General features: G+C 43.7%; 6 protein-coding genes across 6 annotated transcripts in view; all 6 read right to left on the bottom strand.

The window, feature by feature from the left end:
* The window catches only part of LOC125998779 (melanoma-associated antigen B5-like), a 50,469-nt gene extending 49,515 nt beyond the window's left edge, over positions 1 to 954 (bottom strand). The window contains exon 1 of the mRNA XM_049766845.1: positions 608 to 954. Coding sequence (XP_049622802.1) covers positions 608 to 954 — 347 coding nt within the window. The remainder of the gene's footprint in view (positions 1 to 607) is intronic.
* A 3,949-nt stretch (positions 955 to 4,903) lies between these two features.
* On the bottom strand, positions 4,904 to 6,160 carry LOC125998778 (melanoma-associated antigen B3-like). Its single transcript, XM_049766844.1, has one exon. It carries the CDS (start codon positions 6,158 to 6,160, stop codon positions 4,904 to 4,906), a length of 1,257 nt encoding a protein of 418 aa, XP_049622801.1.
* Positions 6,161 to 18,493: 12,333 nt separating this feature from the next.
* On the bottom strand, positions 18,494 to 19,750 carry LOC125998777 (melanoma-associated antigen B3-like). Its single transcript, XM_049766843.1, has one exon. The coding sequence runs from the start codon at positions 19,748 to 19,750 to the stop codon at positions 18,494 to 18,496; it is 1,257 nt and encodes a 418-aa protein (XP_049622800.1).
* Positions 19,751 to 31,581: 11,831 nt separating this feature from the next.
* Positions 31,582 to 32,760, bottom strand: LOC125998775 (melanoma-associated antigen B5-like). The gene has a single exon (XM_049766842.1). The coding sequence runs from the start codon at positions 32,758 to 32,760 to the stop codon at positions 31,582 to 31,584; it is 1,179 nt and encodes a 392-aa protein (XP_049622799.1).
* Positions 32,761 to 44,942: 12,182 nt separating this feature from the next.
* On the bottom strand, positions 44,943 to 46,379 carry LOC125998774 (melanoma-associated antigen B2-like). Its single transcript, XM_049766841.1, has one exon. The coding sequence runs from the start codon at positions 46,377 to 46,379 to the stop codon at positions 44,943 to 44,945; it is 1,437 nt and encodes a 478-aa protein (XP_049622798.1).
* Positions 46,380 to 58,326: 11,947 nt separating this feature from the next.
* LOC125998773 (melanoma-associated antigen B2-like) lies at positions 58,327 to 59,763 on the bottom strand. The gene has a single exon (XM_049766840.1). The coding sequence runs from the start codon at positions 59,761 to 59,763 to the stop codon at positions 58,327 to 58,329; it is 1,437 nt and encodes a 478-aa protein (XP_049622797.1).
* Positions 59,764 to 65,040: the final 5,277 nt, after the last annotated feature.

Below are 65,040 nucleotides of genomic sequence, written 5' to 3'. Positions count from 1 at the left end.
ACCAAGAGGAGTGATACCCGAGCAGAGAGCCAGGAGTAAGCCTTGAGCTTATCCGGTGTGGCTCAACAACACTTCACAAAATAAAACAGCCCATCATCCCTCAGTGATATTTCTTGGCATGTTCCATCTTCACATTGGCCTTGATATTGGATGCTAGTCATAGGAGCAGTGTTAAAACCAAGTATTCCTGAGACCTAGTGAGGAATATCTTTGTCATTTCGTGGTGACTAAAATATTCCCCCCAAAAAGAGAATACAAATAGAAAATAATAAGATAAAATACGGTGCAAATGATGATGTCCTGCAGGCTTTCTTTCAAGGTCTGCAAAATCACGGCAGGATCACTAGCAATTAGTTAACTAATTATCCCTATTTTGCTTAGTAGGAAGAAGGCTTCTAATTCTGAAAGCCCCCTGTAAGGTTGTACTTGTCCAGTGGTAAGAGAAGTTGAGGTTCTGGGAGGCTGGTGATTATGGGATGGAGGCATGTGGCCAGCTCAGTGTCCTATTAGCCTCTCCTTGAATGGGGTCAGTGATAATATGGACAGGCAGGACACTTTATCCTCCTCCCCCTCATATTGTTTCTCTCCTTCCATCCAGTCCAGTCACATCCAGTGCATCAGGACACCACGCACTTCAAAGATGGGCCCTGATCTTGGTACCCTCTCATGGCTAGTGAGTGCTTCCTGCCAGGATCTCTGGACACGGTGCAAAGGTAGAAGCCAATTTGGCCCCATTGGCACACAGCACCCACTTACAGGACAGCTCAGCTCCTGCCAATGAGCAGGTTGAGGGTGTAGAATGTTTATCAACAGAGAAACCAACATATCTTTTTGAAAGAACCCGAGTGACACTTTGCTGCCTGGAGGAGGTGCGTGCTCAGTCTCCTCACACCTTCTCCCCATGCAGCAGAAGTTGACACCTTCATTCAGCCAGTTCATCTTGACAGCTGTCATGGGGAAGGTATGTAGGGAGTTCCTCTCACTGGGCAGTAATTCCTAAGTAATCTATCCAGAAGCTTCACTCCCCTGACAGTGAGACTGGCCACATAGAGCAAATAACACAGCTTAGAAAAACAATTTGTTCACCTGGTAGCATACTTCGGTAGGCCTTTAGGTAGGCCCTGGTGGACCCTGGAAGCAACATAACATCCAGCCCTGCAATGAAGTGTCTAGTCACCCTGCCACATACCTCAGGAAGCAGCCCTGGAGCACTATCTGGGAGGCATTCCCCCCAAAAATGGTACAAAAATCAGACATAAAGCACAAGAAGCAAAAAGGAGCCATGATTGGAAAAGAACTTCTATTTTCAATATTAACCCACTATAATATTCAAAATTTCTACCACTGAGCATAGCTTAATACATCTTTTTAGACAAAGGGAGTATCAGAAAAGATCTTCTCATTGATTTGTAAAAATTTTTAAAAATAAGTGAAATGTATAGGAAAAAATTCAAATTAATGGCCTTGATAGACAAAGAGCCTAAGAACCTCAGTCTTAATTGTCAATTATCTGTTTTACTATATCTTATCATCATCCTTATTAGGATACTGCTGCAAAATGAAAAAATATATTGTACCATTCCCAGTCTCAGAAGAAAGAATTTTCAAAAGGGGAAGCCCAATTATTGTTAAGGGAATAACTTAACACATTTTCACATTGATTACTTTTTCATTTCTCCTAAAGTCTTAACTAAAGAAGGCAAATCCAAGTAACGTAGCATTTAATTGGGCTGAACCAAAAATAAAAATAGGTAAGAAGTGGAGGCCGTGACAAACTTTTCATTTTGTTGCGTAAAATGTTTTTTACTGACAATATTTAATTCTTTATCATTCCCAATAACACGTTTTCCCATGACAGATTGTCCTGTTCTAGATCGAAATGAGGATTTCTCAATATGATATAGTAGGTGGAAACACTTTTTTGGTGATAGACAATGTTCAGAAAAGCCAAGGTCCACACCCTGCCACAACTGGACTTCCTGATTCAAGACCTGCTCAGTTAATGCAGATCTTTCCAGGCCCAGTAGTGCCAAGACTATCCCTGATTGTAACAGAGAGCCATGCAGTGATGGGTATCTGCTTAGGTCCTTGGGCATGTGCCACTAATTTTCTCCCTGGTCCCCCAAATGTAAGTCACACTGTTACTTATCTACTTGCTATACATACTTCATATATAAATTAATTTGTAAACAAATGAATGCTTCCAAATCTTTCTAAAAACCAGAGTGATCTCCTCTGACTTTCTTTTCTGTTCCCACTCTATCCTACATATCCTATTGATTATCCTCTATGCTTAGTGGCATTCCACTTACAGAACTTCTTCCACCATTTACATAATTTTCAGCTCTGCAGAGGAAGATATGGCCCCTGGCATCGAGAAAGAGTATTGTTCCCCAAGCACTAGCCTGTCTGTCCCCTTAAGCCAAAATATCCATTGTGTGAATGAAAAATAGTAGACTCAGAGAAAAAAAGAAAGATCTCCAATTTGCCAAATAAATAGTGTTCCAGCTAAGAGAAATACATTGTGAAGGAATGACCCATCAGAATATATTGCTGTCAATCGGGGAGAGAACAGGGAATAGATTGTGTCTGTCCCACTGTGAGGCAGAGTGCAGCCCAAAGGGGAAGCCAGCGTTAAACAAATGAAGCCTACCATGGCAAAATAGTAAGTTCTTTAGCTGTTAAGTAAAATTAATTATTTTACATTATAGGACTCTTAGAATATGTTGTATCTGTATATGCATAAAATTATATGAAAAAAACTCGAAAATAGTATGAAATCATTAAAAATGTAGCTCCAAAAGGCCCTAACTAAAACAACATAGGTCAATATTCTTGCGGTTTACATCATTCAGGTGTAGAGGTGTAGAATGGTCATCTTTAGCTACATATAACTTGAGTTAGTAGAATTAGTGTCCACATAAAAAGCATTTGTACAATTACCCTTTAATCCAAACCACCTGGTTATGTTCACTATACCTTAGAGTCAAGCCCTCACTAGCCATAAAATGTACGTTAACCACAGGGTTTTGACTCTCACGTTGGATCTGAGGCTTTGACCTTTCTGACAACTTCCAGACTCTTGCCCACACATAGTGCCAATGAAAATTATATTTCAGGAGGAATTGTACATGCCTAAATTTCCATACTGCCTTGCTAGTCAGAAAATTGCCACTCAGTAACAAGCATAAGGAATATGCCCCCCCCCTCCCCTTTAAATTTCACCTCTATGTCATATTACTTGTGTGAGTCCAACTGACAGGCTCAAGCTTTCTCAGTAGAGGGCTGTTTTAGGAATGTAGCTACACATCCCTCTTTTATTTCCTGCATTCTCTTTAGGAGAAGAAGAGTGAAATTAAGAGACAGTGTCAGACCATATGATAGCTCAGAGGAACAGTACATGCCTGGTACACACAGAACCCATAAGTAACTCCTAGGCAATATATGTTGTTTGAAGAACTGCCATGTACAGCCCTGGTCACCCAAGGTACTGCTGGGGAGCCCTCCAACCAAACAAAAGAAGAATCAGTCTGTAAGACTAGTGTAGCCTCTGGACAGAACTGGACCAGGAATATAGTACCAGTTCAACAACTAATCAATATTGTGTGTTAGAGAAAATAGTTCTTTATCTGTTAAGTAAATATAATTATTTTACATTATAGGACTCTTAGAATATGTTTTATCTGTATATGCATAAGATTACATGAAAAAAAACACGAGAATAGTATGAAATCATTAAAAATGACAATGATTAGTATCATTTTCATCTCGGATGATACCACTGCCTGCTTTGAATTATTTATAAAGATAGATATCATTGAATACTCAGTAATATTAGGGGAACAGCACTGATCTCTTGCTATGGGTCACAGTGATAGTACACTGAGTACAGTACATGCTTTGGAGGTAGCTGTCCAACCTGGGTTCTACGCTGGACACCACAGATGGTCCCCTGAGCCTTGCTTTGGGGAAATCCTGTGTATGGATGCATGCTTAAGCCCTGAGCACTGTCTCTGTAACGCCTAGACGGCCCTAACTAAAACAACATAGGTCAATATTCTTGCAGTTTACTTCACTCAGGTGTAGAGGTGTAGAATGGTCATCTTTAGCTACATATAACTTGAGCTAGTAGAATTAGTGTCCACATAAAAAGCATTTCTACAATTGTCCTTTAATCCAAGACACCTGGTTATGTTCACTATACCATAGAGTCAAGCCCTCACTAGCCATAAAATGTACGTTAACCACAGGGTTTGGACTCTCACCTTGGATCTGAGGCTTTGACCTTTCTAATAACTTCCAGACTCTTGCCCACACATAGTGCCAATGAAAATTATATTTCAGGAGGAATTGTACATGCCTAAATTTCCATATTGCCTTGCTACTCAGAAAATGCCACTCACCAATAAACATAAGGAATCTGCACCCCCTCCAGCCCCTTTAAATTTCACCTCTATGTCATATTACTTGTGTGAGTCTATGTGACAGGCTCAAGATTTCTGAGTAGAGGCTAAAATTTCCTCCACTTAGCACCCTTAGTGCCAGCACTTTGCATTGAAGAGAGTGCCCACAACACACAGTGGCGTTAATAAGTCGGGAACTTCAAGGTTAATTGTATTAAGTTTAATTTTCTAAATTTAATGAACAATCTAAGAAATACAGTGCAAAACTTGTTTCCTGTGAAAAAGTATCTGCCAAACGAACATTATAGTAACTTTTTCTTTCACCTTCATACTAACTGTGGGGTATTCCCCCAATTTCAAAGAATATAATGCCTATGCTGATATCAGAACTCGTGTAAAAGGAAAAAACCTGACTTCAGTAAGGATGAAAATCTATTCCTGCACAGTCATAGAGGAATCAAAGTTCCTGTCTTCTTCGGTTATAGCTGTAACTTGGGTTCTTACTTATCTTCTTCTTTCAAAAGGTCTTTGAACTGGGCCAGTAATACGCTGGGTTCATGGCCAATGATTGTTGCCAGAAACTCAATGACTTGCTTTTTGCTGGTTTCAGCATAGGCTTTGGGGCCCCAGAGGAACTCAAAGCGTGGAGGATCACTCTTGGGGATCTGTCTATATACCAGGTAGTTGAGCCTCACCAGATCTATTGTAATCAGCTTCCGCGGCTCCCCATAGAGGGAGTGCTTCCTTCCAGGAAATACTTTCATCTTGCCCAGGTATTTCCAGAGATCTTCCTCTGTGGCGCGGTTGCCCTTCAAGAGGATGATGCCCAGGATATTCATCAGAAGACCGGTCTTGGGGAGCCCCTGGCCAGGACGCAGCCTCCCATTGTTGGGGAGTTTAATCTTGCTCACCAGATCAAAGGAGTGGATCACTGGGTCTACTTCCATGACTTTGACTGCGAACTCCATCTCAATGCCCACTGAAGCTTTCTTTAGGATTTCGTCAAAGTGCTCTTCTAACTCTGCACCGATGATCTCTAGCATATCCTTCTTCAGAATGACTTTCTTTGTTTTGAACTTGCACAACAGGAACTGCTCCAGCTCATTAGCCTTCCTTGCGACCTGATCCGGATTTAGATATAGTGGGCTTGCAAAGAAGGATGGCTTCTTTTTTTGACTCTTGGAAGAAGTGGCCACATGTTGCTCTTCCTGGGGCTTCTTAAAATTGGCAGCAGAGGCTGAATGAGGCTGGACCTTAGTACCATGCATAGGCTGAGGAGTAGAGGTTTTCTTTCCCACCTCTTCAGCTTTTCTTCCCTCTGTGGCTGCTCTTTTCTTCACTACCACCGGTGCAATGGATGCAGCCACTGCAGCAGCTTTTCCTTTGGTGGCTGTGGCTGCCTTGCCAGCTGCTACAGCTGCCTGTGCTGAAGCCTCTGCTGCTCCTGCCAGAAGTGCCTCATCCGAGGCCTCTGCTGCTCCTGCCAGAAGGGCCTCATCCGAGGCCTCTGCTGCTCCTGCCAGAAGGGCCTCAGCCGAGGCCTCTGCTGCTCCTGCCAGAAGGGCCTCAGCCGAGGCCTCTGCTGCTCCTGCCAGAAGTGCCTCAGCCGAGGCCATTGATGTTGCTGCCACACCTGCCTCAGCCGAGGCTTCTGCTGCTGCTTTGGTGGCTTGAGCCACTGCATGGCCCTGGGTCTCCAGTCGGGCCTGGCGCCGCTTCTCAGAGGCCTTGAGCTTACTCTTGCGCCCACGAGGCATGGTCAGTCAGAATGTATAGGAAAATGGAGACCTGGAAGACAGAGAAGGAAATGTGTGACCCTGGGAAGGGACGCTCAGCTCTGATTTCCCAGGCATACTTCTGAGTGTTGGGAGGGCACCATTGCACTCTGAGGAACCCCAAAACACCTGCCACCCGCCCTACCCACCCTGAAGTTTCCTGTCCCCTGAACGTCACCACATCACCCTACCAACAGCCACCCTGCATCCTGCAAACCGTAATGTCAATATACACTATCACTATCACCCTGTCCCAGCCATGCTGCATGTACTCTAATAAACACTGTCATCTCCCTCATCTTTTCCACCAGTTCCCCAAACCACCCATACCCCATTGTCTCCCTCAACACATATACCCTTCTCGAACTCACCCCAACCCTACCAGCTCCTCCCGTTATTCTCCACCCCCATTCCATTCCTCCACTCAACCTCATCCCCACTGTCTCCCCATCCCCTGCCAAACACCCTGTACTCATCTATAGCCCTGTCGTCTCCCCTCCAACCATTCCTCTCCTCATCACCTTGCCCCACAACTGCATCTAATCCTGGTCTTCCCCCAAACCCTGTTACCCTGCTGACATCTACTCAACCATCTCCTCATAGCATTTGGTATTAATGCATGCAGTACCCCTCTCTACCTCCACTCTGCTGTCACCCTCATAACCTGCTATCCAACCTCAGCCTCCCCAACCCTGTCATCTCCTTCCACCATTCTTCTACCCCACCATCTCTATGCTTTTCCTCAGCACTCACCATATTCTCCCACTTCCACATTCCCCTCACTCTGCACATCATCTCCCTATAAAGTTCCCCCCACAACACCACTTTCAGCTGTCTTTTCTCCCACATCCTAACTCCATCATCTCTCCCCACCTTTCTCCTATATCTTTCATATTCTCCCTCTCACCCAAACCATGTCATTTTCCTCTGCTATTCCACCATCTCGCCATTTCCACCATTGTTCGCCAACACTGCCATTTCCTCACTTACCCAAAACCCACCATCTCTCTCTGCCTTTCCCCCATACCACATTTACCCACTCACCCCATCCCACACCCCCTTTCCCCATTCCCCCACCCTGCCATTTCCCTCTGCTGTTTGCCTCCCCGGCATTTTCCCCCTCACAGGAACCGCACCATCTTCTTTTGCCTTTTCCTCACACCCACCACATTTTCCCACTCACCCCAACCCCACCATCCCCATCTGCCATTCCCCTGTCCAAACATTCCCCTCTGCCTTTTCCTTCCCCTGTTATTTCCATACTCACCCAAACCCCACCATCTGTCTCTGCTTTTCACCATGCCTGCCATTTGCCCTCTCAGCCCACCCCACTATTTTCCTCCACCATTCCCCCTCTCCATCATTTACAACACTCAACCAAACCCTGCAACCTCCCTCTGCCTTTACCCCATGTCTGACATATATTCCACTCACCCCTATCAATCTATCTCCCTTCTGCCTTTCCCCTACCCCACTATTTTCTTACTAACCCAAACCCACAACCCCCTCTACCTTTCCCCCACCATTTTCTTACTCACCCAAACCTGCCTCACCCCCTCTACCTTTCCCCCACCATTTTCTTACTCACCCCAAACCTGCCTCACCCCGTCTACCTTTTCCTGATCCCACCATTTTCTTCCTCACCCAAACTCGCCATTGCCCTCTGCCTTTCCCTCATCCCACCACATTTCCCTTTTTACCCCAACTCACCATCTCCCTCTGCCATTTCCCCATCCCACCTCTCCCTCCTCTATTCCCTAGCCCTGCTTTCTCCCTCCACCTTTTCCCCATGCCAGCCATGTCCCTCTATTCCTAACCACAAGATCTCCCTCTGCTTTTCTTCTTCCATGCTACATTCCCACACACACACCCTACCCATCCAAGTCACTTTCCCCACCTGCCCCATACTTGCCATCTCCCTTCACCATTCCCCACCACACCGCATTACCCCAGCCTACACTGATCCGACCAACTCCCCCACCTCCCACCCACCCTCAACCTGCCTTATTTCCACCCACCACCAAGCCTAGTATATCCCCAAAACTACCACTATCCTATTCACAGTCACTTCCAACCCTACTTCACCACCTTCTCTCACTTACCTGCAACTGCTCTATCTACCCTCCCCACTGCCATCCCCCTAAATCCCACCACCCTTCTTCTACCCTTGAAAACCCTCCCCACCTGCAACCAGGCCCAGTGATTTTCCTCTACCTGCCATCTCCTCCAATGCCCGCCTATCCACCCAATCCTAGTTTTCGCCCACGCATCCTCAACACTACTAAGTCTCTTTGGTCTAAATTAGTCTCAACTCACATCCTAAATCTTAAAGCCCCCACTCCTATTCCCAACCAACTCATCGTCTCTCCGCAATAACCACCTCCAAACTTGTTTTCTTCCCCATTACCCTCAGCTATATCTTCATTTTTTTTTCACACCTAGGTCCTGGGACTATTTCTGATGACCCTAACTGGAGGCGAACTGACCCCTTATACCACTCCCCCACCTGGTGAGAGCACAAGGGTCATAGACACAATGAGAATGTTCCCAAAGTAGGACAAGGACAAGGAGGACAGTCCAAGACTCTAAATTTAGTGCTAACTCCAGTGCCCTCCCCAGTAAGTCTTGTCTGTGAAGGTGCCATGTCTTTGTCTGCCACCCCACCCTCATCCCTCTGGTACTATTCCTGATATGCCCACCATACTGTCCCTCTTTTCCTCAGGCTCGTGATCCTTCCCCAGAAGGATCCATCTTGTAGAGAAGGAGATTCCCTACTACCACTTGTCCATTTCCCTACAGACAACGAATTGAAGACAGGTTGGAGGGTTACTGCCTCGTGTTTTCCGCCTGAGAACCCTCACGTTCATCAATTGAACACCTTCCCCCATGTCTCTCCAAATTGGCTCCGGTCTCCCTGAACCAGAACAGAGAACCCGCAAGAGTATGGACAATACCCCAGCCTGCTGTGCGGACCTAGGGACCTAGGTTTCACTCAGCCCTCATTTTCTCAGTCCATTCATTCCTGTGGGAGCAGAGTCATGGCTGTGGGTAATATGTCGCCACTGAGACACCCAAGACGTTAGTGTTTGCAACGCCCTCTAAGCCGAACCGTTTTTTTTACACGGGATACTCAGTCTTTTGCGGAGACTGTCCCAATGTGTCTAGTGGTTCCTTATTCAATAAATAAAGCTTAGGGGTACTCACAGGCTAGAAGAAGTCTCCTGTGATCACGGTACCTCTCCTGGGTTATGGCTGTAATCCGGTAACTGTGGGGATTCCACATCCGGGCCTCCAGTCGTGTCAGGTCACGACCCCCGGCAACCGCCGTCCATAAAGATGGCCACCGGAAACGGAAACCGGAACTAGTATAACACGGAGATACAGAGCCAAGCCGCGGCGGGGTTTTCTGCTGCAGGATTGGCCAGCACGGGACACAATGCAGGCTGCTCCATTTCTTCTCATGGTCTGCATTGGCTTCGTATGGGAATTCTGGGACCCAAGATTTAACTTCGCATGAAGCTAAATGGCCGTCCATCAAATGGCTGCAGTGCATGCTTGCATGCTCGGGTCCCAAGTTTGCTCCCTGGCACTGTGAGGTTGCTTGAATACCACAGACTGTAACCCTGGTCACCTTCCACCACCAGTGGTTGCCCAGAACCAACCTACAAGTAATTCCCCCAGGCATATCCCATAGAATAGTAGCTTATTTTGTCTCTTAAGGATATGTGATAAGACTGTTGCAAAACCTCATCTGAGAACTGCGTTTGATAAAACTCATCTTTGGGAAACTTGTGTGTGTGTATATTATATAATTATAGATATTATATATAAAATATATATTATATGTATATATATGAAATGAAGTATCTGTAGTACACAAATATCTGCTCACGTATGAATAACAGTTTAATCAGACTTTGTTCTCAATATATCCTCTGGGCTTTTTTTTTTTAACAAAAGCACAATAATTTATTAGGCAGTAACACATTTAGAATTATTATGACAATAGTGAGTTCAAAAAAGAATCTCAAATTTCTAAAATACATAAAGCATGCACATCATATGCTTTCATACTAGATAGAATACATGATCAAACATTTTAATTTGAATAGTTAATTTTGAATACTGAAACATATTTATTAACTTTTCATAACTGCCCAAGAGAAGGCAAAATTGCACTGAAGGATGACAATGAGGATTCTATTATTTCATTCACATCTGTTTGTGGGAGATGGGCCATTTTAGTGATTTATCTTATCAAACCAGATGCTTTAATTAAGGAATATATTTTATATCCTTGTATTAGGAATTTCTATAATAATTAATAACAAACCTGTATGGTGAAAACTCAGTGTAGCTGTACATATCTTCTGTCTGTCACACCCAAATTTATGTTTTATAGAAGAGGAAAAGGCTGCCTTTTCTTAAAGCCCTCAACTTCTTGAATGAAGCCCACTCAGCTATAAGTATTGCGAGAGATCGAACCCTGCCTGGAAAAGCAAATGCTTGAACTTCTGTACTATCTCAATCTCTCTTGAACCTCTATATTTTTATTAGCCCTGATAACTTTTATATTCCCCCCAAAATTGGGAATTCTTTACTTGTAACATTTGTCATTGTGGATCTGAATTATTGTTCAAAGAAAGTTCTTATCTGTATTAGTGAAATGTTTTTTTTAACACAAGAGTGTTTTCATTCTTTTTTTTTATAATTTCCACTCTATCTTTCTCGCTAAAAAGACCTATAACTCCTGGGTCAGGCGTGTTAGCACACTGGTAGGGCATTTGCCTTGCAAGCGGCTGACCTGGGAGGGTCTCTATTTGATTCCAGGCTTCCAATATGGTCCACTGAGCCTTCCAGGATCAATTTCTGAGTGCAGAGCCAGGAAGAACCCCTGAGCACTGCTGGGTGCAGCTCTGGGCATGTTTTTTTAAATACATTATATGTAGGAGAAAATGCATTTTTTGAGAAAAATAGAACAGTGGAATATTTTAGCTTCTAATAAATAGCTTTTCTCCAATAATGTATTATTGCTTTTATATTAGCCACATTTTATGCTTAACACTCTGCAAATCAGAGCTTCTAAGAATTTTGTCAGGGACCTATCTTTTTGTAATTTCCAGTTACATTTCATTTAAACATTTCTATTTTCATTCATTCATCCCCCACCAACCCCTTGTACTTTTCCAAATGACACACAAGTTACATAAATAGCCATTAAAATGGAGTGAGTTTTGGTACTCAGAACAAGACCTTTCAGAACAAGAAACACGTCAAAACTATAGTTTCTGTTTATGTTACCAATGACGGAGCACCCTCTGGTTTCTCAGAAACTCCCCTGAAAAGATGTGCACTCCACAACTGGTAATGGATGAGTTATATCCCCGTACCATGATCCCGCACAAATCAGCACTACCAGATTGAACTTGTAACTTCCCTGAAGGAAACCAAAAATGTGATTGCCTTTGGAGATATTGTCTTGAATCAGATAATTAAGAAGATTTCACTAGAATGGTCCATAATCCATTGTCTAAATTCAGGTCTGTCCCCAAAGTATAAAATTGTCAGGAGGTACACTAGGAATAATGTGAGTAAACAAGGCCTATGGGGGGCAGTTTTGGTCAGATTAAAGAGGGGACCCTAGATGATATGGTAGTGTTTATGGATAATGACGTCAGCAAAACCCAGTACAGTCGAGAGACCAAATTTCTATTTTTAAGAAAGGAAAGGATTCATTGCGATCTTATGCTCAATAAAGGCCATAGAAATTCTCTACCTACCTTCCACTTTGTTTGTGTGTGTATTTAGACTGTTACATGAAGGTATTTCAAAATCTTAATATTTTTTAAAAACCAAAGATTATCATTTATTATACTATCCATATTATATGGGTTTTGTATATAAATATATATTATATATCAATATATATTTTATATCATAGGTAATAATGTCATAATCTGTATGTGAAATATATATAATGTAAAAAAACCTCTGGCAGAAGCATTCAACTTTTTTAGAAAGCTAGAAACATCCTATTTTCACAATAAAGAGGGAGAGCACACAATCAAGAAACTGTAGCTGAATCCAGGTAGGAGAATTTTGTGTTATTATTTTACTTCTCCCATACTGACTCCATCAGTCAGTGGAAAGACAGAATGGGAGCTAGCTTTCCAGAATGGGTTCCTAAAGCTAAAGAGGAGGAAAAATTACTGTTTTTCCTAGAGAACTAAGCGTAAAAATAGTCCTATTACTTTTAATTTAAGACTCTCCATGAGGAGAAGCTTAAAAAGACATTTCAAAATGAATATGTTAGTCACTGTTGTCTAAGGTAAAAAAGGGCTAATCGTGTAAATAGTAGCTAGACCAAAAGGTTTGGAAAGAAGGGCTTTAGAAAGCTTCCGAGAGGCCACAGTTGTAGCACAGCCTTGCATGCTGCTGAACCAGTTTTAATCTCTGGCATCATTTATGGTCCCTGAGACTCCAGGAGTGATTCCTGAGTTCACTGTCAGTAGTTAGCCCTGAACACTACTATTATGCCCCAACAACAACAACAAAAAAAAACAAAACAAAACAAAATTAAAAATCTAGCACATTGTTCTGGGGGTCTTGACAATATCATGCACACATCTACGTTCTACTCAAAATTATATGCTGCAACAGTGGCTCTTAACCTTTTTCACACATAGAACGGACTCACTATCCTAGAAGACTTAATCTCAACTCAGGCTTCGTGTTAGGTACCTTGCAAACAGACAAATTAAAAGAAGTGAAAGGTCAGATGTGTCAACTGCCCACATAGTAAAACAGGCTCTCACGGAACGGTAGAACCCATTGCAACAAACGGAGTTGTTTTACATTTTAGTTCTGGGCATTAAAGAAATACATCAAATTGCTACAGGTCAGTAAGAGAAGTCCAGGCATAATCCTAATCAGTTGAAATTTGGAAGGAAATTGGCAGAGGCAAATATTGATGCAAGCAAGACTTTCCTTATCTTTGCTTGAACCTAAAGGGAGAGAAGGTTTGAGATGCTAAGAAACCAGTCAGTCTGATAGCAGCTCACTCTCCATGGTCTCATTTTTATTTTTGTTTTGGGGAAGGCACACGCAGCCATGCTCAGGGGTTACTCCTGGCAGGCTGAAGGGACCATATGGGATGCTGGGGATAGAACCTGGGCAAGCCATGTGCTAGGCAAACGCCCTACCAGCTGTGCTTAGTCTTGCTTTTAAACAAACGGTAAAAACCTTGTCCAGGGTGAGAGGTAAGGGAGAAGGAGAAGGAAAGGAATGGGGAGGAAAAAAGGGAAGAGAAGTTGGAGGGTAAGGAGTAGGAAAAAAGGACAGAGTTTACGGTCCTTGCTTTGTACAAGCCAAATCTGGTTTGATGCCCTGAACCTCCAATGATCCCCTCTAAGCACCAAGAGGAGTGATACCCGAGCAGAGAGCCAGGAGTAAGCCTTGAGCTTATCCGGTGTGGCTCAACAACACTTCACAAAATAAAACAGCCCATCATCCCTCAGTGATATTTCTTGGCATGTTCCATCTTCACATTGGCCTTGATATTGGATGCTAGTCATAGGAGCAGTGTTAAAACCAAGTATTCCTGAGACCTAGTGAGGAATATCTTTGTCATTTCGTGGTGACTAAAATATTCCCCCCAAAAAGAGAATACAAATAGAAAATAATAAGATAAAATACGGTGCAAATGATGATGTCCTGCAGGCTTTCTTTCAAGGTCTGCAAAATCACGGCAGGATCACTAGCAATTAGTTAACTAATTATCCCTATTTTGCTTAGTAGGAAGAAGGCTTCTAATTCTGAAAGCCCCCTGTAAGGTTGTACTTGTCCAGTGGTAAGAGAAGTTGAGGTTCTGGGAGGCTGGTGATTATGGGATGGAGGCATGTGGCCAGCTCAGTGTCCTATTAGCCTCTCCTTGAATGGGGTCAGTGATAATATGGACAGGCAGGACACTTTATCCTCCTCCCCCTCATATTGTTTCTCTCCTTCCATCCAGTCCAGTCACATCCAGTGCATCAGGACACCACGCACTTCAAAGATGGGCCCTGATCTTGGTACCCTCTCATGGCTAGTGAGTGCTTCCTGCCAGGATCTCTGGACACGGTGCAAAGGTAGAAGCCAATTTGGCCCCATTGGCACACAGCACCCACTTACAGGACAGCTCAGCTCCTGCCAATGAGCAGGTTGAGGGTGTAGAATGTTTATCAACAGAGAAACCAACATATCTTTTTGAAAGAACCCGAGTGACACTTTGCTGCCTGGAGGAGGTGCGTGCTCAGTCTCCTCACACCTTCTCCCCATGCAGCAGAAGTTGACACCTTCATTCAGCCAGTTCATCTTGACAGCTGTCATGGGGAAGGTATGTAGGGAGTTCCTCTCACTGGGCAGTAATTCCTAAGTAATCTATCCAGAAGCTTCACTCCCCTGACAGTGAGACTGGCCACATAGAGCAAATAACACAGCTTAGAAAAACAATTTGTTCACCTGGTAGCATACTTCGGTAGGCCTTTAGGTAGGCCCTGGTGGACCCTGGAAGCAACATAACATCCAGCCCTGCAATGAAGTGTCTAGTCACCCTGCCACATACCTCAGGAAGCAGCCCTGGAGCACTATCTGGGAGGCATTCCCCCCAAAAATGGTACAAAAATCAGACATAAAGCACAAGAAGCAAAAAGGAGCCATGATTGGAAAAGAACTTCTATTTTCAATATTAACCCACTATAATATTCAAAATTTCTACCACTGAGCATAGCTTAATACATCTTTTTAGACAAAGGGAGTATCAGAAAAGATCTTCTCATTGATTTGTAAAAATTTTTAAAAATAAGTGAAATGTATAGGAAAAAATTCAAATTAATGGCCTTGATAGACAAAGAGCCTAAGAACCTCAGTCTTAATTGTCAATTATCTGTTTTACTATATCTTATCATCATCCTTATTAGGATACTGCTGCAAAATGAAAAAATATATTGTACCATTCCCAGTCTCAGAAGAAAGAATTTTCAAAAGGGGAAGCCCAATTATTGTTAAGGGAATAACTTAACACATTTTCACATTGATTACTTTTTCATTTCTCCTAAAGTCTTAACTAAAGAAGGCAAATCCAAGTAACGTAGCATTTAATTGGGCTGAACCAAAAATAAAAATAGGTAAGAAGTGGAGGCCGTGACAAACTTTTCATTTTGTTGCGTAAAATGTTTTTTACTGACAATATTTAATTCTTTATCATTCCCAATAACACGTTTTCCCATGACAGACTGTCCTGTTCTAGATCGAAATGAGGATTTCTCAATATGATATAGTAGGTGGAAACACTTTTTTGGTGATAGACAATGTTCAGAAAAGCCAAGGTCCACACCCTGCCACAACTGGACTTCCTGATTCAAGACCTGCTCAGTTAATGCAGATCTTTTCAGGCCCAGTAGTGCCAAGACTATCCCTGATTGTAACAGAGAGCCATGCAGTGATGGGTATCTGCTTAGGTCCTTGGGCATGTGCCACTAATTTTCTCCCTGGTCCCCCAAATGTAAGTCACACTGTTACTTATCTACTTGCTATACATACTTCATATATAAATTAATTTGTAAACAAATGAATGCTTCCAAATCTTTCTAAAAACCAGAGTGATCTCCTCTGACTTTCTTTTCTGTTCCCACTCTATCCTACATATCCTATTGATTATCCTCTATGCTTAGTGGCATTCCACTTACAGAACTTCTTCCACCATTTACATAATTTTCAGCTCTGCAGAGGAAGATATGGCCCCTGGCATCGAGAAAGAGTATTGTTCCCCAAGCACTAGCCTGTCTGTCCCCTTAAGCCAAAATATCCATTGTGTGAATGAAAAATAGTAGACTCAGAGAAAAAAAGAAAGATCTCCAATTTGCCAAATAAATAGTGTTCCAGCTAAGAGAAATACATTGTGAAGGAATGACCCATCAGAATATATTGCTGTCAATCGGGGAGAACAGGGAATAGATTGTGTCTGTCCCACTGTGAGCAGAGTGCAGCCCAAAGGGGAAGCCAGCGTTAAACAAATGAAGCCTACCATGGCAAAATAGTAAGTTCTTTAGCTGTTAAGTAAAATTAATTATTTTACATTATAGGACTCTTAGAATATGTTGTATCTGTATATGCATAAGATTATATGAAAAAAACTCGAAAATAGTATGAAATCATTAAAAATGTAGCTCCAAAAGGCCCTAACTAAAACAACATAGGTCAATATTCTTGCGGTTTACATCATTCAGGTGTAGAGGTGTAGAATGGTCACCTTTAGCTACATATAACTTGAGTTAGTAGAATTAGTGTCCACATAAAAATCATTTGTACCATTACCCTTTAATCCAAACCACCTGGTTATGTTCACTATACCTTAGAGTCAAGCCCTCACTAGCCATAAAATGTACGTTAACCACAGGGTTTTGACTCTCACGTTGGATCTGAGGCTTTGACCTTTCTGACAACTTCCAGACTCTTGCCCACACATAGTGCCAATGAAAATTATATTTCAGGAGGAATTGTACATGCCTAAATTTCCATACTGCCTTGCTAGTCAGAAAATTGCCACTCAGTAACAAGCATAAGGAATATGCCCACCCCCCTCCCCTTTAAATTTCACCTCTATGTCATATTACTTGTGTGAGTCCAACTGACAGGCTCAAGCTTTCTCAGTAGAGGGCTGTTTTAGGAATGTAGCTACACATCCCTCTTTTATTTCCTGCGTTCTCTTTAGGAGAAGAAGAGTGAAATTAAGAGACAGTGTCAGACCATATGATAGCTCAGAGGAACAGTACATGCCTGGTACACACAGAACCCATAAGTAACTCCTAGGCAATATATGTTGTTTGAAGAACTGCCATGTACAGCCCTGGTCACCCAAGGTACTGCTGGGGAGCCCTCCAACCAAACAAAAGAAGAATCAGTCTGTAAGACTAGTGTAGCCTCTGGACAGAACTGGACCAGGAATATAGTACCAGTTCAACAACTAATCAATATTGTGTGTTAGAGAAAATAGTTCTTTATCTGTTAAGTAAATATAATTATTTTACATTATAGGACTCTTAGAATATGTTTTATCTGTATATGCATAAGATTACATGAAAAAAAAACACGAGAATAGTATGAAATCATTAAAAATGACAATGATTAGTATCATTTTCATCTCGGATGATACCACTGCCTGCTTTGAATTATTTATAAAGATAGATATCATTGAATACTCAGTAATATTAGGGGAACAGCACTGATCTCTTGCTATGGGTCACAGTGATAGTACACTGAGTACAGTACATGCTTTGGAGGTAGCTGTCCAACCTGGGTTCTACGCTGGACACCACAGATGGTCCCCTGAGCCTTGCTTTGGGGAAATCCTGTGTATGGATGCATGCTTAAGCCCTGAGCACTGTCTCTGTAACGCCTAGACGGCCCTAACTAAAACAACATAGGTCAATATTCTTGCAGTTTACTTCACTCAGGTGTAGAGGTGTAGAATGGTCATCTTTAGCTACATATAACTTGAGCTAGTAGAATTAGTGTCCACATAAAAAGCATTTCTACAATTGTCCTTTAATCCAAGACACCTGGTTATGTTCACTATACCATAGAGTCAAGCCCTCACTAGCCATAAAATGTACGTTAACCACAGGGTTTGGACTCTCACCTTGGATCTGAGGCTTTGACCTTTCTAATAACTTCCAGACTCTTGCCCACACATAGTGCCAATGAAAATTATATTTCAGGAGGAATTGTACATGCCTAAATTTCCATATTGCCTTGCTACTCAGAAAATGCCACTCACCAATAAACATAAGGAATCTGCACCCCCTCCAGCCCCTTTAAATTTCACCTCTATGTCATATTACTTGTGTGAGTCTATGTGACAGGCTCAAGATTTCTGAGTAGAGGCTAAAATTTCCTCCACTTAGCACCCTTAGTGCCAGCACTTTGCATTGAAGAGAGTGCCCACAACACACAGTGGCGTTAATAAGTCGGGAACTTCAAGGTTAATTGTATTAAGTTTAATTTTCTAAATTTAATGAACAATCTAAGAAATACAGTGCAAAACTTGTTTCCTGTGAAAAAGTATCTGCCAAACGAACATTATAGTAACTTTTTCTTTCACCTTCATACTAACTGTGGGGTATTCCCCCAATTTCAAAGAATATAATGCCTATGCTGATATCAGAACTCGTGTAAAAGGAAAAAACCTGACTTCAGTAAGGATGAAAATCTATTCCTGCACAGTCATAGAGGAATCAAAGTTCCTGTCTTCTTCGGTTATAGCTGTAACTTGGGTTCTTACTTATCTTCTTCTTTCAAAAGGTCTTTGAACTGGGCCAGTAATACGCTGGGTTCATGGCCAATGATTGTTGCCAGAAACTCAATGACTTGCTTTTTGCTGGTTTCAGCATAGGCTTTGGGGCCCCAGAGGAACTCAAAGCGTGGAGGATCACTCTTGGGGATCTGTCTATATACCAGGTAGTTGAGCCTCACCAGATCTATTGTAATCAGCTTCCGCGGCTCCCCATAGAGGGAGTGCTTCCTTCCAGGAAATACTTTCATCTTGCCCAGGTATTTCCAGAGATCTTCCTCTGTGGCGCGGTTGCCCTTCAAGAGGATGATGCCCAGGATATTCATCAGAAGACCGGTCTTGGGGAGCCCCTGGCCAGGACGCAGCCTCCCATTGTTGGGGAGTTTAATCTTGCTCACCAGATCAAAGGAGTGGATCACTGGGTCTACTTCCATGACTTTGACTGCGAACTCCATCTCAATGCCCACTGAAGCTTTCTTTAGGATTTCGTCAAAGTGCTCTTCTAACTCTGCACCGATGATCTCTAGCATATCCTTCTTCAGAATGACTTTCTTTGTTTTGAACTTGCACAACAGGAACTGCTCCAGCTCATTAGCCTTCCTTGCGACCTGATCCGGATTTAGATATAGTGGGCTTGCAAAGAAGGATGGCTTCTTTTTTTGACTCTTGGAAGAAGTGGCCACATGTTGCTCTTCCTGGGGCTTCTTAAAATTGGCAGCAGAGGCTGAATGAGGCTGGACCTTAGTACCATGCATAGGCTGAGGAGTAGAGGTTTTCTTTCCCACCTCTTCAGCTTTTCTTCCCTCTGTGGCTGCTCTTTTCTTCACTACCACCGGTGCAATGGATGCAGCCACTGCAGCAGCTTTTCCTTTGGTGGCTGTGGCTGCCTTGCCAGCTGCTACAGCTGCCTGTGCTGAAGCCTCTGCTGCTCCTGCCAGAAGTGCCTCATCCGAGGCCTCTGCTGCTCCTGCCAGAAGGGCCTCATCCGAGGCCTCTGCTGCTCCTGCCAGAAGGGCCTCAGCCGAGGCCTCTGCTGCTCCTGCCAGAAGGGCCTCAGCCGAGGCCTCTGCTGCTCCTGCCAGAAGTGCCTCAGCCGAGGCCATTGATGTTGCTGCCACACCTGCCTCAGCCGAGGCTTCTGCTGCTGCTTTGGTGGCTTGAGCCACTGCATGGCCCTGGGTCTCCAGTCGGGCCTGGCGCCGCTTCTCAGAGGCCTTGAGCTTACTCTTGCGCCCACGAGGCATGGTCAGTCAGAATGTATAGGAAAATGGAGACCTGGAAGACAGAGAAGGAAATGTGTGACCCTGGGAAGGGACGCTCAGCTCTGATTTCCCAGGCATACTTCTGAGTGTTGGGAGGGCACCATTGCACTCTGAGGAACCCCAAAACACCTGCCACCCGCCCTACCCACCCTGAAGTTTCCTGTCCCCTGAACGTCACCACATCACCCTACCAACAGCCACCCTGCATCCTGCAAACCGTAATGTCAATATACACTATCACTATCACCCTGTCCCAGCCATGCTGCATGTACTCTAATAAACACTGTCATCTCCCTCATCTTTTCCACCAGTTCCCCAAACCACCCATACCCCATTGTCTCCCTCAACACATATACCCTTCTCGAACTCACCCCAACCCTACCAGCTCCTCCCGTTATTCTCCACCCCCATTCCATTCCTCCACTCAACCTCATCCCCACTGTCTCCCCATCCCCTGCCAAACACCCTGTACTCATCTATAGCCCTGTCGTCTCCCCTCCAACCATTCCTCTCCTCATCACCTTGCCCCACAACTGCATCTAATCCTGGTCTTCCCCCAAACCCTGTTACCCTGCTGACATCTACTCAACCATCTCCTCATAGCATTTGGTATTAATGCATGCAGTACCCCTCTCTACCTCCACTCTGCTGTCACCCTCATAACCTGCTATCCAACCTCAGCCTCCCCAACCCTGTCATCTCCTTCCACCATTCTTCTACCCCACCATCTCTATGCTTTTCCTCAGCACTCACCATATTCTCCCACTTCCACATTCCCCTCACTCTGCACATCATCTCCCTATAAAGTTCCCCCCACAACACCACTTTCAGCTGTCTTTTCTCCCACATCCTAACTCCATCATCTCTCCCCACCTTTCTCCTATATCTTTCATATTCTCCCTCTCACCCAAACCATGTCATTTTCCTCTGCTATTCCACCATCTCGCCATTTCCACCATTGTTCGCCAACACTGCCATTTCCTCACTTACCCAAAACCCACCATCTCTCTCTGCCTTTCCCCCATACCACATTTACCCACTCACCCCATCCCACACCCCCTTTCCCCATTCCCCCACCCTGCCATTTCCCTCTGCTGTTTGCCTCCCCGGCATTTTCCCCCTCACAGGAACCGCACCATCTTCTTTTGCCTTTTCCTCACACCCACCACATTTTCCCACTCACCCCAACCCCACCATCCCCATCTGCCATTCCCCTGTCCAAACATTCCCCTCTGCCTTTTCCTTCCCCTGTTATTTCCATACTCACCCAAACCCCACCATCTGTCTCTGCTTTTCACCATGCCTGCCATTTGCCCTCTCAGCCCACCCCACTATTTTCCTCCACCATTCCCCCTCTCCATCATTTACAACACTCAACCAAACCCTGCAACCTCCCTCTGCCTTTACCCCATGTCTGACATATATTCCACTCACCCCTATCAATCTATCTCCCTTCTGCCTTTCCCCTACCCCACTATTTTCTTACTAACCCAAACCCACAACCCCCTCTACCTTTCCCCCACCATTTTCTTACTCACCCAAACCTGCCTCACCCCCTCTACCTTTCCCCCACCATTTTCTTACTCACCCCAAACCTGCCTCACCCCGTCTACCTTTTCCTGATCCCACCATTTTCTTCCTCACCCAAACTCGCCATTGCCCTCTGCCTTTCCCTCATCCCACCACATTTCCCTTTTTACCCCAACTCACCATCTCCCTCTGCCATTTCCCCATCCCACCTCTCCCTCCTCTATTCCCTAGCCCTGCTTTCTCCCTCCACCTTTTCCCCATGCCAGCCATGTCCCTCTATTCCTAACCACAAGATCTCCCTCTGCTTTTCTTCTTCCATGCTACATTCCCACACACACACCCTACCCATCCAAGTCACTTTCCCCACCTGCCCCATACTTGCCATCTCCCTTCACCATTCCCCACCACACCGCATTACCCCAGCCTACACTGATCCGACCAACTCCCCCACCTCCCACCCACCCTCAACCTGCCTTATTTCCACCCACCACCAAGCCTAGTATATCCCCAAAACTACCACTATCCTATTCACAGTCACTTCCAACCCTACTTCACCACCTTCTCTCACTTACCTGCAACTGCTCTATCTACCCTCCCCACTGCCATCCCCCTAAATCCCACCACCCTTCTTCTACCCTTGAAAACCCTCCCCACCTGCAACCAGGCCCAGTGATTTTCCTCTACCTGCCATCTCCTCCAATGCCCGCCTATCCACCCAATCCTAGTTTTCGCCCACGCATCCTCAACACTACTAAGTCTCTTTGGTCTAAATTAGTCTCAACTCACATCCTAAATCTTAAAGCCCCCACTCCTATTCCCAACCAACTCATCGTCTCTCCGCAATAACCACCTCCAAACTTGTTTTCTTCCCCATTACCCTCAGCTATATCTTCATTTTTTTTTCACACCTAGGTCCTGGGACTATTTCTGATGACCCTAACTGGAGGCGAACTGACCCCTTATACCACTCCCCCACCTGGTGAGAGCACAAGGGTCATAGACACAATGAGAATGTTCCCAAAGTAGGACAAGGACAAGGAGGACAGTCCAAGACTCTAAATTTAGTGCTAACTCCAGTGCCCTCCCCAGTAAGTCTTGTCTGTGAAGGTGCCATGTCTTTGTCTGCCACCCCACCCTCATCCCTCTGGTACTATTCCTGATATGCCCACCATACTGTCCCTCTTTTCCTCAGGCTCGTGATCCTTCCCCAGAAGGATCCATCTTGTAGAGAAGGAGATTCCCTACTACCACATGTCCATTTCCCTACAGACAATGAATTGAAGAAAGGTTGGCGGGTTACTGCCTCATGTTTTCCGCCTGAGAACCCTCACATTCATCAATTGAACACCTTCCCCCATGTCTCTCCAAATTGGCTCCGGTCTCCCTGAACCAGAACAGAGAACCCGCAAGAGTATGGACAATACCCCAGCCTGCTGTGCGGACCTAGGGACCTAGGTTTCACTCAGCCCTCATTTTCTCAGTCCATTCATTCCTGTGGGAGCAGAGTCATGGCTGTGGGTAATATGTCGCCACTGAGACACCCAAGACGTTAGTGTTTGCAACGCCCTCTAAGCCGAACCGTTTTTTTTACACGGGATACTCAGTCTTTTGCGGAGACTGTCCCAATGTGTCTAGTGGTTCCTTATTCAATAAATAAAGCTTAGGGGTACTCACAGGCTAGAAGAAGTCTCCTGTGATCACGGTACCTCTCCTGGGTTATGGCTGTAATCCGGTAACTGTGGGGATTCCACATCCGGGCCTCCAGTCGTGTCAGGTCACGACCCCCGGCAACCGCCGTCCATAAAGATGGCCACCGGAAACGGAAACCGGAACTAGTATAACACGGAGATACAGAGCCAAGCCGCGGCGGGGTTTTCTGCTGCAGGATTGGCCAGCACGGGACACAATGCAGGCTGCTCCATTTCTTCTCATGGTCTGCATTGGCTTCGTATGGGAATTCTGGGACCCAAGATTTAACTTCGCATGAAGCTAAATGGCCGTCCATCAAATGGCTGCAGTGCATGCTTGCATGCTCGGGTCCCAAGTTTGCTCCCTGGCACTGTGAGGTTGCTTGAATACCACAGACTGTAACCCTGGTCACCTTCCACCACCAGTGGTTGCCCAGAACCAACCTACAAGTAATTCCCCCAGGCATATCCCATAGAATAGTAGCTTATTTTGTCTCTTAAGGATATGTGATAAGACTGTTGCAAAACCTCATCTGAGAACTGCGTTTGATAAAACTCATCTTTGGGAAACTTGTGTGTGTGTATATTATATAATTATAGATATTATATATAAAATATATATTATATGTATATATATGAAATGAAGTATCTGTAGTACACAAATATCTGCTCACGTATGAATAACAGTTTAATCAGACTTTGTTCTCAATATATCCTCTGGGCTTTTTTTTTTTAACAAAAGCACAATAATTTATTAGGCAGTAACACATTTAGAATTATTATGACAATAGTGAGTTCAAAAAAGAATCTCAAATTTCTAAAATACATAAAGCATGCACATCATATGCTTTCATACTAGATAGAATACATGATCAAACATTTTAATTTGAATAGTTAATTTTGAATACTGAAACATATTTATTAACTTTTCATAACTGCCCAAGAGAAGGCAAAATTGCACTGAAGGATGACAATGAGGATTCTATTATTTCATTCACATCTGTTTGTGGGAGATGGGCCATTTTAGTGATTTATCTTATCAAACCAGATGCTTTAATTAAGGAATATATTTTATATCCTTGTATTAGGAATTTCTATAATAATTAATAACAAACCTGTATGGTGAAAACTCAGTGTAGCTGTACATATCTTCTGTCTGTCACACCCAAATTTATGTTTTATAGAAGAGGAAAAGGCTGCCTTTTCTTAAAGCCCTCAACTTCTTGAATGAAGCCCACTCAGCTATAAGTATTGCGAGAGATCGAACCCTGCCTGGAAAAGCAAATGCTTGAACTTCTGTACTATCTCAATCTCTCTTGAACCTCTATATTTTTATTAGCCCTGATAACTTTTATATTCCCCCCAAAATTGGGAATTCTTTACTTGTAACATTTGTCATTGTGGATCTGAATTATTGTTCAAAGAAAGTTCTTATCTGTATTAGTGAAATGTTTTTTTTAACACAAGAGTGTTTTCATTCTTTTTTTTTATAATTTCCACTCTATCTTTCTCGCTAAAAAGACCTATAACTCCTGGGTCAGGCGTGTTAGCACACTGGTAGGGCATTTGCCTTGCAAGCGGCTGACCTGGGAGGGTCTCTATTTGATTCCAGGCTTCCAATATGGTCCACTGAGCCTTCCAGGATCAATTTCTGAGTGCAGAGCCAGGAAGAACCCCTGAGCACTGCTGGGTGCAGCTCTGGGCATGTTTTTTTAAATACATTATATGTAGGAGAAAATGCATTTTTTGAGAAAAATAGAACAGTGGAATATTTTAGCTTCTAATAAATAGCTTTTCTCCAATAATGTATTATTGCTTTTATATTAGCCACATTTTATGCTTAACACTCTGCAAATCAGAGCTTCTAAGAATTTTGTCAGGGACCTATCTTTTTGTAATTTCCAGTTACATTTCATTTAAACATTTCTATTTTCATTCATTCATCCCCCACCAACCCCTTGTACTTTTCCAAATGACACACAAGTTACATAAATAGCCATTAAAATGGAGTGAGTTTTGGTACTCAGAACAAGACCTTTCAGAACAAGAAACACGTCAAAACTATAGTTTCTGTTTATGTTACCAATGACGGAGCACCCTCTGGTTTCTCAGAAACTCCCCTGAAAAGATGTGCACTCCACAACTGGTAATGGATGAGTTATATCCCCGTACCATGATCCCGCACAAATCAGCACTACCAGATTGAACTTGTAACTTCCCTGAAGGAAACCAAAAATGTGATTGCCTTTGGAGATATTGTCTTGAATCAGATAATTAAGAAGATTTCACTAGAATGGTCCATAATCCATTGTCTAAATTCAGGTCTGTCCCCAAAGTATAAAATTGTCAGGAGGTACACTAGGAATAATGTGAGTAAACAAGGCCTATGGGGGGCAGTTTTGGTCAGATTAAAGAGGGGACCCTAGATGATATGGTAGTGTTTATGGATAATGACGTCAGCAAAACCCAGTACAGTCGAGAGACCAAATTTCTATTTTTAAGAAAGGAAAGGATTCATTGCGATCTTATGTTCAATAAAGGCCATAGAAATTCTCTACCTACCTTCCACTTTGTTTGTGTGTGTATTTAGACTGTTACATGAAGGTATTTCAAAATCTTAATATTTTTTAAAAACCAAAGATTATCATTTATTATACTATCCATATTATATGGGTTTTGTATATAAATATATATTATATATCAATATATATTTTATATCATAGGTAATAATGTAATAATCTGTATGTGAAATATATATAATGTAAAAAAAACCTCTGGCAGAAGCATTCAACTTTTTTAGAAAGCTAGAAACATCCTATTTTCACAATAAAGAGGGAGAGCACACAATCAAGAAACTGTAGCTGAATCCAGGTAGGAGAATTTTGTGTTATTATTTTACTTCTCCCATACTGACTCCATCAGTCAGTGGAAAGACAGAATGGGAGCTAGCTTTCCAGAATGGGTTCCTAAAGCTAAAGAGGAGGAAAAATTACTGTTTTTCCTAGAGAACTAAGCGTAAAAATAGTCCTATTACTTTTAATTTAAGACTCTCCATGAGGAGAAGCTTAAAAAGACATTTCAAAATGAATATGTTAGTCACTGTTGTCTAAGGTAAAAAAGGGCTAATCGTGTAAATAGTAGCTAGACCAAAAGGTTTGGAAAGAAGGGCTTTAGAAAGCTTCCGAGAGGCCACAGTTGTAGCACAGCCTTGCATGCTGCTGAACCAGTTTTAATCTCTGGCATCATTTATGGTCCCTGAGACTCCAGGAGTGATTCCTGAGTTCACTGTCAGTAGTTAGCCCTGAACACTACTATTATGCCCCAACAACAACAACAAAAAAAAACAAAACAAAACAAAATTAAAAATCTAGCACATTGTTCTGGGGGTCTTGACAATATCATGCACACATCTACGTTCTACTCAAAATTATATGCTGCAACAGTGGCTCTTAACCTTTTTCACACATAGAACGGACTCACTATCCTAGAAGACTTAATCTCAACTCAGGCTTCGTGTTAGGTACCTTGCAAACAGACAAATTAAAAGAAGTGAAAGGTCAGATGTGTCAACTGCCCACATAGTAAAACAGGCTCTCACGGAACGGTAGAACCCATTGCAACAAACGGAGTTGTTTTACATTTTAGTTCTGGGCATTAAAGAAATACATCAAATTGCTACAGGTCAGTAAGAGAAGTCCAGGCATAATCCTAATCAGTTGAAATTTGGAAGGAAATTGGCAGAGGCAAATATTGATGCAAGCAAGACTTTCCTTATCTTTGCTTGAACCTAAAGGGAGAGAAGGTTTGAGATGCTAAGAAACCAGTCAGTCTGATAGCAGCTCACTCTCCATGGTCTCATTTTTATTTTTGTTTTGGGGAAGGCACACGCAGCCATGCTCAGGGGTTACTCCTGGCAGGCTGAAGGGACCATATGGGATGCTGGGGATAGAACCTGGGCAAGCCATGTGCTAGGCAAACGCCCTACCAGCTGTGCTTAGTCTTGCTTTTAAACAAACGGTAAAAACCTTGTCCAGGGTGAGAGGTAAGGGAGAAGGAGAAGGAAAGGAATGGGGAGGAAAAAAGGGAAGAGAAGTTGGAGGGTAAGGAGTAGGAAAAAAGGACAGAGTTTACGGTCCTTGCTTTGTACAAGCCAAATCTGGTTTGATGCCCTGAACCTCCAATGATCCCCTCTAAGCACCAAGAGGAGTGATACCCGAGCAGAGAGCCAGGAGTAAGCCTTGAGCTTATCCGGTGTGGCTCAACAACACTTCACAAAATAAAACAGCCCATCATCCCTCAGTGATATTTCTTGGCATGTTCCATCTTCACATTGGCCTTGATATTGGATGCTAGTCATAGGAGCAGTGTTAAAACCAAGTATTCCTGAGACCTAGTGAGGAATATCTTTGTCATTTCGTGGTGACTAAAATATTCCCCCCAAAAAGAGAATACAAATAGAAAATAATAAGATAAAATACGGTGCAAATGATGATGTCCTGCAGGCTTTCTTTCAAGGTCTGCAAAATCACGGCAGGATCACTAGCAATTAGTTAACTAATTATCCCTATTTTGCTTAGTAGGAAGAAGGCTTCTAATTCTGAAAGCCCCCTGTAAGGTTGTACTTGTCCAGTGGTAAGAGAAGTTGAGGTTCTGGGAGGCTGGTGATTATGGGATGGAGGCATGTGGCCAGCTCAGTGTCCTATTAGCCTCTCCTTGAATGGGGTCAGTGATAATATGGACAGGCAGGACACTTTATCCTCCTCCCCCTCATATTGTTTCTCTCCTTCCATCCAGTCCAGTCACATCCAGTGCATCAGGACACCACGCACTTCAAAGATGGGCCCTGATCTTGGTACCCTCTCATGGCTAGTGAGTGCTTCCTGCCAGGATCTCTGGACACGGTGCAAAGGTAGAAGCCAATTTGGCCCCATTGGCACACAGCACCCACTTACAGGACAGCTCAGCTCCTGCCAATGAGCAGGTTGAGGGTGTAGAATGTTTATCAACAGAGAAACCAACATATCTTTTTGAAAGAACCCGAGTGACACTTTGCTGCCTGGAGGAGGTGCGTGCTCAGTCTCCTCACACCTTCTCCCCATGCAGCAGAAGTTGACACCTTCATTCAGCCAGTTCATCTTGACAGCTGTCATGGGGAAGGTATGTAGGGAGTTCCTCTCACTGGGCAGTAATTCCTAAGTAATCTATCCAGAAGCTTCACTCCCCTGACAGTGAGACTGGCCACATAGAGCAAATAACACAGCTTAGAAAAACAATTTGTTCACCTGGTAGCATACTTCGGTAGGCCTTTAGGTAGGCCCTGGTGGACCCTGGAAGCAACATAACATCCAGCCCTGCAATGAAGTGTCTAGTCACCCTGCCACATACCTCAGGAAGCAGCCCTGGAGCACTATCTGGGAGGCATTCCCCCCAAAAATGGTACAAAAATCAGACATAAAGCACAAGAAGCAAAAAGGAGCCATGATTGGAAAAGAACTTCTATTTTCAATATTAACCCACTATAATATTCAAAATTTCTACCACTGAGCATAGCTTAATACATCTTTTTAGACAAAGGGAGTATCAGAAAAGATCTTCTCATTGATTTGTAAAAATTTTTAAAAATAAGTGAAATGTATAGGAAAAAATTCAAATTAATGGCCTTGTTAGAAAAAAAGCCTAAGAACCTCAGTCTTAATTGTCAATGATCTGTTTTACTATATCTTATCATCATCCTTATTAGGATACTGCTGCAAAATGAAAAAATATATTGTACCATTCCCAGTCTCAGAAGAAAGAATTTTCAAAAGGGGAAGCCCAATTATTGTTAAGGGAATAACTTAACACATTTTCACATTGATTACTTTTTCATTTCTCCTAAAGTCTTAACTAAAGAAGGCAAATCCAAGTAACGTAGCATTTAATTGGGCTGAACCAAAAATAAAAATAGGTAAGAAGTGGAGGCCGTGACAAACTTTTCATTTTGTTGCGTAAAATGTTTTTTACTGACAATATTTAATTCTTTATCATTCCCAATAACACGTTTTCCCATGACAGACTGTCCTGTTCTAGATCGAAATGAGGATTTCTCAATATGATACAGTAGGTGGAAACACTTTTTTGGTGATAGACAATGTTCAGAAAAGCCAAGGTCCACACCCTGCCACAACTGGACTTCCTGATTCAAGACCTGCTCAGTTAATGCAGATCTTTTCAGGCCCAGTAGTGCCAAGACTATCCCTGATTGTAACAGAGAGCCATGCAGTGATGGGTATCTGCTTAGGTCCTTGGGCATGTGCCACTAATTTTCTCCCTGGTCCCCCAAATGTAAGTCACACTGTTACTTATCTACTTGCTATACATACTTCATATATAAATTAATTTGTAAACAAATGAATGCTTCCAAATCTTTCTAAAATCCAGAGTGATCTCCTCTGACTTTCTTTTCTGTTCCCACTCTATCCTACATATCCTATTGATTATCCTCTATGCTTAGTGGCATTCCACTTACAGAACTTCTTCCACCATTTACATAATTTTCAGCTCTGCAGAGGAAGATATGGCCCCTGGCATCGAGAAAGAGTATTGTTCCCCAAGCACTAGCCTCTCTGTCCTCTTAAGCCAAAATATCCATTGTGTGAATGAGAAATAGTAGACTCAGAGAAAAAAAGAAAGATTTCCAATTTTCCACATAAATAGTGTTCCAGCTAAGAGAAATACATTGTGAAGGAATGACCCATCAGAAAATATTGCGTCAATCAGGGGGGAGAACAGGGAATAGAGAGTGTCTGTCCCCACTGTGAGCAGAGTGCAGCCCAAAGGGGAAGCCAGAGTTAAACAAATGAAGCCTAACTTGGCAAATCATTTCCCAAGTACTGGAAAACACACTGTGATGAAGGGTCTGGGGAAAAGAAGTCTCAAAGAAATATCCAATCTTTAATTTCTCTCATTTAGTATCCCTTCCAAGAGGGCTGTTTTGGGGACTTAGCTACACATCCCTCTTTTATTTCCTGGGTTCTCTTTAGGAGAATAAGAGTGAAATTAGAGACAGTGTCAGACCATATGATAGCTCAGAGGAACAGTACATGCCTGGTATACACAGAACCCATAAGTAACTCCTAGGCAATATATATTGTTTGAAGAACTGCCATGTACAGCCCTGGTCACCCAGGGTACTGCTGGGGAAACCTCCAACCAAACAAAAGAAGAATCAGTCTGTAAGACTAGTGTAGCTTCTGGACAGAACTGGACCAGGAATATAGTACCAGTTCAACAACTAATCAATATTTCGAGTTAGAGAAAATAGTAAGTTCTTTATCTGTTAAGTAAATTCAATTATTTTACATTATAGGACTCTTAGAATATGTTGTATCTGTATATGCATAAGATTATTTGAAAAAAAAACTCGAGAATCGTATGAAATAATTAAAAATGACAATGGTTATTATCATTTTCATCTCGGATGATACCACTGCCTGCTTTGAATTATTTATAAAGACAGATATCATTGAATACTCAGTAATATTAGGGAAATAGCACTGATCACTTGCTATGGGTCACAGTGATAGTGCACTGAGTACAGTACATGCTTTGGAGGTAGGTGTCCAACCTGGGTTCTACGCTGGACACCGCAGATGGTCCCCTGAGCCTTGCTGTGGGGGAAGGCCTGTGTATGGAACCGTACGTAAGCCCTGAGTACTGTCTCTGTAGATCCCAAAAGGCCCTAACTAAAACAACATAGATCAATATTCTTGCGCTTTACTTCATGCAGGTGTAGAGGTGTAGAATGGTCATCTTTAGCTACATCTAACTAAAACTAGTAGAATTAGTGCACATAAAAAGCATTTGTACAATTATCCTTTAATCCAAGCCACCTGGTTATGTTCACTATACCTTAGAGTCAAGCCCTCACTAGCCATAAAATGTACGTTAACCACAGGGTTTTGACTCTCACCTTGGATCTGAGGCTTTGACATTTTTAAGAACTTCCAGAATCTTGCCCACTCATAGTGCCAATGAAATTTATATTTTAGGAGGAATTGTACATGCCTAAATTTCCATACTGCCTTGCTACTCAGAAAATTGCCACTCAGCAACAAGCATAAGGAATCTGCCCCCCTTCCCCTTTGAATTTCACCTCTATGTTATATTACTTGTGTGAGTCTAACTGACTGGCACAAGATTTCTGAGTAGAGGCTAAAATTTCTTCCACTTAGCACCCTTAGTGACAGCACTTTGCATTGAAGAGAGTGCACACAACACACAGTGGCGTAAATAAGTCGGGAACTTCAAGCTTAAATATATTAAGTGTAATTTTCTAAATTTAATGAACAATCTAAGAAATACGGTGCAAAACTTGTTTCTTGTGAAAAAGTACCTGACAAACGAACATTATAGTAACTTTTCTTTCACCTTCATACTAACTATGGGGTATTTCCCGCAATTTCAAAGAATATAATGCCTATGCTGATATCAGAACTTGTGTAAAAGGAAAAAACCTGACTTCAGTAAGGATGAAAATCTATTCCTGCACAGTCATAGAGGAATCAAAGTTTCTGTCTTCATCGGTTATAGCTGTAACTTGGGTTCTTACTTATCTTATTCTTTCAAAAGGTCTTTGTACTGGGCCAGTAATAAGCTGGGTTCTTGGCAAATGATTGTTGCCATAAACTCCATGACTTGCTTTTTGCTGGTTTCAGCATAGGCTTTGGGGCCCCAGAGGAACTCAAAGCGTGGAGGATCACTCTTGGGGATCTGTCTATATTCCAGATAGTTGAGCCTCACCAGATCTATTGTAATCAGCTTCCGCGGCTCCCCATAGATGGAGTGCTTCCTTCCAGGAAATACTTTCATCATGCCCAGGAATTTCCAGAGATCTTCCTCCGTGGCGCAGTTGCCCTTCAAGAAGATGATGCCCAGGATATTCATCAGAAGACCGGTCTTGGGGAGCCCCTGTCCAGGATGCAGCCTCCCATTGTTGGGGAGTTTAATCTTGCTCACCAGATCAAAGGAGTGGATCACTGGGTCTACTTCCATGACTTTGACAGCGAACTCCATCTCAATGCGAACTGAAGCTTTCTTTAGGATTTCATCAAAGTGCCCTTCTAACTCTGCACCGATGATCTCTAGCATATCCTTCTTTAGAATGACTTTCTTTGTTTTGAACTTGCACAACAGGAACTGCTCCAGCAGGACAGCCTTCCTGGCTAACTCATCTGGATTTAGATACAGTGGGATTGTAACGAAAGATGGCTTCATTATTTGACTCTTGGAAGAAGTGGCCACAGGTTGTTCTTCCTGGGCCTTCTTAAAATTGGCAGCAGAGGCTGCATGAGGCTGGTCCTTAGTACCATGCACAGGGTGAGGAGTAGAGGTTTTCTTTCCCACATCTTCAGCTTTTCTTCTCTTTGTGGCTTCTCTTTTCTTCAATACCACCGGTGCAATGGATGCAGCCACTTCAGCAGCTTTTCCTTTGGTGGCTTTGGCTGCCTTGCCAGCTGCTACAGCTGCCTGTGCTGAAGCCTTTGTTTCTACTGACACTACTGCCTTGGTCGAGGCTTCTGCTGCCCCTGCCACAAGTGCCTCAGCCGAGGCCTCTGCTGCTCCTGCCAAAAGTGCCTCAAATAAGGGCATTGATGCTGCTGCCACACTTGCCTCAGTCGAGGCTTCTGCTGCTGCTGCTTTAGTGGATTGAGGTAGTGCATGGCCCTGGGTCTCCAGTCGGGCCTGGCGCCGCTTTTCAGAGGCCTTGAGCTTACTCTTGCGCCCACGAGGCATGGTCAGTCAGAATGTATAGGAAAATGGAGACCTGGAAGACAGAGAAGGAAATGTGTTTACCCTGGGAAGGGACGCTCAGCTCTGAATTCCCAGGCATACTGCTGAGTGTTGGGAGGGCACCATTCCACTCTGAGGAACCCCAAAACACCTGCCACCCGCCCCACCCACTTTGAAGTTTACTGTCCCCTGAACGTCACCACATCACCCTACCAACAGCCACCCTGCATCCTGCAAACCCTACTGTCAGTATGCACTTTCACTATCACCCTGTCCCAGCCATGCTGCATGTACTCTAATAAACACTGTCATCTCCCTCATCTTTTCCACCAGTTCCCCAACCCACCCATACCTCATTGTCTCCCTAAACATATATAACCTTCTCGAACTCACCCCAACCCTACCAGCTCCTCCCTTTATTCTCCACCCCCATTCCATTCCTCCACTCAACCTCATCCCCACTGTCTCCCCATCCCCTGCCAAACACCCTGTACTGATCTATAGCCCTGTCATCTCCCCTCCAAACATTCCTCTCCTCACAACCTTGCCCCACAACTGAATCTAATCCTGGTCTTCCCCCAAACCCTGTTACCCTGCTGACATCTACTCCACCATCTCCTCATAGCATTTGGTATTAATGCATGCATTCCCCCCTCTACCTCCACTCTGCTGTCACCCTCATAACCTGCTATCCAACCTCAGCCTCCCCAACCCTGTCATCTCCTTCCACCATTCCTCTACCCCACCATCTCTGTGCTTTTCCTCAGCACTCACCACATTCCCCCACTTCCACATTCCCCACACTCTGCACATCATCTCCCTATAAAGTTCCCCCCACAACACCACTTTCAGCTGTCTTTTCTCCCACATCCTAACTCTATCTCTCCCCACCTTTCTCCTATATCTTTCATATTCTCCCTCTCACCCAAACCATGTCATTTTCCTCTGCTATTCCACCATCTCACCATTTCCACCATTGTTCGCCAACACTGCCATTTCCTCACTTACCCAAAACCCACCATCTCTCTCTGCCTTTCCCCCATACCACATTTACCCACTCACCCCATCCCACATCCCCTTTCCCCATTCCCCCACCCTGCCATTTCCCTCTGCTGTTTGCCTCCCCGGCATTTTCCCCCTCATAGAAACCGCACCATCTTCTTTTGCCTTTTCCTCACACCACCACATTTTCCCACTCACCCCAACTCCACCATCCCCATCTGCCATTCCCCTGTCCAAACATTCCCCTCTGCCTTTTCCTTCCCCTGTTATTTCCATACTCACCCAAACGCAACCATCTGTCTCTGCTTTTCACCATGCATGCCATTTTCCCTCTCAGCCAACCCCACTATTTTCCTCCACCATTCCCCCTCTCCATCATTTGCAACACTCAACCAAACCCTGCCACCTCCCTCTGCCTTTACCCCATGTCTGACATATATTCCACTCACCCCTATCATTCTATCTCCCTTCTGCCTTTCCCCTACCCCACTATTTTCTTACTAACCCAAACCCACAACCCCCTATACCTTTCCCCCACCATTTTCTTACTCACCCAAACCTGCCTCACCCCCTCTACCTTTCCCCCACCATTTTCTTACTCACCCCAAACCTGCCTCACCCCCTCTCCCTTTCCCCCACCATTTTCTTACTCACCCCAAACCTGCCTCACCCCCTCTACCTTTCCCTGATCCCACCATATTTTTCTTCACCCAAACTCGCCATTGCCCTCTGCCTTTCCCTCATCCCACCACATTTCCCTTTTTACCCCAACTCACCATCTCCCTCTGCCATTTCCACATCCCAACTCTCCTTCCTCTATTCCCCAGCCCTGCTTTCTCTTTCCACCTTTTCCCCATGCCAGCCATGTCCCTCTATTCCTAACCACACGATCTCCCTCTGCTTTTCTTCTTCCATGCTACATTCCCACACACACCCTACCCATCCAAGTTACTTTCCCCACCTGTCCCATACTTGCCATCTCCCTTCACCATTCCCCACCACACCGCATTACCCCAGACTACACTGATCCCACCAACTCCCCCAACTCCCACCCACCCTCAACCTGCCTTATTTCCACCCACCACCAAGCCTAGTATATCCCCCAAACTGGCACTATCCTATTCACAGCCACTTCCAACCCTACTTCACCACCTTCTCTCACTTGTAAGTGCTCTATCTACCCTCCCCACTGCCATCCCCCTAAATTTCACCACCCTTCTTCTACCCTTGTAAACCCTCCCCACCTGCAACCAGGCCCAGTGATTTTCCTCTACCTGCCATCTCCTCCAATGCCCACCTATCCACCCAATCCTAGTTTTCGCCGACGCATCTTCAACACTACTTAGTCTCTTCGGTCTAAATTAGTCTCAACTCACATCCTAAATCTTAAAGCCCCCACTCCTATTCCCAACCAACTCATCGTCTCTCTGCAATAACCACCTCCAAACTTGTTTTCTTCCCCATTACCCTCAGCTATATCTTCATTTTGTTTTCACACCTAGGTCCTGTGACTATATCTGATGACCCTAACTGGAGGCGAACTGACCCCTTATACCACTCCCCCACCTGGTAAGAGCACAAGGGTCATAGACACAATGAGAATGTTCCCAAAATAGGACAAGGACAAGAAGGACAGTCCAAGGCTCTAAATTTAGTGCTCACTCCAGTGCCCTCCCCAGCAAGTCTTGTCTGTGAAGGTGCCATGTCTTTGTCTGCCACCCCACCCTCATCCCTCTGGTACTATTCCTGATATGCCCACCATACTGTCCCTCTTTTCCTCAGGCTCGTGATCCTTCCCCAGAAGGATCCATCTTGTAGAGAAGGAGATTCCCTACTACCACTTGTCCATTTCCCTACAGACAACGAATTGAAGACAGGTTGGAGGGTTACTGCCTCGTGTTTTCCGCCTGAGAACCCTCACGTTCATCAATTGAACACCTTCCCCCATGTCTCTCCAAATTGGCTCCGGTCTCCCTGAACCAGAACAGAGAACCCGCAAGAGTATGGACAATACCCCAGCCTCCTGTGCGGACCTAGGGACCTAGGTTTCACTCAGCCCTCATTTTCTCAGTCCATTCATTCCTGTGGGAGCAGAGTCTTGGCTGTGGGTAATATGTCGCCACTGAGACACCCAAGACGTTAGTGTTTGCAACGCCCTCTAAGCCCAACCGTTTTTTTTACACGGGATACTCAGTCTTTTGCGGGGACTGTCCCAATGTGTCTAGTGGTTCCTTATTCAATAAATAAAGCTTAGGGGTACTCACAGGCTAGAAGAAGTCTCCTGTGATCACGGTTCCTCTCCTGGGTTATGGCTGTAATCCGGCAACTGTGGGGATTCCACTTCCGGGCCTCCAGTCGTGTCAGGTCACGACCCCCGGCAACCACCTTCCATAAAGATGGCCACCGGAAATGGAAACCGGAACTAGTATAACACGGAGATACAGAGCCAAGCCGCGGCGGGGTTTTCTGCTGTAGGAATGGCCAGCACGGGACACATAGCAGGCTGCTCCATTTCTTCTCATGGTCTGCAGTGGCTTCGTTGGGGAATTCTGGGACCCAAGATTTAACTTCGCATGAAGCTAAATGGCCGTCCATCAAATGGCTGCAGTGCATGCTTGCATGCTGGGGTCCCAAGTTTGCTCCCTGGCACTGTGAGGTTGCATGAATACCACAGAGTGTAACCCTGGTCACCTTCCACCACCAGTGGTTGCCCAGAACCTACCTACAAGTAATTCCCCCAGGCATATCCCATAGAATAGTTGCTTATTTTGTCTCTTAAGGATATGTGATAAGACTGTTGCAAAACCTCATCTGAGAACTGCGTTTGATAAAACTCATCTTTGGGAAACTTGTGTGTGTAAATTATATAAAAATAGATATTCTATATAAAATATATATTATATGTATATATATGTAATGAAGTATCAGTAGTAGACAAATATCTGCTCATTTATGAATAACAGTTTAATCAGGCTTTGTTCTCAATATATCCTCTGGGTATGTTTTTTTTACTATAGCACAATAATTTATTAGGCTGTAACAAACTTTACAATTATTGTGACAATAGTGAGTTCAAAAAAGAATCTCAAGTTTCTAAAATACCTAAAGCATGCAGATCATATGCTTTCATGCTAGATTTAATACATGATCAAACATTTTAGTTTGAAAAGTTAATTTTTTTTTTTTTGGTTTTTTTTGGGCCACACCCTGTGACGCTCAGGGGTTACTCCTGGCTATGCGCTCAGAAGTTGCTCCTGGCTTCTTGGGGGACCATATGGGACGCCGGGGGATCGAACCGCGGTCCATCCTAGGCTAGCGCAGGCAAGGCAGGCACCTTACCTCCAGCGCCACCGCCCGGCCCCAAAAGTTAATTTTTAATACTGAAAAAATATTTATTAACTTTTAATAATTGCCCAAGAGAAGGCAGAATTGCACTGAAGGTTTACAATGAGGATTGTATTATTTCATGCACATTTGTAGGTGGGAGATGGGCCATTTTAGTTATTTATTTTTCCAAACAGGATGCTTTAATGAAGGAATATATTTTATATCCTTGTATTAGGAATTTCTATAATAATTAATAAGAAACCTATATACTGAAAACTCAGTATAGATGTACATATCTTCTCTCTCTCACACCCAAGTTCATGTGTTTTATAGAAGAGAAAAAGGCTGCATTTTTTTTAAAGACCCTCAACTTCTTGAATGAAGCCCACTCAGCTATATGCACTGCTCGAGAACTAAACCTGCATGGAAAAGCAAATGCTTGAACTTCTGTACTATCTCTATCTCTCTTGAACCTCTATATTTTCATTAGCACTGATAACTCTTATATTCCCCCAAAATTGGGAATTCTTTTACTGAAAACATTTGTCATTGTGGATCTGAATTATTGTTCAAAGAAAGTTCTTATCTATATAAGTGAAATGTCTTTTTAATCACAAGAGTGTTTTCATTCGTTTTTTTTTTTATAATTTTCACTCTATCTTTCTCACTAAAAAGACCTATAACTCCTGGGGCTGGCAGGTAACACAGTGGTAGGGCATTTGCCTTACAAGCGGCCGACCTGGGAGGGTCTCTATTTGATTCCAGGCATCCAATATGGTCCACTGAGCCTTCCAGGATCAATTTCTGAGTGCAGAGCCAGGAGGAACCCCTGAGCACTGCCGGGTGCAGCTCTGGGCATGTTTTAAAATCTATTATAAGTAGGGTAAAATACTTTTTCTGAGAAAAATAGAACAGTGGAATATTTTAGCTTCTAAAAAATAGCTTTTCTCCAATAATGCATTATTGCTTTTATATTAGCCACATTTTATGCTTAACACTCTGCAAATCAGAGCTTCTGAGAATTTTGTCAGGGACCTATCTTTTTGTAATTTCCAGTTACATTTCATTAAAACATTCCTATTTTCATTCTTTCACCCCCCACCAACCCCTTGTACTTTTCCAAATGACACACAAGTTACATAAATAGCCATTAAAATGGAGTGAGTTTTGGTACTCAGAACAAGACCTTTCAAAACAAGAAACATGTCAAAACTATAGTTTCTGTTTATGTTACCAATGAGGGAGCACCCTCTGGTTTCTCAGAAACTCCCCTGAAAAGATGTGCACTCCACAACTGGTAATGGATGAGTTATATCCCCGTACCATGATCCCGCACAAATCAGCACTACCAGATTGAACTTGTAACTTCCCTGAAGGAAACCAAAAATGTGATTGCCTTTGGAGATATTGTCTTGAATCAGATAATTAAGAAGATTTCACTAGAATGGTCCATAATCCACTGTCTAAATTCAGGTCTGTCCCCAAAGTATAAAATTGTCAGGAGGTACACTAGGAATAATGTGAGTAAACAAGTCCTATGGGGGGCATTTTTGGTCAGATTAAAGAGGGGACCCTAGATGATATGGTAGTGTTTATGGATAATGACGTCAGCAAAACCCAGTACAGTCGAGAGACCAAATTTCTATTTTTAAGAAAGAAAAGGATTCATTGCGATCATATGCTCAATAAAGGCCATAGAAATTCTCTACCTCCCTGCCACTTTGTGTGAGTATTTAGACTGTTACATGAAGGTATTTCAAAATCTTAATATTTTTTAAAAACCAAAGATTATCATTTATTATATTATCCATATTATATGGGTTTTGTATATAAATATATATTATATCAATATATATTTTATAGCATATGTAATAATGTAATAAACCTCTGGCAGAAGCAATCAACTTTTTTAGAAAGCTAGAAACATCCTATTTTCACAATAAAGAGGGAGAGCACACAATCAAGAAACTGTAGCTGAATCCAGGTAGGAGAATTTTGTGTTATTATTTTACTTCTCCCATACTGACTCCATCAGTCAGTGGAAAGACAGAATGGGAGCTAGCTTTCCAGAATGGGTTCCTAAAGCTAAAGAGGAGGAAAAAGTACTGTTTTCCTAGAGAACTAAGGGTAAAAATAGTCCTATTACTTTTAATTTAAGACGCTCCACGAGGAGAACCTTAAAAAGACATTTCAAAATAAATATGTTAGTCACTGTTGTCTAAGGTAAGGAAGGGCTAAGCGTGTAAATAGTAGCTAGACCAAAAGGCTCAGAAAGAAGGGCTTTAGAAAGCTTCCAAGAGGCCACAGTTGTAGCACAGCCTTGCATGCTGCTGAACCAGTTTTAATTTCTGGCATCACTTATTGTCCCCTGAGACTCCAGGAGTGAATCCTGAGTTCAATGTCAGTAGTTAGCCCTGAACACTACTATTATGCCCCAACAACAACAACAAAAAAACAAAACAAAACAAAATTAAAAATCTACCACATTGTTCTGGGGGTCTTGACAATATCATGCACACAGCTATGTTCTACTCAAAATTATACCCTGCAACAGTGGCTCTTAACCTTTTTCACACATAGAATGGACTCACTATCCTAGAAGACTTAATCTCAACTCAGGCTTCGTGTTAGGTACCTTGCAAACAGACAAATTAAAAGAAGTGAAAGGTCAGATGTGTCAACTGCCCACATAGTAAAACAGACTCTCACAGAAAGGTAGAACCCATTGCAACAAATGGAGTTGTTTTATATTTTAGTTCTGGGCATTAAAGAAATACATCAAATTGCTACAGGTCAGTAAGAGAAGTCCAGGCATAATCCTTATAGTTGAAATTTGGAAGGAAATTGGCAGAGGCAAATATTGATGCAAGCAAGACTTTCCTTATCTTTGCTTGAACCTAAAGGGAGAGAAGGTTTGAGATGCTAAGAAACCAGTCAGTCTGATAGCAGCTCACTCTCCATGGTCTCATTTTTATTTTTGTTTTGGGGAAGGCACACGCAGCCATGCTCAGGGGTTACTCCTGGCAGGCTGAAGGGACCATATGGGATGCTGGGGATAGAACCTGGGCAAGCCATGTGCTAGGCAAACGCCCTACCATCTATGCTTGGTCTTGCTTTTAAACAAATGGTAAAAACCTTATCCTGGTTGAGAGGTAAGGGAGAAGGAGAAGGAAAGGAATGGGGAGGAGAAAGGGAAGAGAAGTTGGAGGGTAAGGAGTAGAAAAAAGGACAGAGATTATGGTCCTTGCTTTGTACAAGCCAAATCTGGTTTGATGCCCTGAACCTCCAATGATCCCCTCTAAGCACCAAGAGGAGTGATCCCCGAGCACAGAGCCAGGAGTAAGCCTTGAGCATATCCGGTGTGGCTCAACAACACTTCACCAAATAAAACAGCCCATCATCCCTCAGTGATATTTCTTGGCATGTTCCATCTTCACATTGATATTGGATTGATATTGGATGCTAGTAATAAGAGCAGTGTTAAAACCAAGTATTCCTGAGACCTAGTGAGGAATAACTTTGTCATTTCGTGGTGACTAAAATATTCCCCCCAAAAAGAGAATACAAATAGAAAATAATAAGATAAAGTACGGTGCAAATGATGATGTCCTGCAGGCTTTCTTTCAAGGTCTGCAAAATTACTGCAGGATCACTAGATTTTAGTTAACTAATTACCCTTATTTTGCTTAGTAGGAAGAGGGCTTGTAATTCTGAAAGCCCCCAGTAAGGCTGTATTTGTCCAGTGGTAAGAGAAGTTGAGGTTCTGGGAGGCTGGTGATTATGGGATGGAGGCACGTGGCCAGCTTAGTGTCCTATTAGCCTCTCCTTGAATGGGGTCAGTGATAATAGTGACAGGCAGGACACTTTAACCTCCTCCCCCTCATATTGTTTCTCTCCTTCCATCCAGTCCAGTCACATCCAGTGCATCAGGACACCAGGCATGTCAAAAATCGGCTGTGATCTTGGTACCCTCTCATGGCTAGTGAGTGCTTTCTGCCAGGATCTCTGGACACGGTGCAAAGGTAGAAGCCAATTTGGCCCCCGAGGCACACAGCACCCACTTACAGGACAGCTCAGCTCCTGCCAATGAGCAGGTTGAGGGTGTAAAATGTTTATCAACAGAGAAACCAACATATGTTTTTGAAAGAAGCTGAGTGACACTTTGCTGCCTGGAGGAGGTGCATGCTCAGTCCTCACACCTTCTCCCCATGCAGCAGAAGTTGACACCTTCATTCAGCCAGTTCATCTTGACAGCTGTCATGGGGAAGGTATGTAGGGAGTTCCTCTCACTGGGCGGTAATTCCTAAGTAATCTATCCAAAAGTTTCACTCCCATGACAGTGAGACTGGCCACATAGAGCAAATAACACAGCTTAGAAAAACAATTAGTTCACCTGGTAGCATGCTTGGGTAGGCCTTTAGGTAGGCCCTGGTAGACCCTCGAAGCAACATAACATCCAGCCCTGCAATGAAGTGTCTAGTCACACTGCCACATACGTCAGGAAGCAGCCCTGGAGCACTATGTGGAGGCATTGCCCCCCCAAAATCGTAAAAAATCAGACATAAAGCACAAGAAGCAAAAAGGAGCCATGATTGGAAAAGAATTTCTATTTTCAAAATTAACCCACTATAATATTCAAAATTGCTACCACTGAGCATAGCTTAATACATCTTTTTAGACAAAGGGAGTATCAGAAAATATGTTCACATTGATTTGTAAAAGTTTTTAAAAATAAATGAAATGTATAGGAAAAAATTCAAATTAATGGCCTTGATAGACAAAGAGCCTAAGAACCTCACTCTTAATTGTATCTGTTTTACTATATCTTATCATCATCCTTATTAGGATACTGCTGCAAAATGAAAAAATATACTGTACCATTCCCAGTCTCAGAATAAAGTATTCTCAAAAGGGGAAGCCCAATTATTTTTAAGGGAATAACTTAACACATTTTCACATTGATTACGTTTTCATTTTTCCTAAATACTTCACTAAAGAAGGCAAATCCAAGTAACGTAGCATTTAATTGGGCTGAACCAAAAATAGAAATAGGTAAGAAGTGGAGGCCTTGACAAACTTTTCATTTTGTTGCGTCAAATGTTTTTTACTAACAATATTTAATTCTTTATCATTCCCAATAACACGTTTTCCCATGACAGATTGTCCTGTTCTAGATCGAAATGAGGATTTCTCAATTTGATATAGTAGGTGGAAACACTTTTTTGGTGATAGTCAACGTTCAGAAAAGAAAAGGTCCACACCCTGCCACAACTGGACTTCCTGATACAAGACCTGCTCAGTTTATGCAGATCTTTTCAGGCCCAGTAGTGCCAGGACTATCCCTGGTTGTAACAAAGAGCCATGCAGTGATGGGTATCTGCTTAGGTCCTTGGGCATGTGCCACTAATTTTCTCCCTGGTCCCCCAAATATAATGCAAACTGTTACTTATCTACTTGCTATACAGACTTCATATATAAATTAAATAGTAAACAAATGAATGCTTCCAAATCTTTTTAACACCAGAGTGTTCTCCTCTGACTTTCTTTTCTGTGTCCACTGTATCCTAAGTATCCTATTGATTATCCTCGTAGCTTAGTGCCATTCCACTTACAGAACTTCTTCCACCATTTACATAATTTTCACCTCTGCAGAGGAAGATATGGCCCCTGGCATCGAGAAAGAGTATTGTTCCCCAAGCACTAGCCTGTCTGTCCCCTTAAGCCAAAATATCCATTGTGTGAATGAAAAATAGTAGACTCAGAGAAAAAAAAAAAGATCTCCAATTTGCCAGATAGTGTTCCAACTAAGAAAAATACATTGTGAAGGAATGACCCATCAGAATATATTGCTGTCAATCAGGGGGGAGAACAGGGAATAGAGAGTGTCTGTCCCACTGTGAGCAGAGTGCAGCCCAAAGGGGAAGCCAGCGTTAAACAAATGAAGCCTACCATGGCAAATCATTTCCCAAGTACTGGAAGACACACTGTGAAGAAGGGTCTGGAGAAAAGAAGTCTCAAAGGAAATATCCAATCTTTAACTTCTCTCATTTAGTTTCCCTTCCAAGAGGGCTGTTTTGGGGACATAGCTACACATCCCTCTTTTATTTCCTGGGTTCCCTTTAGGAGAAGAAGAGTGAAATTAAGAGACAGTGTCAGACCATATGATAGCTCAGAGGAACAGTACATGCCTGGTACACACAGAACCCATAAGTAACTCCTAGGCAATATATGTTGTTTGAAGAACTGCCATGTACAGCCCTGGTCACCCAGGGTACTGCTGGGGAGCCCTCCAACCAAACAAAAGAAGAATCAGTCTGTAAGACTAGTGTAGCCTCTGGACAGTACTGAACCAGGAATATAGTACCAGTTCAACAACTAATCAATATTGGGAGTTAGAGAAAATTGTAAGATCTTTATCTGTTAAGTAAATTTAATTATTTTACATTATAGGACTCTTAGAATATGTTGTATCAGTATATTCATAAGATTATATGAAGAAAATTGAGAATATGGGACGGGCGGTGGCGCTAAAGGTAAGGTGCCTGCCTTGCCTGCGCTAGCCTTGGACGGACCGCGGTTCGATCCCCCGGTGTCCCATATGGTCCCCCAAGCCTGGAGCAACTTCTGAGCACATAGTAAGGAGTAACCCCTGAGCGTTACCGGGTGTGGCCCAAAAACCAAAAAAAAATTGACAATAGTATGAAATAATTAAAAATGACAATGATTAGTAGCATTTTCATCTCGGATGATACCACTGCCTACTTTAAATTATTTATAAAGATAGATATCATTGAATCCTCAGTAATATTAGGGAAACAACACTGATCTCTTGCTCTGGGTCACAGTGATAGTGCACTGAGTACAGGACATGCTTTGGACGTAGGTGTCCAACTTGGGTTCTACACTAGACCCCAAAGATAGGGAAAGCCTGTGTATGGAACCATGGGTAAGCCCTGAGCACTGTCTCTGTAGCTCCCAAAAGGCCCTAACTAAAACAACATAGATCAATATTCTTGCGGTTTACTTCATTCAGGTGTAGAGGTGTAGAATGGTCATCTTTAGCTACATATATCTTGAGCTAGTAGAATTAGTGTCCACATAAAAAGCATTTGTACAATTATCTTTTAATCCAAACCACCTTGTTATGTTCACTATACCATAGAGTATCAAGCCCTCAGTAGCCATAAAATGTATGTTAACCACAGGCTTTGGACTCTCACCTTGGATCTGAGGTGTTGACCTTTCTAACAACTTCCAGACTCTTGCCCACACATAGTGCCAATGAAAATTATATTTCAGGAGGAATTGTTCATGCCTAAATTTCCATACTGCCTTGCTACTCAGAAAAATGCCACTCAGCAACAAGCATAAAGAATATGCCCCCCCCTCGTCCCTTCAAATTTCACCTCTATGTCATATTACTTGTGTGAGTCTAACTGACAGGCTCAAGATTTCTGAGTAGAGGCTAAAATTTCCTCCACTTAGCACCCTTAGTGCCAGCACATTGCATTGAAGGAGTGCACACACACACAGTGGCGTAAATAAGTCGGGAACTTCAAGGTTAAATGTATTAAGTTTAATTTTCTAAACTTAATGAACAATCTAAGAAATACAGTGCAAAGCTTGTTTCCTGTGAAAAATTATCTGACAAACGAACATCATAGTAACTTATTTTTTCACCTTAATACTAACTGTGGGGTATTCCCCCAATTTCAAATAACATAATGCCTATGCTGATATCAGAACTTGTGTAAAAGGAAAAAACCTGACTTCAGTAAGGATGAAAATCTATTTCTGCACAGTCATAGAGGAATCAAAGTTCCTGTCTTCTTCGGTTATAGCTGTAACTTGGGTTCTTACTTATCTTCTTCTTTCAAAAGGTCTTTGAACTGGGCCAGTAATACGCTGGGATCTTGGCGATTGATTGTTGCCATAAACTCCAAGACTTGCTTTTTGCTGGTTTCAGCATAGGCTTTGGGGCCCCAGAGCAACTCAAAGCGTGGAGGATCACTCTTGGGGATCTGTCTATATTCCAGATAGTTGAGCCTCACCATATCTTTTGTAATCAGCTTCCGCGGCTCCCCATAGGTGGAGTGCTTCCTTCCAGGAAATATTTTCATTATGCTCAGGTATTTCCAGAGATCTTCCTCCGTGGCGCGGTTGCCCTTCAAGAGGATGATGCCCAGGATATGCATCAGAAGACCGGTCTTGGGGAGCCCCTGGCCAGGACGCAGCCTCCCATTGTTGGGGAGTTTAATCTTGCTCACCAGATCAAAGGAGTGGATCACTGGGTCTACTTCCATGACTTTGACTGCGAACACCATCTCAATGCGCACTGAAGCTTTCTTTAGGATTTCGTCAAAGTGCCCTTCTAACTCTGCACCGATGATCTCTAGCATATCCTTCTTCAGAATGACTTTCTTTGTTTTGAATTTGTACAACAGGAACTGCTCCAGCACCACAGCCTTCCTGGCTAACTTATCCGGATTTAGATACAGTGGGATTGCAAGGAAGGATGCCTTCTTTTTTTGACTCTTGGAAGAAGTGGCCACATGTTGTTCTTCCTGGGACTTCTTAAAATTGGCAGCTGAGGCAGCAAGAGGCTGATCCTTAGTACCATGCATAGGCTGAGGAGTAGAGGTTTTCTTTCCCACATCTTCAGCTTTTCTTCCCTTTGTGGCTGCTCTTTTCTTCACTACCACCGGTGCAATGGATGCAGCCACTGCAGCAGCTTTTCCTTTGGTGGCTGTGGCTGCCTTGCCAGCTGCTACAGCTGCCTGTGCTGAAGCCTTTGCTGCTCCTGCCAGAAGTGCCTCATCCGAGGCCTCTGCTGCTCCTGCCAGAAGTGCCTCAGCCGAGGCCTCTGCTGCTCCTCCCAGCAGTGCCTCAGCCGAGGCCTCTGCTGCTCCTGCCAGAAGGGCCTCAGCCGAGGCCTCTGCTGCTCCTGCCAGAAGGGCCTCAGCCGAGGCCTCTGCTGCTCCTGCCAGAAGGGCCTCAGCCGAGGCCTCTGCTGCTCCTGCCAGAAGGGCCTCAGCCGAGGCCTCTGCTGCTCCTGCCAGAAGTGCCTCAGCCGAGGCCTCTGCTGCTCCTGCCAGAAGTGCCTCAGCCGAGGCCTCTGCTGCTCCTGCCAGAAGTGCCTCAACTGAGGCCATTGATGCTGCTGCCACACCTGCCTCAGCCGAGGCTTCTGCTGCTGCTTTGGTGGCTTGAGCCACTGCATGGCCTTGGGTCTCCAGTCGGGCCTGGCGCCGCTTCTCAGAGGCCTTCTGCTTACTCTTGCGCCCACGAGGCATGGTCAGTCAGAATGTATAGGAAAATGGAGACCTGGAAGACAGAGAAGGAAATGTGTGCACCCTGGGAAGGGACGCTCAGCTCTGATTCCCCAGGTATACTTCTGAGTGTTGGGAGGGCAGCATTGCATTCTGAGGAACCCCAAAACACCTGCCACCCGCCCCACCCACTCAGAAGTTTTCTGTCCCCTGAACGTCACCACATCACCCTACCAACAGCCACCCTGCATCCTGCAAACCCTAATGTCACTATACACTATCACTATCACCCTGTCCCAGCCATGCTGCATGTACTCTAATAAACACTGTCATCTCCCTCATCTTTTCCACCAGTTCCCCAACCCACCCATACCCCATTGTCTACCTCAACACATATACCCTTCTCGAACTCACCCCAACCCTACCAGCTCCTCCCGTTATTCTCCACCCCCATTCCATTCCTCCACTCAACCTCATCCCCACTGTCTCCCCATCCCCTGCCAAACACCCTGTACTCATCTATAGCCCTGTCTTCTCCCCTCCAACCATTCCTCTCCTCATCACCTTTCCCCACAACTACATCTAATCCTGGTCTTCCCCCAAACCCTGTTACCCTGCTGACATCTACTCAACCATCTCATAGCATTTGGTATGAATGAATGCATTCCCCCTCTCTACCTCCACTATGCTGTCACCCTCATACCCTGCTATCCAACCTCAGCCTCCCCAACACAGTCATCTCCTTCCACCATTCCTCTACCCCACCATCTCTATGCTTTTCCTCATCACTCACCACATTCTCCCACTTCCACATTCCCCACACTCTGCACATCATCTCCCTATAAAGTTCCCCCCACAACACCACTTTCAGCTGTCTTTTCTCCCACATCCTAACTCCATCATCTCTCCCCACCTTTCTCCTATATCTTACATATTCTCCCTCTCACCAAACCATGTCATTTTCCTCTGCTATTCCACCATCTCGCCATTTGCACCATTGTTCGCCAACACTGCCATTTCCTCACTTACGCAAAACCCATCATCTCTCTCTGCCTTTCCCCCATACCACATTTACCCACTCACCCCATCCCACATCCCCTTTCCCCATTCCCCACCCTGCCATTTCCCTCTGCTGTTTGCCTCCCCGGCAATTTCCCCCTCACAGGAACCGCACCATCTTCTTTTGCCTTTTCCTCACACCCACCACATTTTCCCACTCACCCCAACCCCACCATCCCCATCTGCCATTCCCCTGTCCAAACATTCCCCTCTGCCTTTTCCTTCCCCTGTTATTTCCATACTCACCCAAACCCCACCATCTGTCTCTGCTTTTCACCATGCCTGCCATTTTCCCTCTCAGCCCACCCCACTATTTTCCTCCACCATTCCCCCTCTCCATCATTTGCAACACTCAACCAAACCCTGCCACCTCACTCTGCCTTTACCCCATGTCTGACATATATTCCATTCAACCCTATCATTCTATCTCCCTTCTGCCTTACCCCTACCCCACTATTTTCTTACTAACCCAAACCCACAATCCCCTCTACCTTTCCCCCACCATTTTCTTACTCACCCAAACCTGCCTCACCCCCTCTACCTTTCCCCCACCATTTTCTTACTCACCCCAAACCTGCCTCACCCCCTCTCCCTTTCCCCCACCATTTTCTTACTCACCCCAAACCTGCCTCACCCCCTCTACCTTTCCCTGATCCCACCATTTTTTTCTTCACCCAAACTCGCCATTGCCCTCTGCCTTTCCCTCATCCCACCACATTTCCCTTTTTACCCTAACTCACCATCTCCCTCTGCCATTTCCACATCCCAACTCTCCTTCCTCTATTCCCCAGCCCTGCTTTCTCTCTCCACCTTTTCCCCATGCCAGCCATGTCCCTCTATTCCTTACCACACGATCTCCCTCTGCTTTTCTTCTTCCATGCTACATTCCCACACACACCCTACCCATCCAAGTTACTTTCCCCACCTGCCCCATACTTGCCATCTCCCTTCACCATTCCCCACCACACCGCATTACCCCAGACTACACTGATCCCACCAACTCCCCCAACTCCCACCCACCCTCAACCTGCCTTATTTCCACCCACCACCAAGCCTAGTATATCCCCCAAACTGGCACTATCCTATTCACAGCCACTTCCAACCCTACTTCACCACCTTCTCTCACTTACTTGTAAGTGCTCTATCTACCCTCCCCACTGCCATCCCCCTAAATTTCACCACCCTTCTTCTACCCTTGTAAACCCTCCCCACCTGCAACCAGGCCCAGTGATTTTCCTCTACCTGCCATCTCCTCCAATGCCCACCTATCCACCCAATCCTAGTTTTCGCCGACGCATCTTCAACACTACTTAGTCTCTTCGGTCTAAATTAGTCTCAACTCACATCCTAAATCTTAAAGCCCCCACTCCTATTCCCAACCAACTCATCGTCTCTCTGCAATAACCACCTCCAAACTTGTTTTCTTCCCCATTACCCTCAGCTATATCTTCATTTTGTTTTCACACCTAGGTCCTGTGACTATATCTGATGACCCTAACTGGAGGCGAACTGACCCCTTATACCACTCCCCCACCTGGTAAGAGCACAAGGGTCATAGACACAATGAGAATGTTCCCAAAATAGGACAAGGACAAGAAGGACAGTCCAAGGCTCTAAATTTAGTGCTCACTCCAGTGCCCTCCCCAGCAAGTCTTGTCTGTGAAGGTGCCATGTCTTTGTCTGCCACCCCACCCTCATCCCTCTGGTACTATTCCTGATATGCCCACCATACTGTCCCTCTTTTCCTCAGGCTCGTGATCCTTCCCCAGAAGGATCCATCTTGTAGAGAAGGAGATTCCCTACTACCACTTGTCCATTTCCCTACAGACAACGAATTGAAGACAGGTTGGAGGGTTACTGCCTCGTGTTTTCCGCCTGAGAACCCTCACGTTCATCAATTGAACACCTTCCCCCATGTCTCTCCAAATTGGCTCCGGTCTCCCTGAACCAGAACAGAGAACCCGCAAGAGTATGGACAATACCCCAGCCTCCTGTGCGGACCTAGGGACCTAGGTTTCACTCAGCCCTTATTTTCTCAGTCCATTCATTCCTGTGGGAGCAGATTCTTGGCTGTGGGTAATATGTCGCCACTGAGACACCCAAGACGTTAGTGTTTGCAACGCCCTCTAAGCCCAACCGTTTTTTTTACACGGGATACTCAGTCTTTTGCGGGGACTGTCCCAATGTGTCTAGTGGTTCCTTATTCAATAAATAAAGCTTAGGGGTACTCACAGGCTAGAAGAAGTCTCCTGTGATCACGGTTCCTCTCCTGGGTTATGGCTGTAATCCGGCAACTGTGGGGATTCCACTTCCGGGCCTCCAGTCGTGTCAGGTCACGACCCCCGGCAACCACCTTCCATAAAGATGGCCACCGGAAATGGAAACCGGAACTAGTATAACACGGAGATACAGAGCCAAGCCGCGGCGGGGTTTTCTGCTGTAGGAATGGCCAGCACGGGACACATAGCAGGCTGCTCCATTTCTTCTCATGGTCTGCAGTGGCTTCGTTGGGGAATTCTGGGACCCAAGATTTAACTTCGCATGAAGCTAAATGGCCGTCCATCAAATGGCTGCAGTGCATGCTTGCATGCTCGGGTCCCAAGTTTGCTCCCTGGCACTGTGAGGTTGCATGAATACCACAGAGTGTAACCCTGGTCACCTTCCACCACCAGTGGTTGCCCAGAACCTACCTACAAGTAATTCCCCCAGGCATATCCCATAGAATAGTTGCTTATTTTGTCTCTTAAGGATATGTGATAAGACTGTTGCAAAACCTCATCTGAGAACTGCGTTTGATAAAACTCATCTTTGGGAAACTTGTGTGTGTAAATTATATAAAAATAGATATTCTATATAAAATATATATTATATGTATATATATGAAATGAAGTATCTGTAGTACACAAATATCTGCTCACGTATGAATAACAGTTTAATCAGACTTTGTTCTCAATATATCCTCTGGGTTTTTTTTAATAAAAGCACAATTTATTAGGCAGTAACACATTTAGAATTGTGACAATAGTGAGTTCAAAAAAGTTCAAAAAAGCATGCAGATCATATGCTTACATGCTAGATAGAATACATGATCAAACATTTTAATTTGAATAGTTAATTTTGAATACTGAAACATATTTATTAACATTTAATAACTGCCCAAGGGAAGGCAAAATTGCACTGAAGGATGACAATGAGGATTCTATGATTTCATTCACATCTGATGGTGGGAGATGGGCCATTTTAGTGATTTATCTTTCCAAACAAGATGCTTTAATTAAGGAATATATTTTATATCCTTGTATTAGGAATTTCTATAATAATTAATAACAAACCTGTATGGTGATAACTCAGTGTAGCTGTACATGTCTTCTGTCTGTCACACCCAAATTCATGTTTTATAGAAGAGGAAAAGGCTGCCTTTTTTTAAAACCCTCAACTTCTTGAATGAAGCCCACCCAGCTATATGTATTGCTAGAGACCGAACCCTGCCTGGAAAAGCAAATACTTGAATTTCTGTACTATCTCTATTTCTCTTGAACCTCTATATTTTTATTAGCCCTGATAACTTTTATATTCCCCCCAAAATTGGGAATTATTTTACTTGAAACATTTGTCATTGTGGATCTGAGTTATTGTTCAAAGAAAGTTCTTATCTGTATAAGTGAAATGTTTTTTAAATCACAAGAGTGTTTTCATTCGTTTTTTTATAATTTCACTTTATCTTTCTCGCTAAAAAGACCTATAACTCCTGGGTCTGGCGTGTTAGCACACTGGTAGGGCATTTGCCTTGCAAGCAACTGACCTGGGAGTGTCTCTATTTGATTCCAGGCATCCAATATGGTTCAATGAGCCTTCCAGGATCAGTTTCTGAGTGCAGAGCCAGGAGGAACCCCTGAGCACTGCCGGGTGCAGCTCTGGGCATGTTTTTTAAATCCATTATATGTAGGAGAAAATGCATTTTTTGAGAAAAATAGAACAGTGGAATATTTTAGCTTCTAATAAATAGCTTTTCTCCAATAATGCATTATTGCTTTTATATTAGCCACATTTTATGCTTAACACTCTGCAAATCAGAGCTTCTAAGAATTTTGTCAGGGACCTATCTTTTTGTAATTTCCAGTTACATTTCATTAAAACATTCCTATTTTCATTCATTCACCCCCCACCAACCCCTTGTACTTTTCCAAATGACACACAAGTTACATAAATAGCCATTAAAATGGAGTGAGTTTTGGTACTCAGAACAAGACCTTTCAAAACAAGAAACATGTCAAAACTATAGTTTCTGTTTATGTTACCAATGAGGGAGCACCCTCTGGTTTCTCAGAAACTCCCCTGAAAAGTTGTGCACTCCACAACTGGTAATGGATGAGTTATATCCCCGTACCATGATCCCGCACAAATCAGCACTACCAGATTGAACTTGTAACTTCCCTGAAGTAAACCAAAAATGTGATTGCCTTTGGAGATATTGTCTTGAATCAGATAATTAAGAAGATTTCACTAGAATGGTCCATAATCCACTGTCTAAATTCAGGTCTGTCCCCAAAGTATAAAATTGTCAGGAGGTACACTAGGAATAATGTGAGTAAACAAGGCCTATGGGGGGCAGTTTTGGTCAGATTAAAGAGGGGACCCTAGATGATATGGTAGTGTTTATGGATCATGACGTCAGCAAAACCCAGTACAGTCGAGAGACCAAATTTCTATTTTTAAGAAAGGAAAGGATTCATTGCGATCTTATGCTCAATAAAGGCCATAGAAATTCTCTACCTCCCTGCCACTTTGTGTGTGTATTTAGACTGATACATGAAGGTATTTCAAAATCTTAATATTTTTTAAAAACCAAAGATTATCATTTATTATATTATCCATATTATATGGGTTTTGTATATAAATATATATTATATATCAATATATATTTTATATCATATGTAATAATGTAATAAACCTCTGGCAGAAGCAATCAACTTTTTTAGAAAGCTAGAAACATCCTATTTTTACAATAAAGAGGGAGAGCACACAATCAAGAAACTGTAGCTGAATCCAGGTAGGAGAATTTTGTGTTATTATTTTACTTCTCCCATACTGACTCCATCAGTCAGTGGAAAGACAGAATGGGAGCTAGCTTTCCAGAATGGGTTCCTAAAGCTAAAGAGGAGGAAAAAGTACTGTTTTTCCTAGAGAACTAAGGGTAAAAATAGTCCTATTACGTTTAATTTAAGACTCTCCATGAGGAGAAGCTTAAAAAGACATTTCAAAATGAATATGTTAGTCACTGTTGTCTAAGATAAGGAAGGGCTAAGCGTGTAAATAGTAGCTAGACCAAAAGGCTTGGAAAGAAGGGCTTTAGAAAGCTTCCAAGAGGCCACAGTTGTAGCACAGCCTTGCATGCTGCTGAACCAGTTTTAATCTCTGGCATCACTTATGGTCCCCTGAGACTCCAGGAGTGATTCCTGAGTTCACTGTCAGTAGTTAGCCCTGAACACTACAATTTTCCCCCTCCAAAAAAAAAACAAAATTAAAAATCTACCACATTGTTCTGGGGGTCTTGACAATATCATGCACACAGCTATGTTCTACTCAAAATTATACCCTGCAAGAGTGGCTCTTAACCTATTTCACACATAGAACGGACTCACTGTCCTAGAAGACTTAATCTCAACTCAGGCTTCGTGTTAGGTACCTTGCAAACAGACAAATTAAAAGAAGTGAAAGGTCAGATGTGTCAACTGCCCACATAGTAAAACAGGCTCTCACAGAAAGGTAGAACCCATTGCAACAAATGGAGTTGTTTTATATTTTAGTTCTGGGCATTAAAGAAACACATCAAATTGCTACAGGTCAGTAAGAGAAGTCCAGGTATAATCCTTATCAGTTGAAATTTGGAAGGAAATTGTCAGAGGCAAATATTGATGCAAGCAAGACTTTCCTTATCTTTGCTTGAACCTAAAGGGAGAAAAGGTTTGAGATGCTAAGAAACCAGTCAGTCTGATAGCAGCTCTCTCTCCATGGTCTCATTTTTATTTTTGTTTTGGGGAATGCACACACAGCCATGCTCAGGGGTTACTCCTGGCAGGCTGAAGGGACCATATGGGATGCTGTGGATAGAACCTGGGAAAGCCATGTGCTAGGCAAACGCCCTACCAGCTGTGCTTGGTCTTGCTTTTAAACAAACGGTAAAAACCTTGTCCTGGGTGAGAGGTAAGGGAGAAGGAGAAGGAAAGGAATGGGGAGGAGAAAGGGAAGAGAAGTTGGAGGGTAAGGAGTAGAAAAAAAGTGCAGAGTTTACGGTCCTTGCTTTGTACAAGCCAAATCTGGTTTGATGCCCTGAACCTCCAATGATCCCCTCTAAGCACCAAGAGGAGTGATCCCCGAGCACAGAGCCAGGAGTAAGCCTTGAGCATATCCGGTGTGGCTCAACAACACTTCACCAAATAAAACAGCCCATCATCCTTCAGTGATATTTCTTGGCATGTTCCATCTTCACATTGGCCTTGATGTTGGATGCTAGTAATAGGAGCAGTGTTAAAACCAAGTATTCCTGAGACCTAGTGAGGAATAACTTTGTCATTTCGTGGTGAATAAAATATTCCCCCCAAAAAGAGAATACAAATAGAAAATAATAAGATGAAATACGGTGCAAATAATGATGTCCTGCAGGCTTTCTTTCAAGGTCTGCAAAATCACGGCAGGATCACTAGCAATTCGTTAACTAATTACCCCTATGTTGCTTAGTAGGAAGAGGGCTTCTAATTCTGAAAGCCCCCAGTAAGACTGTACTGGTCCAGTGGTAAGAGAAGTTGAGATTCTGGGAGGATGGTGATTATGGGATGGAGGCACGTGGCCATCTCAGTGTCCTATTAGCCTCTCCTTGAATGGGGTCAGTGATAATATGGACAGGCAGGACACTTTATCCTCTTCCCCCTCATATTGTTTCTCTCCTTCCATCCAGTCCAGTCACATCCAGTGCATCAGGACACCACGCACTTCAAAGATGGGCCCTGATCTTGGTACCCTCTCATGGCTAGTGAGTGCTTCCTGCCAGGATCTCTGGACACGGTGCAAAGGTAGAAGCCAATTTGGCCCCATTGGCACACAGCACCCACTTACAGGACAGCTCAGCTCCTGCCAATGAGCAGGTTGAGGGTGTAGAATGTTTATCAACAGAGAAACCAACATATCTTTTTGAAAGAACCCGAGTGACACTTTACTGCCTGGAGGAGGTGCATGCTCAGTCTCCTCACACCTTCTCCCCATGCAGCAGAAGTTGACACCTTCATTCAGCCAGTTCATCTTGACAGCTGTCATGGGGAAGGTATGTAGGGAGTTCCTCTCACTGGGCAGTAATTCCTAAGTAATCTATCCAAAAGTTTCACTCCCATGACAGTGAGACTGGCCACATAGAGCAAATAACACAGCTTAGAAAAACAATTAGTTCACCTGGTAGCATGCTTGGGTAGGCCTTTAGGTAGGCCCTGGTAGACCCTCGAAGCAACATAACATCCAGCCCTGCAATGAAGTGTCTAGTCACACTGCCACATATGTCAGGAAGCAGCCCTGGAGCACTATCTGGGAGGCATTCCCCCCCAAAATGGTACAAAAATTAGACATAAAGCACAAGAAGCAAAAAGGAGCCATGATTGGAAAAGAATTTCTATTTTCAATATTAACCCACTATAATATTCAAAATTTCTACCACTGAGCATAGTTTAATACATCTTTTTAGACAAAGGGAGTATCAGAAAAGATGTTCTCATTGATTTGTAAAAGTTTTTAAAAATAAATGAAATGTATAGGAAAAAATTCAAATTAATGGCCATGTTAGACAAAGAGCCTAAGAACCTCACTCTTAATTGTATCTGTTTTACTATATTGTATCATCATCCTTATTAGGTTACTGCTGCAAAATGAAAAAATATACTGTACCATTCCCAGTCTCAGAAGAAAGTATTTTCAAAAGGGGAAGCCCAATTATTGTTAAATGAATAACTTAATACATTTTCACATTGATTAAGTTTTCATTTCTCCTAAATTCCTTACTAAAGAAGGCAAATCCAAATAACGTAGCATTTAATTGGGCTGAACCAAAAATAAAAATAGGTAAGAAGTGGAGGCCTTGACAAACTTTTCATTTTGTTGCATCAAATGTTTTTTACTAACAATATTTAATACTTTATCATTCCCAATTACACGTTTTCCCATAACAGATTTCCTGTTCTAGATCGAAATGAGGATTTCTCAATTTGATATAGTAGGTGGAAACACTTTTTTGGTGATAGACAATGTTCAGAAAAACCAAGGGCCACACCCTGCCACACCTGGACTTCCTGATACAAGACCTGCTCAGTTTATGCAGATCTTTTCAGGCCCAGTAGTGCCAGGACTATCCCTGGTTGTAACAGAGAGCTATGCAGTGATGGGTATCTGCTTAGGTCCTAGGGCATGTGCCACTAATTTTCTCCCTGGTCCCCCAAATGTAATACACACTGTTACTTATCTACTTGCTATACATACTTCATATATAAATTAATTTGTAAACAAATGAATGCTTTTAAATCTTTTTAACAACCAGAGTGTTCTCTTCTGACTTTCTTTTCTGTTCCCACTCTATCCTACATATCCTACTGATTATCCTCGTAGCTTAGTGCCATTCCACTTACAGAACTTCTTCCACCATTTACATAATTTTCAGCTCTGCAGAGGAAGATATGGCCCCTGGCATCGAGAAAGAGTATTGTTCCCCAAGCACTAGCCTGTCTGTCCCCTTAAGCCAAAATATCCATTGTGTGAATGAAAAATAGTAGACTCAGAGAAAAAAAAAAGATCTCCAATTTGCCACATAGTGTTCCAACTAAGAAAAATACATTGTGAAGGAATGACCCATCAGAATATATTGCTGTCAAACGGGGGAGAACAGGGAATAGAGAGTGTCTGTCCCCACTGTGAGCAGAGTGCAGCCCAAAGGGGAAGCTAGCGTTAAACAAATGAAGCCTACCATGGCAAATCATTTCCCAAGTACTGGAAAACACACGGTGAAGAAGGGTCTGGAGAAAAGAAATTTCAAAGGAAATATCCAATCTTTAATTTCTCTCATTTAGTATCCCTTCCAAGAGGGCTGTTTTGGGGACTTAGCTACACATCCCTCTTTTATTTCCTGGGTTCCCTTTAGGAGAAGAAGAGTGAAATTAAGAGACAGTGTCAGACCATATGATAGCTCAGAGGAACAGTACATGCCTGGTACACACAGAACCCATAAGTAACTCCTAGGCAATATATGTTGTTTGAAGAACTGCCATGTACAGCCCTGGTCACCCAGGGTACTGCTGGGGAGCCCTCCAACCAAACAAAAGAAGAATCAGTCTGTAAGACTAGTGTAGCCTCTGGACAGTACTGAACCAGGAATATAGTACCAGTTCAACAACTAATCAATATTGGGAGTTAGAGAAAATTGTAAGATCTTTATCTGTTAAGTAAATTTAATTATTTTACATTATAGGACTCTTAGAATATGTTGTATCAGTATATTCATAAGATTATATGAAGAAAATTGAGAATATGGGACGGGCGGTGGCGCTAAAGGTAAGGTGCCTGCCTTGCCTGCGCTAGCCTTGGACGGACCGCGGTTCGATCCCCCGGTGTCCCATATGGTCCCCCAAGCCTGGAGCAACTTCTGAGCACATAGTAAGGAGTAACCCCTGAGCGTTACCGGGTGTGGCCCAAAAACCAAAAAAAAAAATTGACAATAGTATGAAATAATTAAAAATGAAAATGATTAGTAGCATTTTCATCTCGGATGATAACACTGCCTACTTTAAATTATTTATAAAGATAGATATCATTGAATCCTCAGTAATATTAGGGAAACAACACTGATCTCTTGCTCTGGGTCACAGTGATAGTGCACTGAGTACAGGACATGCTTTGGACGTAGGTGTCCAACTTGGGTTCTACGCTAGACCCCAAAGATTGGGAAAGCCTGTGTATGGAACCATGGGTAAGCCCTGAGCACTGTCTCTGTAGCTCCCAAAAGGCCCTAACTAAAACAACATAGATCAATATTCTTGCGGTTTACTTCATTCAGGTGTAGAGGTGTAGAATGGTCATCTTTAGCTACATATATCTTGAGCTAGTAGAATTAGTGTCCACATAAAAAGCATTTGTACAATTATCTTTTAATCCAAACCACCTTGTTATGTTCACTATACCATAGAGTATCAAGCCCTCAGTAGCCATAAAATGTATGTTAACCACAGGCTTTGGACTCTCAACTTGGATCTGAGGTGTTGACCTTTCTAACAACTTCCAGACTCTTGCCCACACATAGTGCCAATGAAAATTATATTTCAGGAGGAATTGTACATGCCTAAATTTCCATACTGCCTTGCTACTCAGAAAAATGCCACTCAGCAACAAGCATAAAGAATATGCCCCCCCCCCCCGTCGTCCCTTCAAATTTCACCTCTATGTCATATTACTTGTGTGAGTCTAACTGACAGGCTCAAGATTTCTGAGTAGAGGCTAAAATTTCCTCCACTTAGCACCCTTAGTGCCAGCACATTGCATTGAAGGAGTGCACACACACACAGTGGCGTAAATAAGTCGGGAACTTCAAGGTTAAATGTATTAAGTTTAATTTTCTAAACTTAATGAACAATCTAAGAAATACAGTGCAAAGCTTGTTTCCTGTGAAAAATTATCTGACAAACGAACATCATAGTAACTTATTTTTTCACCTTAATACTAACTGTGGGGTATTCCCCCAATTTCAAATAACATAATGCCTATGCTGATATCAGAACTTGTGTAAAAGGAAAAAACCTGACTTCAGTAAGGATGAAAATCTATTTCTGCACAGTCATAGAGGAATCAAAGTTCCTGTCTTCTTCGGTTATAGCTGTAACTTGGGTTCTTACTTATCTTCTTCTTTCAAAAGGTCTTTGAACTGGGCCAGTAATACGCTGGGATCTTGGCGATTGATTGTTGCCATAAACTCCAGGACTTGCTTTTTGCTGGTTTCAGCATAGGCTTTGGGGCCCCAGAGCAACTCAAAGCGTGGAGGATCACTCTTGGGGATCTGTCTATATTCCAGATAGTTGAGCCTCACCATATCTTTTGTAATCAGCTTCCGCGGCTCCCCATAGGTGGAGTGCTTCCTTCCAGGAAATATTTTCATTATGCTCAGGTATTTCCAGAGATCTTCCTCCGTGGCGCGGTTGCCCTTCAAGAGGATGATGCCCAGGATATGCATCAGAAGACCGGTCTTGGGGAGCCCCTGGCCAGGACGCAGCCTCCCATTGTTGGGGAGTTTAATCTTGCTCACCAGATCAAAGGAGTGGATCACTGGGTCTACTTCCATGACTTTGACTGCGAACACCATCTCAATGCGCACTGAAGCTTTCTTTAGGATTTCGTCAAAGTGCCCTTCTAACTCTGCACCGATGATCTCTAGCATATCCTTCTTCAGAATGACTTTCTTTGTTTTGAATTTGTACAACAGGAACTGCTCCAGCACCACAGCCTTCCTGGCTAACTTATCCGGATTTAGATACAGTGGGATTGCAAGGAAGGATGCCTTCTTTTTTTGACTCTTGGAAGAAGTGGCCACATGTTGTTCTTCCTGGGACTTCTTAAAATTGGCAGCTGAGGCAGCAAGAGGCTGGTCCTTAGTACCATGCATAGGCTGAGGAGTAGAGGTTTTCTTTCCCACATCTTCAGCTTTTCTTCCCTTTGTGGCTGCTCTTTTCTTCACTACCACCGGTACAATGGATGCAGCCACTGCAGCAGCTTTTCCTTTGGTGGCTGTGGCTGCCTTGCCAGCTGCTACAGCTGCCTGTGCTGAAGCCTTTGCTGCTCCTGCCAGAAGTGCCTCATCCGAGGCCTCTGCTGCTCCTGCCAGAAGTGCCTCAGCCGAGGCCTCTGCTGCTCCTCCCAGCAGTGCCTCAGCCGAGGCCTCTGCTGCTCCTGCCAGAAGGGCCTCAGCCGAGGCCTCTGCTGCTCCTGCCAGAAGGGCCTCAGCCGAGGCCTCTGCTGCTCCTGCCAGAAGGGCCTCAGCCGAGGCCTCTGCTGCTCCTGCCAGAAGGGCCTCAGCCGAGGCCTCTGCTGCTCCTGCCAGAAGTGCCTCAGCCGAGGCCTCTGCTGCTCCTGCCAGAAGTGCCTCAGCCGAGGCCTCTGCTGCTCCTGCCAGAAGTGCCTCAACTGAGGCCATTGATGCTGCTGCCACACCTGCCTCAGCCGAGGCTTTTGCTGCTGCTTTGGTGGCTTGAGCCACTGCATGGCCTTGGGTCTCCAGTCGGGCCTGGCGCCGCTTCTCAGAGGCCTTCTGCTTACTCTTGCGCCCACGAGGCATGGTCAGTCAGAATGTATAGGAAAATGGAGACCTGGAAGACAGAGAAGGAAATGTGTGCACCCTGGGAAGGGACGCTCAGCTCTGATTCCCCAGGTATACTTCTGAGTGTTGGGAGGGCAGCATTGCACTCTGAGGAACCCCAAAACACCTGCCACCCGCCCCACCCACTCAGAAGTTTACTGTCCCCTGAACGTCACCACATCACCCTACCAATAGCCACCCTGCATCCTGCAAACCCTAATGTCACTATACACTATCACTATCACCCTGTCCCAGCCATGCTGCATGTACTCTAATATAAACACTGTCATCTCCCTCATCTTTTCCACCAGTTCCCCAACCCACCCATACCCCATTGTCTACCTCAACACATATACCCTTCTCGAACTCACCCCAACCCTACCAGCTCCTCCCGTTATTCTCCACCCCCATTCCATTCCTCCACTTAACCTCATCCCCACTGTCTCCCCATCCCCTGCCAAACACCCTGTACTCATCTATAGCCCTGTCTTCTCCCCTCCAACCATTCCTCTCCTCAACACCTTTCCCCACAACTACATCTAATCCTGGTCTTCCCCCAAACCCTGTTACCCTGCTGACATCTACTCAACCATCTCATAGCATTTGGTATGAATGAATGCATTCCCCCTCTCTACCTCCACTATGCTGTCACCCTCATACCCTGCTATCCAACCTCAGCCTCCCCAACACAGTCATCTCCTTCCACCATTCCTCTACCCCACCATCTCTATGCTTTTCCTCATCACTCACCACATTCCCCCACTTCCACATTCCCCACACTCTGCACATCATCTCCCTATAAAGTTCCCCCCACAACACCACTTTCAGCTGTCTTTTCTCCCACATCCTAACTCCATCATCTCTCCCCACCTTTCTCCTATATCTTACATATTCTCCCTCTCACCCAAACCATGTCATTTTCCTCTGCTATTCCACCATCTCGCCATTTGCACCATTGTTCGCCAACACTGCCATTTCCTCACTTACGCAAAACCCATCATCTCTCTCTGCCTTTCCCCCATACCACATTTACCCACTCACCCCATCCCACATCCCCTTTTCCCATTCCCCCACCCTGCCATTTCCCTCTGCTGTTTGCCTCCCCGGCATTTTCCCCCTCACAGGAACCGCACCATCTTCTTTTGCCTTTTCCTCACACCCACCACATTTTCCCACTCACCCCAACCCCACCATCCCCATCTGCCATTCCCCTGTCCAAACATTCCCCTCTGCCTTTTCCTTCCCCTGTTATTTCCATACTCACCCAAACCCCACCATCTGTCTCTGCTTTTCACCATGCCTGCCATTTTCCCTCTCAGCCCACCCCACTATTTTCCTCCACCATTCCCCCTCTCCATCATTTGCAACACTCAACCAAACCCTGCCACCTCCCTCTGCCTTTACCCCATGTCTGACATATATTCCACTCACCCCTATCATTTTATCTCCCTTCTGCCTTTCCCCTACCCCACTATTTTCTTACTAACCCAAACCCACAACCCCCTCTACCTTTCCCCCACCATTTTCTTACTCACCCCAAACCTGCCTCACCCCCTCTCCCTTTCCCCCACCATTTTCTTACTCACCCCAAACCTGCCTCACCCCCTCTACCTTTCCCTGATCCCACCATTTTTTTCTTCACCCAAACTCGCCATTGCTCTCTGCCTTTCCCTCATCCCACCACATTTCCCTTTTTACCCTAACTCACCATCTCCCTCTGCCATTTCCACATCCCAACTCTCCTTCCTCTATTCCCCAGCCCTGCTTTCTCTCTCCACCTTTTCCCCATGCCAGCCATGTCCCTCTATTCCTTACCACACGATCTCCCTCTGCTTTTCTTCTTCCATGCTACATTCCCACACACACCCTACCCATCCAAGTTACTTTCCCCACCTGTCCCATACTTGCCATCTCCCTTCACCATTCCCCACCACACCGCATTACCCCAGACTACACTGATCCCACCAACTCCCCCAACTCCCACCCACCCTCAACCTGCCTTATTTCCACCCACCACCAAGCCTAGTATATCCCCCAAACTGGCACTATCCTATTCACAGCCACTTCCAACCCTACTTCACCACCTTCTCTCACTTACTTGTAAGTGCTCTATCTACCCTCCCCACTGCCATCCCCCTAAATTTCACCACCCTTCTTCTACCCTTGTAAACCCTCCCCACCTGCAACCAGGCCCAGTGATTTTCCTCTACCTGCCATCTCCTCCAATGCCCACCTATCCACCCAATCCTAGTTTTCGCCGACGCATCTTCAACACTACTTAGTCTCTTCGGTCTAAATTAGTCTCAACTCACATCCTAAATCTTAAAGCCCCCACTCCTATTCCCAACCAACTCATCGTCTCTCTGCAATAACCACCTCCAAACTTGTTTTCTTCCCCATTACCCTCAGCTATATCTTCATTTTGTTTTCACACCTAGGTCCTGTGACTATATCTGATGACCCTAACTGGAGGCGAACTGACCCCTTATACCACTCCCCCACCTGGTAAGAGCACAAGGGTCATAGACACAATGAGAATGTTCCCAAAATAGGACAAGGACAAGAAGGACAGTCCAAGGCTCTAAATTTAGTGCTCACTCCAGTGCCCTCCCCAGCAAGTCTTGTCTGTGAAGGTGCCATGTCTTTGTCTGCCACCCCACCCTCATCCCTCTGGTACTATTCCTGATATGCCCACCATACTGTCCCTCTTTTCCTCAGGCTCGTGATCCTTCCCCAGAAGGATCCATCTTGTAGAGAAGGAGATTCCCTACTACCACTTGTCCATTTCCCTACAGACAACGAATTGAAGACAGGTTGGAGGGTTACTGCCTCGTGTTTTCCGCCTGAGAACCCTCACGTTCATCAATTGAACACCTTCCCCCATGTCTCTCCAAATTGGCTCCGGTCTCCCTGAACCAGAACAGAGAACCCGCAAGAGTATGGACAATACCCCAGCCTCCTGTGTGGACCTAGGGACCTAGGTTTCACTCAGCCCTCATTTTGTCAGTCCATTTATTCCTGTGGGAGCAGAGTCTTGGCTGTGGGTAATATGTCGCCACTGAGACACCCAAGACGTTAGTGTTTGCAACGCCCTCTAAGCCCAACCGTTTTTTTTACACGGGATACTCAGTCTTTTGCGGGGACTGTCCCAATGTGTCTAGTGGTTCCTTATTTAATAAATAAAGCTTAGGGGTACTCACAGGCTAGAAGAAGTCTCCTGTGATCACGGTTCCTCTCCTGGGTTATGGCTGTAATCCGGCAACTGTGGGGATTCCACTTCCGGGCCTCCAGCCGTGTTAGTTCACGCCCCCAGCAACCACCGTCCCTAAAGATGGCCACCGGAAAGGGAAACCGGAACTAGTATAACACGGAGATACAGAGCCAAGCCACAGCGGGGTTTTCTGCTGCAGGAATGGCCAGCATGGGACACATAGCAGGCTGCTCCATTTCTTCTCATGGTCTGCATTGGCACGTTGGGGGAATTCTGGGACCCACGATTTAACTTCGTATGAAGCTAAATGGCCGTCCATCAAATGGCTGCAGTGCATGCTTGCAAGCTCGCGTCCCTGGCACTGTGAGGTTGCTTGAATACCACAGACAGTAACCCTTGTCACCTCCACCACCAGTGGTTGCGCACAAGTAACCTACAAGTAATTCCCCAGTCATATCCCATAGAATAGTTGCTTATTTTGTCTCTTAAGGATATGTGAAAAGACTGTTGCAAAACCTCATCTGAGAACTGCGTTTGATAATAGTCATCTTTTTGGAAATTTGTGTGTGTATATATAATTATATAAATATATTTTATGTAAAATATAAATTGTAGATATATATGCAATGAAGTATCTGTAGTAGACAAAGATCTGCTCATTTATAAATAACAGTTAAATCAGACTATGTTCTCAATATATTCTCTGGGCATATTTTTTTGTTACAAAAGCACAATAATTTATTAGGCAGTAACAAACTTTACAATTATTGTGACAATAGTGAGTTCAAAAAAGTATCTCAAGTTTCTAAAATATATAAAGCATGCAGATCATATGCTTTCATGCTAGATAGAATACCTGATCAAAGACATTTTAATTTGAAATGTTAATTTTTAATATTGAAAAAAATATTTATTAACTTTTAATAACTGCCCAAGAGAAGGCAAAATTGCACTGAAGATTGACAATGAGGATTCTATTATTTCATTCACATGTGTTTGTGGGAGATGGGCCATTTTAGTGATTTATCTTTCCAAACAAGATGCTTTAGTTAAGAAATATATTTTATATCCTTGATATTTCTATAATATTTAATAACAAACCTATATAGTGAAAACTCGGTATAGATGTGTATATCTTCTCTGTCTCTCACACCCAAATTTATGTGTTTTATAGAAGAGGAAAAGGCTGCCTTTTTTTTTAAAAAACGCTCAACTTCTTGAATGAAGCCCAGTCAGCTATATGCAGTGCTAGAGATCGAACCCTGCATGGAAAAGCAAATGCTTGAACTTCTGTACTATCTCTATCTCTCTTGAACCTCTATATTTTTATTAGCCCTGATAACTTTTATATTCCCCCCCAAATTGGGAATTCTTTTACTTAAAACGTTTGTCATTGTGGATCTGAATTATTGTTCAAGAATGTTTTTCTCTATATAAGTGAAATGTTTTTTTAATCACAAGAGTGGTTTCATTCTGTTTTTTATTATTATTATTTTCACTCTCATTATCCTTCTCGCTAAAAAAGCCTATAACTCCTGGGGCTGGTGAGTTAGCACAGTGGTAGGGCATTTGCCTTGCAAACAGCCGACCTTGGAGGGTCTCTATTTGATTCCAGGCATCCCATATGGTCCACTGAGCCTTCCAGGATCAATTTCTGAGTGCAGAGCCAGGAGGAACCCCTGAGCACTGCCGGATGCAGCTCTGGGCATGTTTTTTAAATCCATTATATGTAGGAGGAAATGCATTTTTTGAGAAAAATAGAACAGTGGATTATTTTAGCTTCTAATAAATAGCTTTTCTTCAATAATGTATTATTGCTCATATATTAGCCACATTTTATGCTTAACACTCTGCAAATCAGAGCTTCTAAGAATTTTGTTATGGACCTATCTTTTGTAATTTCCAGTTACATTTCATTTAAACATTCCTATTTTCATTCATTCCCCTCCTTCACCAACACCTTGTACTTTTCCAAATGACACACAAGTTACATAAATAGCCATTAAAATGGAGTGAGTTTTCAAAACAAGAAACATGTCAAAACT

This window comes from Suncus etruscus, chromosome X (assembly GCF_024139225.1).
Source record: "Suncus etruscus isolate mSunEtr1 chromosome X, mSunEtr1.pri.cur, whole genome shotgun sequence".
NCBI lineage: Eukaryota > Metazoa > Chordata > Mammalia > Eulipotyphla > Soricidae > Suncus > Suncus etruscus.
The sequence above is the reverse complement of the archived record's forward strand: the minus strand, read 5'-3'. Positions and strand labels throughout refer to the sequence as shown.

Excerpts from the sequence above, each read along its gene's own strand:
- LOC125998778 (XM_049766844.1), bottom strand. The coding sequence starts at position 6,160 with ATGCCTCGTGGGCGCAAGAGTAAGCTCAAGGCCTCTGAGAAGCGGCGC.
- LOC125998777 (XM_049766843.1), bottom strand. The coding sequence starts at position 19,750 with ATGCCTCGTGGGCGCAAGAGTAAGCTCAAGGCCTCTGAGAAGCGGCGC.
- LOC125998775 (XM_049766842.1), bottom strand. The coding sequence starts at position 32,760 with ATGCCTCGTGGGCGCAAGAGTAAGCTCAAGGCCTCTGAAAAGCGGCGC.
- LOC125998774 (XM_049766841.1), bottom strand. The coding sequence starts at position 46,379 with ATGCCTCGTGGGCGCAAGAGTAAGCAGAAGGCCTCTGAGAAGCGGCGC.
- LOC125998773 (XM_049766840.1), bottom strand. The coding sequence starts at position 59,763 with ATGCCTCGTGGGCGCAAGAGTAAGCAGAAGGCCTCTGAGAAGCGGCGC.